The 72,089-nt window shown below is 40.5% G+C and overlaps 4 protein-coding genes and 1 non-coding gene across 6 annotated transcripts; all 5 read right to left on the bottom strand.

The window, feature by feature from the left end:
• Positions 1-11,725: 11,725 nt before the first annotated feature.
• LOC131222769 (uncharacterized) lies at positions 11,726-16,700 on the bottom strand. 2 transcript variants are annotated; one of them, XM_058217960.1, is made up of 3 exons: positions 16,385-16,700; positions 12,434-12,539; positions 11,726-12,141 (listed from the first exon to the last, which is right to left on the bottom strand). In XM_058217960.1, the coding sequence occupies exons 1-3, from the start codon at positions 16,629-16,631 to the stop codon at positions 12,069-12,071; spliced, it is 426 nt and encodes a 141-aa protein (XP_058073943.1). In that variant the 5' UTR covers positions 16,632-16,700; the 3' UTR covers positions 11,726-12,068. The 2 variants fall into 2 exon arrangements, with proteins under 2 accessions (XP_058073943.1, XP_058073942.1); XM_058217959.1 differs by having other exon boundaries at positions 12,434-12,542; positions 16,385-16,691.
• Positions 16,701-31,275: 14,575 nt separating this feature from the next.
• On the bottom strand, positions 31,276-53,004 carry LOC131223998 (uncharacterized). Its single transcript, XM_058219588.1, has 5 exons — positions 52,874-53,004; positions 52,084-52,325; positions 41,445-41,538; positions 32,221-32,508; positions 31,276-31,795 (listed from the first exon to the last, which is right to left on the bottom strand). Exons 1-5 carry the CDS (start codon positions 52,911-52,913, stop codon positions 31,551-31,553), a joined length of 909 nt encoding a protein of 302 aa, XP_058075571.1. The 5' UTR covers positions 52,914-53,004; the 3' UTR covers positions 31,276-31,550.
• Positions 41,228-42,012, bottom strand: LOC131222768 (EPIDERMAL PATTERNING FACTOR-like protein 6). The gene is made up of 3 exons (XM_058217958.1): positions 41,784-42,012; positions 41,616-41,665; positions 41,228-41,538 (listed from the first exon to the last, which is right to left on the bottom strand). Exons 1-3 carry the CDS (start codon positions 41,884-41,886, stop codon positions 41,305-41,307), a joined length of 387 nt encoding a protein of 128 aa, XP_058073941.1. The 5' UTR covers positions 41,887-42,012; the 3' UTR covers positions 41,228-41,304.
• Positions 53,005-61,718: 8,714 nt separating the features above from the next.
• On the bottom strand, positions 61,719-62,533 carry LOC131224039 (EPIDERMAL PATTERNING FACTOR-like protein 6). The gene is made up of 3 exons (XM_058219618.1): positions 62,271-62,533; positions 62,104-62,153; positions 61,719-62,026 (listed from the first exon to the last, which is right to left on the bottom strand). Exons 1-3 carry the CDS (start codon positions 62,371-62,373, stop codon positions 61,796-61,798), a joined length of 384 nt encoding a protein of 127 aa, XP_058075601.1. The 5' UTR covers positions 62,374-62,533; the 3' UTR covers positions 61,719-61,795.
• An 8,441-nt stretch (positions 62,534-70,974) lies between these two features.
• On the bottom strand, positions 70,975-71,081 carry LOC131224441 (small nucleolar RNA R71). The gene has a single exon (XR_009160925.1). It is a non-coding gene; the product is annotated as a small nucleolar RNA R71 (small nucleolar RNA).
• Positions 71,082-72,089: the final 1,008 nt, after the last annotated feature.

Raw genomic sequence — 72,089 nt, 5'->3', positions numbered from 1 at the left:
CCATTTTTCTGCTAAGAAAATCACTGTAAAAATCCTGCAGTGTGGTTTTTACTGGCCCACTATGTTTAAACATACCCATGCTTTCTGTGTTGCTTGTGATAGATGTCAAAGGTTGGGAAGAGTGTCTCGGCACAACAAGATGCCTTTATCCTCAATTTTACGATTGGAGATTTTTTATTGTTGGGGTATTGATTTTATGGGTCCATTTCCATCTTCTTTTGGATTTCTTTATATATTGGTTAGTGTGGACTATGTTTCAAAGTGAATTGAGGCAGTTCCAAGTAGGACCAATGACAACAAAGTGGTCATACGATTCCTCAAGGAAAATATTTTTGCTAGATTTGGAACTCTAAAGGCCATCATTAGTGATGGCGGGTCTCACTTTTGGAATAGAACATTTGAGGCTTTGATGAAGAAATATGGCATCAAGCATAAAGTGAGCACCCCATACCACTCACAAATGAGTGGATAAGCTAAGATTTCTAATCGAAAAATCAAACACATTTTAGAGAAAACTATAAGGCCAGATAGGAAGGATTGGTCCCTCAGACTATCCGACGCTTTATGGGCTTATAGGACTGCTTATAAGACCCCGATTGGAATGTCTCCATATAGATTGGTGTATGGGAAGGCTTGCCACTTGCCTATGGAATTGGAACATAGAGCCTACTCGGCAATAAAGAAATTAAACTTTGATATGGATCAAGCAAGTAGACAAAGGAAATTAGAGTTAAATGAATTAGAGGAGTTGAGGAGAGACTCCTATGAAAATTCTAAAATCTACAAAGAGAGGACCAAAGATTTTCATGACAAAAATATCCTGAGGAAGAATTTTGAACCTCAGCAAAAGGTTCTATTGTACAATTCCCGTCTCCAGTTCTTTCCGGGAAAGTTAAGATTAAGATGGATAGGCCCCTTCATTGTGAAGAATGTTTATACTCATGGGGCCGTTGAAATTGAGAATCCACGTAATGGCAATGTGTATAAGGTTAATGGTCAGAGATTGAAGCCTTATGTGGAAAATTTTCATTTGGGAGAGGAGTCCGTCCCTCTTCATGAGCTAGAATATTCAGAATGATGCTCCTGGTCTGACGGAGCATTTGTGTAGGATTTGTATCATATTCAATTTTTTTAGTGTCACATAGCAGGTGAGTTTTTCATGGCAGGTACTATCCACCCTTTCTTTTATTTTTATTGTTCTCTACATTACATTATCATTACATTGGGGACAATGTAGATTTTAGGTTGGGGGGTGTGGATAGTCATCCATGTGAAAGTTTTTTTTTTGGAGTTTCAGTTTATTTTATTATTATTTTTATTATTTTTAGGTTTCAGTTAGGTTTAAGTTTATTTTTTTTTAGATTTATGGAAAAAAAAATTCAACATTTTCAAAATAATATTTTTATACAAGAATGTGAACATGATATTATGCGAATTCCAAAGGCAAAGTTAATATTTAGTCTAGGTTGATAGTAGTCCGAATTCTGACAACTGAAAATTATAAACTTGAGTTCAATTATTTAATCACTAATTTAAAGTGAGTTGTAATTTGATGTACTGAATTCCCAATACAACCTAGCTAACTAAGTGAGAAATATGATATGTGAACTAAAATAACAACTTTTGATTCAAACAAGGTTGAATGAACTAATACCATTGATATATGTTTAAAAGAGAGAATATTAAAGGAAAAAAAAAGAGTGATGGAAAAAAGAAATTTTTATTATAGAGCATGAATGCAATGACCATAACAATCGTGTCAGTGATCCGGATTTAGAATACCTAAGTATTCATTGTTGTTACCATTACAAGTACGATACCTTAGGTTATGAAGCAAACCCGATGGGAATCTTCATCTAAGGGTGGTCTATAATAATGAGGATATGATGATAAAAGAAGAAATGTCATAAAAAAATGAGATAACTAGAGATTTCATATTCTTGGGATGATTAAAAGGAGTTAGGATAGGGAACATGCATATTTCTCAAAGTTAGACTAGTGTCACGAAGCACCTAAGGATATTGGGTTATAACTATTCTAAATTTTGATTAGGTCTCTGAACTCAAGGATGTAATGGATTAAAAAATTAAAATTCTAGCTAACTTCATATCTAGGGTAAGTATTATTTTGTTTTGGAATTTATATGATGAATGGAGGCATAATTGTATAAATTTTATATTGTTGAAATATTTTTCTTATTTTCAATATTTGTGGGTAACATTTCTGAAAACCTTCACGAGACTATAACTCGTCCACTGGGGGAAACCTAGGGGTTTAAAGGCTTGTTGCATATACTAAATGCAATCGAGATTACTTGCGAAAGTGGTGTAGTTAGAATTTTGTTTTCATTTTAATTTTGTTTCTAGATTTATTTTTTATTCTTATTTTTATTTTTCTTCGCTTATTTTGCTCGGGACTAGCAAAATGCTGGTTGGGGGGTGTGTTGAGACTCAAATATTGCATAATTTTCTCCATTTATACCTTGGTTTTATAAACATAAATCATCTTAATATTCTATTTTACTCATGTATGTATTGCAAGGTGAATTTAAGAGCTTGGATTGAAAAAGGTGTTAAAAAGTAAGAATTTGATGCTCAAAAATCATCAAGGCAAGGGATGGATCTTAGGAGATCAAGATTGAAGAATTCACATACCAAAGATCCAAGAAAACCAAGCGAGGAATGAAGAGAATCGAAGATTTGAAGTGAAGAATCCTGAAATCGTCCTAAAAAAGTGTATTCTGAAGCTGTGAAGTTTATTTTGGAAAACTGCGCAGCAGAAAGTCTGTTTTAAACGAACTATGCAGCGAGAAGTCTATTTTGAGAAAATACGTATATTTGAAGCGTTTTCTAGGATTTTCAGCTTTGTACGAAAATTAGAGTTCCCTACTTATAAATAGGGCCTCCTAGGGCATTCTAAAACATCATTAGAAGCATTCAAGAGCAATATTTAGATTTTTTTAAAGAGTTTTTAGTTTTATTAAAGCTTTATAAGTTGTTTCTTTCCTTTTAGATCTTTTCTATTTGTAATTTTTCTTCTTTCTTTCTTGTCGCTTTTTATTTCTGCAATTTAATTATGTTTTTCTAAGTTCCCTCTAACCCAAGTTAGAAGGGAAGCACATGGGTTTAATATTTCTTTAAGTTATGATGATTGATTGTTTTAATGATGAGAAGAATGGTGTATGCATGTTATCTATTATTTAGGTTTTATTTTTTATCCTTTTATAAGATCCATATGTTTCCATCATATGAGATCCACATTAATGGATAGGCTTACCCTAAATTAATCAGATTTCCTAGATTGGAGATGTTCTCAACCTGTTATATTTCTTTGATATTCATTATCCTATAGATATTGAATACTTAAAATCACTAGTGCTTGAGAATATATGTCAATGGTGCAAATTCATTATTTTCTAATCTTTTATATCATTTATTAAAATATTTAAAGTGTTTTATTTTCCGATTAGGCTAACCATAGTGCTCAGATCCTAGTTGTGTTATCCAAGTCATCATGATTTTGGAACATTAACCTATGTGTGGAACTTTGAAGCTTGGGTGTTTTTTATTCAATTGAATTACATCCATTCAAAAATTCAAAAATCAAATCATCAATTTAGTTTTTATTACTTAGTTTGTTTTGCATTTGATTTTTTCCTTCTCGCAATTCATCTCCCTGTGGGATCGACCCTGTATTCACAGGATATTACTTATGAACCTCTGCACTTGAAGGCAAGCAAACAAGTTAGCAACGCGGTTTTTCTGGTCCGAGGTGAGGAGTGGCATGCCCCTTAGGAAATCTACAAGGATAAAGGAGGGCTTCAGTCAAACTGGAGTAAATAAAAGGGGTGAAGGAAAAAATGCTTAAAGTCCGACTTGGTTTCAAGAATCGGGTAGGGACCCGAGTCGTCAAAGTCCCGAGCTCTGTCGGTGGCACCTCCCACTCGCCCGTAGCCCAGAACCATTTGTTCTTCCACTCCTTTTTGGAAGACAAAAGATTCAACACCAACCCCGACCCTTTACTGCCTCGGGTCGCAAAGTAGTACCATGGTTCTTGACTATCGTGCTTGACCAGGTACAAGCTTATCAGCTCTTCTGGGGTCAGCTCCGAAATCCCGACTTGACGCCAGATGATAAAAGAAGAAATTAACACCCTCCAAGCGTTGGAGGTAAACTGCCTAGGAGCTAGTCCGAGGTAGGTGGTGATGGCTCGAACGAAGGGATGCAAAGGAAGTCGAACCCCGCATTGCAGCGCACAGAAAAATAGCAACTTCTCCTTCAGCAGGTGCACCAGCAGTGTCGAGAGGCTCTAGGGCCCTAATTTGAACAGAATCTGGGATCTGAAACTCCGAGCTGATCCACTCCATTTGAGGCTCCGATAGTACAGAGCCTCTTGGAACTACCTCCAAGGCCCGCCCACTCGCTGGCATCTCGGCGGCCTCAGTAATTGTGGTCCGAGGGGCTCGAGCGATTTTCTTTTTGCCACCCCGACGAGTCCGAGCCCCCGTCTCCTTCGATTTTCTGGGCGGGGGGGATAGGGGCACAGCTTCAAAGGGGCCTTCAGAGGCCCCTCTCCCGCCATTGGAACTTCCCAACTTGGAATCATCATCATAATCCCGAACGGTCTCCAAGTCGGACGACATCTTAAAAAGAATGAATGTAGAGAGGCACAAGGAAGAAGACTCACCGGACGGTCACTGGGAATCATTTCTGCCGGAAAGACCTAATCGGTCGGAATCGCTTGTTGGAAAACCTTATCAGCCGGAATTGCCTTCGCCGGAAATCACCTCCTCCAGTAACAACTCAAACACAAAGCGCGGAAGTAAACAGAGGTCTCCGAATGATGCTTATATAGACCTTGCCAAATCCCTGCATTAATGATAAGAAATGATAGCCGCCACCGAATCGTCGCGAGCCAACTTCGGAGCTTACGTGGTCGCACGCTATTAGCTCGGGCTTTGTCAGGCAATACGCCTCTGACATTGAGCGGCGTGCTCCGGATAAACGAAACGACGCCCAAGTAAGGAAGGCTCTGTCCGAAACACTAATCAGGGCATACGTGACAATAGGTCATAGGCGGACGATGATTCAAAATCCTAACCATCGTCACGCCCTCGCTGAATGATTGGACCGTAGGCGGGAAACCCCGAGAGCACAACGCTTCAGACTTCAAGAATTGTGCTAATATCGGCATGCGCAGAAAGTTCAATAGATGAGGCGGTTGATCTTCCGTGCGCTTACTCTCCGAGTCCGTTGCCAACCTCGAAGAGTAGGGGGGCTTCTGTATGGGAAGATCCGAGCCCCTTACAATTTCAAGGGCCGACGTCATGCTGACCCGATCGGTTAGACGACTACCCTATGTGAAGTCCACAACTGAATGATTCACCGATGAGCCTCAAAGTTGCTTTGGCTCTGAGACTAACGACCGATTTGGCTCAAGACGATCTAAGACCAAAATAGGAGGAAACTCAACTTGATAGAATACGCCCGACACTTCACCTCGGACCTCATAAAAAAGCCGTTCAGAACGTCCGACTGGTAAGAAGCCAAGGCCATCAGCTCGGCTCGGACTGTAAATGTGGCCACTGTTCGACGAAGGCTTGTAACCGCTCTAATCGAGACCTTATCTGTCAGAAGGACCGAGCCGAGGCCAGATTCTGAGGTGGACGTTCCATGAGCTAAGCTTAGAAACTACTATAAGTGGATATGGCCAATTATGTCGCTCCCTGATATGCATGATGTGCATAATATCCTACACGATCCTTGAATTACGTGCGATATCCCCATGATGTAAAAATCCTTCTGATTGAGTGAATCGTGCCGAGATTAACGGACTCAGACCATCCGACAGTCAGGTATAAATACGTCAAGACCCCATTTCTATAGGTACGCAAGATCTTGCACTCTCTCTCTACCTTTCAACTTAGACCCAGATTCCCTTGACCTAACTTAGGCATCGGAGGGTCCCCCGGGTTAGCCAGGGTCTCTTTTGCTCACCTTTTTGTGCAGGGTCAGGGTTCGTCGAGGGTTCCTCTCATGGAGTGGAGGGTGATCCAAATTTTGACCTCAACAGGCTCCACCATGATGTATATATTTCATCCATTTTCACAGATAATTTTAGGGCTTGATCCTAAAAATGAGAGGGATATAAATCTCAGGTGGACCACACAATAGCAAAACAATAGTAATTGAATATCCACCATTAAAATCCTCTTGGACCACACAACAGGAAAACAATAGTAATTGAATATCCACCATTAAAATCCTCTTTAAGGCCCAATGTACTGTTTATTTGACACCCAATCTGTTAATTAGGACATAAAGACACAGATGAAGGGAAAAAAAAAAAAAACAAAGATCAGCTTGATCAAAACTTTTATGGCCCCCAAAAAGTTTTTAATGGTTGATGTTCATTCAACATTGTTTCCTGTAATGTGGTCCACTTAAGAGTTGAATATACCTCATTTTTGGTCTCATATCATAAAATGATCTATACAAATAGATGGACGGCATGGATGAAACATATACATCATGGTGGGGCCCACAGGGTACCGACCATCAGCTATTGGATGGTGGCAGGGGAGTAGCCAATCCGTTTCCGCTCATGGTATACAGTAGCCTGTATCTAATCAGTTCTCCTCTTGATATATGCGCATGAAGCATGTGGGAACGGATTGCTTGTGACCCGGTCTCTGTGCCTGGGTTTATGTGGGGTCCACAGATATGTACCTAATAAATCCACTCCGTCCAGCTGTTTTGAAAGACAACAATAATACAGGATTGTATAAATCAGGCAGATCCAAAACTCAGATGGTTCTGGCTCCTACCAACAAAACACTGAGAACAGCAACGTCCGTTGTTGAAACTTTCTCGAAGCTGACCTTGATATTTATATGACATCCAAACTGTTCATAGAATTATTACCACTGAAATAAACGGTAGGAACAAATATGATCATGATACAAAACTTTTGTTACGGTCAGGCGTTCAATCCCTACTGTTTCGGTGGTATGGCCCACATAAGTTTTAGATCTGCCTGATTTTATAGAATCCTGTCTATTGTGGTCTTTCAAAACAGATGGGCGGAGTGGATTTGTCACGGACATCTCTATTAGCCCACGCAGTCCTGGACGCGCTGGGATGCGGATTCAGCTGATGGAGGAAAATCGTGTTTCATTATATCCATACTGTTCATCCATTTGTAGATATCATTTGATGACATGACCTCATAAATCAATTATATCTAAGGCTCAAGTGGACCACACTAAAAAATAAATAAATAAAATAATAATAATAATAATTTGAGGACAATGCTTCCCACCATTGAAACATTCTTAGGGCTATCATGGTAATTATTTGCCAGACAACTTGTTACTAAGGTCACATAGACATAAATGAAGGGTAAAAAAAAAATATACAAATATCAGAATGATCCAAAACTTCTGTAACCCTCGATAAGGTTTCAATGGTAAATGTTTAATCCAAGCTTATTTCTACAGTGTGGTGCATTTGAACTTTAGATACTACTCTTTTTTAATCTAAAGCCTGAAAACGATCTCCTCAACTGGACGGACGGTTTGGATATAACATATACCTCATGGTAAGGCCCACAATCTTGACCTCGCAATTATTTCATATCATTTGGGACTCGCTTCGGTAGGGTCGTAGTGACCCCTCCGGGACCGAGCTCGGTAATGGTCGGTGCTGGAAAAGCTATCTGGCCAACCACATGTATATATCTTATCCATGCCGTCCACCCATTTTTCGATCTTACCGGCACTAGCACAAAAATGAAGCAGATTCAAATACCATGTGAATCTCACTACGTGAAACAGTAGTGATTGGACACCCACCATTAAAAACGTCTTAAGGCCAATCATAATGTTTATTTACAATCCAACCTGGTGATTAGGTCACACAAACCTGAGTGAAGAGAAGACACAAATATCAGCTCCCTCCAAAACTTTTATGGCCTTCAGGAAGTTTTTAATGATAAACATTCATTCACCAGGTGTGGTCCACTGGACATTTTGATTTGTTATATTTTTGAGATCATGGCCTAATATGAGATGGCAAGCCCCATATATTCGCAGTGGACCCATACTGCAATGGATGCTTGAACTCATGACCTAGTGTTGAAATTCTTATGAATCTACCACTGAGGCATGACAACAGATGTGGATCCATTTAATACTTGTTTTTCATTTGAACTCACCAAACCAATGGATTCAATGTTATAAAAAGACCTTGGCAGCTCTAGAAAGCTTTTAATGGTGGTCCACCATATTCCTGCTGTCCCCTAAGTGTAACCCACCTGAGCTTTGTATCGACCTGATTTTTTTGGACTCAAGGTCCTAATACAAGCTAGAGAAACTGTCGTCTAAAGTGAATTTTGCAAGTCCTTAGAGCTAGGAGGGTACATGTGTTCCCCCCCAAAAGGGATGTAGATTGCCTGTAGAGCAAGAGACGCAGGAAATTCTGCAACCTTAACATGTCTAATGAAATCATGCTCTGTCTAGTTATCAGTTGTGGATGTTCCGATGAAAAAGTTAAAACATCATTTCATCCAGCATATGACAAGCACACTTACCGCTCTTTCATTGGGCCACATCTTCTTGCAACCAACGGCTGTAGATGTGGATTGTCTACAATCTTGTAACCCTATCATAGTTCAAGGGAAGAGCACTATGTAGGTCTGTGAGATTTAAAAAATAAATAAATAAATCCTTGTAGTAGAAAGCGCATAAGCGTCATTTCACTCATGAAAATATTTGCTTTTCATAAATGCATAAATGAGCCCATCTGTTAGAATTGCAAAATAAATAGATGTATACTCTGCAAAAATGCAGGATATGTATCAGATTATTCCTCTACTATGAATGCATGCTCACCCTCATTCTAGGTTACATTGTTTATAACCTCATAAAGCAGTCACAATAGTAACTTAGAATACAACAATCTTTCAGATTTCTGGCGTACAAGAAGATGGTTGAAAATGTAAATACATCATAGCTTGTATACTATGTATGCTAAGCTTGTTAATGATTCCAGAGACCACTGGAGAAGCTGGTTGTACTTCTGATACCCATAGTAACTGGAAATTAAATAAGCACTTCAGATGGCTGAAATGTGATTCACAGGCACTTCCATTGGTTGCCAAAAGACTTATCACTCTTCCGGTGGTTGTTGCATTGTTCAGCAGCACTTTCATGTTAGTATGATGTGCCTTAGAAAGCAAATGATGAGTGTTATGATCATGTACATTTAGTTGACTATGAGTATTTTGTCTTATCATGGATGTCATAATTAAATGTATGAAAAACCCCAACTATTTTTGAATACTTGTGTTTCAGGGATCTCAGTACCCTGAATTTTATAGCCATAGTAGCAAGATTGAGCAATCCATGAAAGGTATATTGGTCATTTTATGTGAGAAAACCGACAAGTAGTTGGTGCCTATGCCCTACCCTACATATTAATATGGGTGTTCAAAGACGGAATATCGTGTCTTAGGCTAGCTGAGCCCTTGCATTGGAGGATCACGTTAACTCTATGTTCTATGAGGCCCATCATGCCCAGATTATATCAAATTGACTTTAACTAATACTTAGACCTAAGGTCATGTCAGGACTTCATGGTCCTAATGTTGTTTGGTTAACTCATCCAACAACGTTACACTAATAGTTAACATATTGGTGCAGTTTGGCACATGCATCAGGATTCGGTATAAGAAGCCTACATGCTCCAACATAAGATTGACCGGTTACCTTGAAAAAGTTATTTGTCTTACATCTTAGTAATCTAATCATCCATCAAATGATTTTTCTAGTTGAGCTCAGTGCTTAAAAGGATTTTATTGTTCAATCAAAAGTTTTTAATCAAATATTTAAACATCAAAAGTGTCATCATACTTGATAGATATCAAATGGTAGCATGGTGTGCCGTAAAGGCCGTTACGGTGCCGTAAAGGTAACGGTGGCAACCGTTACACGTTATGGGGTCGTAAAGGTCGTAAAGGCCGTTATGGATAAAATGACCTGTAAAGGCCGTTACATCCCCCGTAATGGCCCGTTACGTCCCCCGTAAAGGCTGTAATGGACCTGTAACGGCCCGTTACGGGGTCGATACAGGTTTTTCGGGTTTTTTTCAATAGGAAAAGAGAGAGAGAGAGAGAGAGAGAGAGAGAGAGAGAGAGAGAGAGAGAGAGAGAGAGAGAGACCGTAACAGCCGTTACGGGGACCGTAACGGCCGTTACAGCCTATATCGTAAAGGTAACAATGGTGGCGGTTACGGCCACCGTTGCCATTACGGAATACCTTGGATGGAAGACATCTTGTGGTCCACCTCTTAGGTTGGCATAAGCTTATGGCCAAGATTAGATGCACAGGTTAATGGAAGGATTAAGTCAATTTGGGTGCATGGGCAAGTATGTAGACACCAGATCATGTAGTCAATTTAGTTAATGGAAGGGTGGGACACTAAAGCATGTATAATACATATGCTAAGCTTTCCAATGATTCCTGAGACCACAGGAGAAGCCTATTGTACTTTTGATGCCTAGGGTGGCTGGAATTTAAATAATAAGCGCTTTTGATGGCTGAAATGTGATTCACAAGTGCTTCGAGTGGTTGCCAAAAGACACATCACTCTTCTGGTGGCTGTTGCATTGTTTGGCGACACTTTCGTTTTAGAATGGTATGCCGTAGAAAGCAAATGATGATTATTATAATCACGTTATCATTGTTGACATAATTAAATGAATAAGAAACCTAAATTATCTTTGATTTTTTTTCAGTTACAAGGAATTCCCCCAGTTGTCCTAGAGAAATACCCTAAACCCTTAGCTAATGGATACTAGTGTTTCACAAATCTCAATACCCTAATTTCATGACTATAGTAGCAAGATTGTGGTCAAGATTAGATGCACTGGTTAATGGAGGGATTTAGTCAATTTAGGTGCATGAGCAGGTATATAGACTTTTAATGATATAAGGTAATAGCAAAGTGTGTAAGGGTGAAGGGCCCCCACATTGGTGCTTTTGAAAGTCAAGGCTTCATCATATGTAAACTAGGATCCAAATTAGGGTTTGCTTAAAACCTAAAAAAATCTAGAAGCTTAATGTTTCCATTGCATTTCGAAAATTCACTAATATTCTGATGGTTGTGGAATGTTCAGATAACACTTCTAATGGACCACTTATGTTGGATGTATGACAATTCCATAGCACTTCTTGTGGCTTTATGACATCCGGTAGTACTTCTGGTGGCCAAATGATGGATCTAGCAACACTTCCTGTAATTGTCAACACACGATGAGGGCCTTTTTATTTCAAGGTAAAACTAAAGAAGCCATGAGATCAACCCCTGAGGGAGAACCGTTTAAAACTTCATGACAAGGTTGTAAAAAAGGAAAAGGGAAAGAGGTGTGCAAGAGAAGGAGGAGGAGAAGAAAAGAAAGAAAGAAAGAAAAACCTATCATGCAGCTGAAGTGGCTGATTCGGCTAGCACTCATGGACCATGACCCCTTCTGCTAACCTTATCGGGTTTGCAAGTATTGGATCATGCTTAATAATAATACCCCATACATCCAAATGACCACCCGGGTCAAATCCAGATACAACGGATGTTCAATTACAGTGGCCGTCTGTCCCCTCTCAACAAATTCAAGGTCATTAAAATCCAACGATGTTGTGTTGGTTTTGCCAATTGGAAACATGAAAAAATGATGAAGAAAACAAGTGCCCAGTTGCATAGATTGAAAGAACAATTCTAACACAAGGCTAATCAGCACAAGCTGGAGCTCTCAAAAACATTAATTTTTTTTAATTTTTTTAAAAGGAAATTTTCTTACAAGACAGACAAAGCTCAGTTTTCTTGCCTTACCACACATTTCAGTCCATGAATTGAAACGAATGCTGTAGCTCTGCTCCCACACCAATCAAATGCTATGGCATGTTAACAGTTGAGGCATGATGGAGGCAAGACTTTCCAAGTACCTTCTCTTAGCCACTATTACATGCCCTATGACAGTGCTCTTGGGAAATCGGTTAGCCTAGGCACACTAAGCTGTTAAACTGTGATTCTCGCTCGACCTTTTGCCAACCTCCGAGCAATGACTCTCCGACCGCCCTTGGTCTCCTTACTGCTTGCACATCGGAAAAAATAAATAAATAAATAAATAATTTTATTTAAAAAAAAAAAAAAAAGCAATCTGTTAACAACAGGCAAATTGCTACTTGGGAAATGAATTCACATCTCCAAGGACATTTAGTCCCATCCAACAAATGGATATTTTAGAAAACCATGAACGGCAATAGCCAGCAAAGTACATAAGACACAGGCAGAGAAGTATCCGGCCTTATGTCATCGTATCAATAGCGTACCCATCTATATTCAAGTTCAAACTATATAATATGATAGGGAGAGAAAGATACCGAGCAAAGAACCCATGGGTTCGCTTACGCTTGATGTGGCTAGGCTGGTAAGTTCTTTTGGGAAGTAAGATCATTGGCTTGTTCAATGAGGAAGTGCTGTCATCATCTGCTGCCAGATTAGATCAAACTAACTTAAGAGGGAGTTTAATAAGTAAATCAAAAGATTGGAAGACTGATGAAGTTGAACCAAAATAAGATCAAAAGATAGGGAGACCTATGAAAATGAACAATTATAAGACGGGACGGTTATAAGATTCATTTCCAATATAAATGGAAAGGTGAACTCAATCAGGGACAAGATATTCGATTTTATGTACCTTTAGGGATGGCTTTTCATGACCGTTACATGTGCACTCATAAATGCGATTTTTTCTAGCTGAAGCCATGGCCCCAGTCAAAGGAATACTTCCAGCATTATAAAATTCAGGGGGAATGGTAAAAAATGCCCTTTATCTTTTCACGAATTTCTAAGTTCACTCTTGTCATAAAATGTCTTTCAGAGAACAATTCCATAATGGAGTACAGATACTTCCACTTAAGGACTCAATTTGTTAATTACTAGGCCCATACACCATCCAAGTGTAGGTCCATCCTATTGTAAATAAGATATCTGAAGCATACGGCATCAACGAACAGCATTGAGGACTCAACTTTCATGATCCTTTATATAGCAGTTCATACTAAAGTTGAAGGGAATGGAACAAAAAACAGTTATAAATGATGAGTTCCATCTCGTCATCATATGCTCGTCAGAAACAACAATGAATTCAGCTAAAATGCCATATGGTGGATGTCCATGCACCATTGTCCATTGCCGACCAAAGGATAATCATGAAAGAAAATCAGATCATTAGATATGGACCAAAACTGGACACCACTGCTGGCTGATTCATGATCAAGTCCAAAATAAGGGTCTGATTGGAATGTGCCCAGTGGGGTTCATAGATCCAATTGGTTAGCCCCAACTAGCAATTGATTTGTCTGAGTCCACATATCCAATCAATGGCTTTTCTTGAGTTACATGCAAACCTAAGTAGAAAAGGGCTTCATACAACCTTACAGCCCAAGATATCCATATGGTTTATACATTTTTTACGCAGGATGTATGAGGAAAAAAAAATAAGAAGAGAAGCACAGATTTTGCACAAACCACAAAATGAGTTGATTTTATAGGATTTTCTCTCTGCAAGAAAAAAAAAATCTCACGAAACTAGCACCTTTTTTTTTCAATCTTCATTACCATATGGCATCAACAAAGACAAACATAAAGACTCAATTATTCTAATTTTAAAAATAAATAATAAAAAATTTTTAAAAAGAAGAACCAAATTGGACTTTTGGGGCCCACATTTTCATCGCACGCTCCTCGCGATCATTCATGCTTGCATTAACATACAAGGACTTTTAGTAGTATTTGGAGTTTTTTCTAGGTTAGCTTTTTTCTTATTTAATTACCTTCTTTTCTTACAAGCTTTTAGGATTAGTCTGGCTTTAGAGTAGACCCAGTAAATTTTGAACTATAGGATTTAAGTTGCTATTTGATTTTATTTGGGATTATTGTGAACAATGGGCTATACATATAGCCATACATCTATGATGAGTAATTTGATTGATGAAAAGACTTTTTCCCTTTTTCTTATGATTGCAAACACACTCTAGAACCAATACTGGTTTAAAAAGATAAAAATAAATAAAAAAGAAGCAGTGAGACTCTTCTGGAAATCCCAGAGGTAATTCCTCTAGATTATCTCCGTCATGAGACCCCACTATTCTATCCTTTTTACTATCGTTTTCTCTGCTTTCCATATTCTCCATAATTGAATTCATAATCACATGTTTTCTAGGGACTAAAGGTGGAATTCATCCTCCAAAACAGTTCATCTTTAACTATTTCTCAATTAAATTCAATTCCATGCATCTGCTACACCAGCTACATCCTAAACCCTCACCAGCTACATCCTAAACCCTTGATACCAACATGACACGGTCGAAATAAGCTAGATGATGAGGTAAGAATGAACTTGTGTATTTCTTTCTCACAAAGACTGTTTCCCAATTTCAAGAGAGGGTGAATGCGTGTATTTCTTTCTCAGAAAGACTGTTTCCCAGTTTCAAGAGAAGGTAAATGGGTACTTGCATGAGCATCTTCCATAAAACAAAATTGGCAAAAACAGGAATACCAAACCCCTATTCACACCAAGGTCAAACAAATGAAGTGGCATCAACCCTGAAACTAAAGGACATCCCCAAATCCCAATACTCCCAGAGACAGTTACGATTGAATTTATTTCATGGCCAGTGCAAATATGGTATATTAAAAGCAATTCCATTTCTGCCTCCCTTCTTTCATCAGTTTACCATCTGTAAACAAATTGTTCAGACAACAAAGAAAGAAATTTGGGTATAAACTTTTCCCATCTAATAGTAAAAGCTTCAACTGCAGAAATGGGAGAACAAGAGAAGAGAGTATACCCAATGCTAATATCTAAGTTAGTCAGCGAGCACTCACATGGCACATGTACAAGATCTGGATTCTTGAGTGCACATCTATCACAACCCCATCAAGAATAAGCCATGTGTAAAAATAAACTAATAGATGATCCTAGCCAGTGATTTTATTTTTTTGGCCCATTGAACGTTTACTGGTGGCAGGACATTTTCCTAACTACCCATTTGCAGTCCTCAATGGCTATCCAATCAGTGGCTAGAATCACCCTAACTGTGTGATTTTTGTGGACATCATCCATTGTAGGGCCCAACAGATGAAAGGTAATGAGTTTGGATGTGCGTCCTACATGTACAAGTGACGCAGGACAACTAGGGATGCAGGACAACTAGGGTGAATCAATCCCTTTCTCTCATAGCCCAGATCAGGCCCTCGGCCGAACCCCCCTTGTGAGTCCCACTTCACATGGATCCCGCCTCACACGGGCCGCCCATCCCAAGTGTGCCCCCACTTCACACAGGACACCCCTCCCACTCTGATAACATGACACCCACCACTTTGATTCCACTTTTGACGCAGGACAACTAACCACTTGCTCTAAAAGCTCGAACTGATAGAGCGTGGCGAATCAATCCCTTTATCTCATAGCTCATGTCAGGCCCTAGGCCAAACCCCCCTCGTGGGCACCACTTTACATGGGTCCCGTCTCACACAGGCTGCCCACCCCGAGTGTGCCTCCATTTCACACAGGCCACCCCACTCGAGCCCCGTGTGAAAATGCCCCTGCATTAACAAGCTTCTTATAACTTACACTGTTACACAATACAAATTCAAAATTTGTTTGAGGGACTCTCGAAGAACCAGGCAAAACCATTGCTCTATACAGAAATTTATCATTACAAACAAAATGCAAATCAAAATATCCTTCTGGGTCTCTCTAAAAGCTAACAACATATGAACTTCTCAGAAATAACATGGTATACATCAAAATTTCCTTATGGGCCTCTGTAGCAACTATCAGAAAGCACTGCTTCTGGGTCTCTCTACAAAGTTTCAACAGCCCCTGTTCTACATACAAATTCCGCAGAAATCAGATAAAACGAATCCAAAATCCCATTTGGGTTTTCTTAAAAACCACCAAAAATGATCTTTCAAGTAAAAAGGGGGGGAAAAAAAGTGTCTATAAAACGCTAAAACATCAAGAAAAGACAGCAAATTGTAGAAAAAGAGCTCATTAGCATCTTTTTTTTTATATAAGAAAAACACACCAACATCAGATAAACGAATCATAATCCCATTTGGGTCTCCTTAAAAACTATCAAAAATAACATTTCAAACGGGAAAAAAATGTCTAGAAAACGCTACAACATTGAGGAAAAAAAAAACTGAAAATAGTGGGAAAAGAGCTAATCAGCACCTTTTTTATATAAGAAAAACACACCAACATCATAAAAGAAAAAGGCATCAAAACAAGAAAAAGGCAGCGAGGAAGGAAAGATCATCACCATCTTGTATGAAGAATCGAAGAGAAGGAAGGCCGCAAGGATAAGAAAAACCATCCAAAAGAGCTGATTTTTTCAGAGAATCGGCGTTCTCTTCCTGCAAATGGAGAGATGGCTGGTATTTGGAAAGAAGAAATGGGTTTGAAGGACGGTTTGAGATTAGATTTGGATTATTTTTTTGGGAAAGAATGGGGTTGAATAAGCGATTCATGAGAGAAGCGCCGGTGCGAGCTAGGGTTTTCGACGCCATTTTCTTTCACGGAAGTTCCAAAGAACAACGGGAGAAATATTTTTACAGAGTGATGACTCGCCCAAGCTGGCTACTGTTCGGTGCTATGTGGCCCCACCATAGTGTATTTGTTTCATCCACGCCGTCCATCCATTTTTCCAGATCATTTTATAATATGAAGAATAGAAATGAGATAGATCTAGATCTCAGGTGGACCACATCACAGGAAACAGTATTGATTGAACGCCCACCATTAAAAACTTCCTAGGGCCCACAAAAGTTTTAGATCAAGCTGATATTTATTTTTTTTTATTTTTTGTTTTTTACCTTAATCCAGATCTATATTACCTAATCAACAGGTGGGATGTCAAATAAACATGGCCCTAAAAGGTTTTTAATGGTAGACATCAAATCACTGCTATTTTCCTACGGTGTGGTCCTTGAGATTTAGATCTGCTTAATTTTTTGAATCAAGTCCTAAAATGATATGGAAAAAGTGGATGGACAGCCTGGATTAAAAAAATAAAAATAAAAAATAAAAAATAAAAATAAAAAATAAAAAACATACAGCATAGGGGCCCACAGAGCACCGACCAGTTTCCGACTATCTAGACCGTGAAAGTGCACAGATGGGTCCCACCTGATTCGCAGTCCCGAGTTGACTCGACTGAGTTTCCAGTAGAGTTGTAGAACCATTGTCCCGAGATCCTAGCCATAGGTGCATCCGGATGCAGGCCAAAGTAGGGTCGTGAACGTGCGACGAGATTGGTCATCTTCCACTGCTCCATATACTAGCATGGCCCACCTGATGAGTGAATCAGCTTGATCTTTCAATGGCGGGATGTTAGATAAATATAACACGTTGGCTGACCGTCTGTCTGTGCAAAGATGATGGTTACCTTACTTTCCATCGACTTGTACTTGAATCACCACTCCTTTTTCTTTTTCTTTTTAAATCTATCCAATGGACGGACCGGACCGGACCGTCTATTTGATTGGCCCAGCAATTGATGCTAGGGGTGTACACCGAGTGGATCCGAGTCAAGCTGGACTCAGCTCGACTTGGCCACTAGTTGACCCCACCTCGAACTCGGCTTGGCTCGGTCCTCAAGCCTAACTGGCAAGCTCGGCTCGGTTCGGTCAGTAGCTCAAGCCAGTTTGAGAGTACAAGCCAAAATAAGCCTCCATGGCATTTTCACAAATATGCCGTGCACTTTTAATTTCTCAACATATGTAAAACAGCAACAGCTATTTATAAGTATTTCATCAAATACCTTATAGACAACTTCAAAATCAAGGAAAAATAATATTTGTTTCAAATACATACCTTCTTTGCCACTAATTGACACTTTCTAAGAGTCATTTCATCAAACACTTAGTGAGCAACATCAATGCCAAAGTAATCAAATCATTGAACTAGTTCGATCTGATTTTGATTCGAGTTGGAGTTCGATCGAAGCCGAGTCGAGCTCAGGCAAACTCAAACTCAGTTTAAATTTTTTCGAGCTCAAAAAATCAACTTGACTTGGCTTAAACTCAGCTTCAAACCGAGTTGAACCGTGCTTTTTTGAGCCAAGTCAAGCGAGCTAACCCAGCTAACTCAGTTCATGTACATCCCTCAATGATGCCCAGTAACACATAAATAACAGTTTAAAAATGAATAATATGGAATCATCAAGAGATATCTTGAGTTTCTCTTCTTGGAAAAGGACACGGTGTCTCGTTCTTTTTTTATGTCAAGATGTCGTCCGTGTAAAAGTGACCCACACCTAATGTCATATCAACCACTTATCTTGAACTTTTCATTTGATCAAATTTAATCAAGAATATTTAACTCTACATGTGGAACCGGATAAATCCCAATGCTCTTACTATAATATATGTTTATCTAATTTTGAGATTGGAAAAATTTTATTATGTAATTTTAAATTAATTAAAAACTTATTGGAAATATTAATATAATAAAAATATAAATATTTTTTAAATGTTTGAAAAAAAAAATTGACCATTTATTTAATTCAACACCTTAAATAAGTCTTTTGTACATCATCACCAACGTGTGATCTTGTGTTAATCTATTTTCATAACTTAATATTGATTTAGCCATTTTTTCAACGAGCTTTTGACCAATTCAATTTGTATACATGACATTGAAAATGTACATCAAAATAGTATCAACTTATTGTGACTTTACTTATATAACCTAGAGTAATAAAAATATTAGAGTCATTTACAAGACTAGCATACTCGTACCATAATTAGATTGGAATTAATCCATCACTCGTAGATAATTGATCTCACAATGGATGGAACTCAATTCAAATATGGTAAATGATAAAGCGTTAGTCGTATATGCAATTATCACGCAGTATCCATCTGATTAAACAATTATCCATCCCCACAGCAATATATAGACTTACTCAATTTAACTCAGTATGGAGCCGATTGTGCCAATTTATATGTGAAATTTAATCCTAGTAGTTTCATAAATTGAGGTACATCTCATTATGCATGCACCTCAACGTGCATTACACTTGTTGTGCATACCTACACATTAGCCTATGCCATGCAAATAGTACACCAAACATTTATTAAATAAATATGGTGAAGGCCAATCCTAATATCTACATATATACATTATCAAGAAATTATAACCCGTTAAAATTAAATTCAAATATAAAAAAAATCTTAATATAATTTATTAAATAATTATGCACACATGTCAATAACAATCCGATAAGTCACATAAAGTCTATAACAACCTACCATGATAAGACCTAACAAATGAACGGTCCAATCTTAAACACATGTGGCAATTCATATGATTGAAGTACCAGTTGTCATCCATGAAAACAGAAACCTGACAAACATGGGTTGCGTACTGTGTAAAAGTAAAATGGAAAACCCCTAAAAAAATGAGATTTTGCAAGATGTGAACCTATTCATCCCAATTATGGTCATTTCTCCTGAGAATCAATCAAATTAGGTTGCGTGTAATTTGGATAGATCTGCATATTATATTTGAATATTTGCAAAGATGTACGGAGAAGATTTCTTGGTAAAATAGTTAGAATACATCAAACAATGCCACATGATTGTTTAAGCAACAGATGGAAGAGCAATCATAAAGAAGCAGTTACAAGATAGATGGCAGAGCCGCAGAAAGAGAAACAAAGGAAACCAAATAGTACCAAGCAGTTATGGCAAATGTCAAAATGTAGGAAGCATCTAGATGGCTGGATTAAGGCTATAAATAATGTAGGAAGCATCTAGATGGTTGGATTAAGGTTATAAATAATAAGGGAATTCAACAGGAAGAATTCATCTCGTACCAATCAAATTAAACCAAACATTATCTTTCAATTATCCTTTCAAGTACCAATCTTTTTACATTACATCATATAATCATTTGCTTCTTGCTAAGTAAATTACATTTCTTAGTATAATTCTTTAATTTCAGCTTGTTGTTTACATTTCATAGTGTAATCCATAGCATTAATCAAGTAGCTTATAATTTTAGCTGTAATTTAAGTCTGTACTTGCACGCTGGATTCAATTCTGCATCAGGAGAGGTGTTTTGCAGCTGTTCTTTATAACCGACTGTGAAAATCTCTATCTCATTTCTCTTTATCTGTATTAAATAGTCCTTTTGTATAGAAGGCAAAGATGCAACCCATCATCAGAGGACAAACCTTACCCTCTACATATCGCTTGATCCTATTTACACATTGAGTGAATGGCCGAATAGGTGGCCAATCTCATTAGACCTCTGTCATACACTATGAGTCTGCCTATCTCGACACTTGAGGTCATAGTTGTTCAGTTTGAATTGAGCCACAAATTCAATTATGACACGCACACATATCTATAACTGAAAACATAGCAGCATCATAACCTTAAACCATCAAATCAAGATCTGAGCAGTGATTGGAAGTAGTCCTGTAACACCCTGAATTTCGGGGGTCAAGTAAGACTCGACTCCTAAATTTCCGGGTGTCACTTATGCCTTACGAAAGTGAGTGATTTGGGTTTATTTAGTTGGTGCATGACATTCAAGGAATTAAATGGACATGCAAGAATGCGAAAGTAAATATAACTTAAACCTCAAAATTCGACTAGCAAAATTATGTGTATTTGATCAGCTCATGAGACTGCGTTCCAGCAAAAATATATATAGTCCAAAAAATATACAAAATGTCCCTGTCCTATAGCCCCATCGCTGACCCTAAGGCAAACTACAGTGATCCACCCAAGAGCTGGAAATACAAGAGCTCCTCCTCCGAGTCTATAGACGTCTCGTCCAGCGCGTCGAACTCCGTGATACATGCATCTAAAATAGGATCTGGTTGATGTTTTAAAACATCATCCCAGTATGGGAGTGAACAATTCAATAGTTTCATTAACGTCAAGTTACACAAGTTATAGTTTCATTAACGTCAAATTACACAAGTTATCAAATCCACATGCATAATTAATGAAAAGGAATTTAAGCGTATAGTCCCTAGATATTCTTATTAATGCACATGCATGTTATTATGATATTATATATGCCCTTGCCATCCAATACTCCCTCATAGCGACTCCATCTTCACATTCACAAATGACCAACACTCCCTCATCATGCGACCTCAACTGCCGAGTCACCACACCTAGCTAATGCAATGCGACAATGGTCATATTAGCCGGGTGTTTAGTTAAGTCCGTTCGTTTAGCAAGATTGGGGAAACTGAGGCACTCCCATGCAATCAAGGCCCTGATCCAATTGTGAGGCCCAGGGCAGTCATAGCGGCCTCATGCCTATGACCCTCGATCCATCTGGATTCGTCACTCCCAGCTGAATTCATACGAAATGCGGATTTATATAATGGATTGCTGGCGATCACTACAGGGAGGCTCGTCACTCCAGCGTAAGCCAATAGCTCGAACACAGTGTCTCATACCACCATGCTCAGCTCTCGAGACTTGTGAATTGTATCATAAGCGGTATAAGTGGGCGTTCCAGGGGCGTGGGGTGTCCCAGGTACAGATAGGGGTCATCATATATGGTGAACACACATGGTTGGCCAACTAGTGGACTAATTCGGCTGACTCAAGCAAACTACAGTACAACCGGCACTGGGTGCAAGCATCCCGTGTATTCCAACTACCGTTGGTTGTCCGTCTTTGGCCTGGATCGATTGGATTTTCCCATGGCAACTGATCTAGTAGGGTTGCCCTTGTGAAATTTTTCGATTTGTTAGTCAACCCAATTGACCAATAGGCTAAACTTCTATGGCATGCCACAACAATTCTATTTCAAGAATAGGCAACCATACTTATTAGTAATTCATGATGTTCCAACTAATATGGGCAATCAAATAAACATGCAAGTGCATTATTCAATCATCGTAGAATTTACAACAATAAGATAATTATTCACATGTATCAAGGAAAATATAGAGCATATAGGCATGTATTTTCAATAAATCCAATCTATTCTAGCATACAATTAATGATCAACAACCTTAAAGAGAATTTGTAATTCATAGAGGACAATAGGGCTAAGGATTTGTCACTAGTTAGCATGCAATTCATAATTTCACTACACAATCATTATTTGTGACATAGGTTCGATAATTGGCAACCTAGAGGTAATGATCCACACCTAGGGTGGTCCGACGATTTTCTAGCACCGCTCCTAAGATATCGACCCAGCAATTGACGGACTGACGCCCTGCGTCGAATATATTAGCTCATAAGGGCGCATGCAACAGCCCGCAAAGCTTAATTTCTAAAATGGGGTAAGGGATTACCTTTCTATTATCGTTGGGTCATTCTCTATGGTGGGGTGTGGTTATGGGCTCCGACGTGGGCAACGGTAATAGGGAAATTCCCCGAATCAGCTCCCCAAGGAGCTACCTCTCTCACTTCTCCCCACTCCCTCTCTCCCTTACAATTGAAATTTCGTATGGGAGTGAGGGAGTGTGTATTTGGGCTTTATATAGTCCATTTTTTGTCTAAATGGCCCTAGAGGCCCTTTTTCTAGCATGCATGCCCCTGGTGGGCTGGATTTTGACCCATAGGGCTCCTTTAGGTGCCCGTTGGCCCATCCACACCTTGGGGCAAGTGTCTCATCATGGGATCCGCGATTAGTCCAATTTGGGTGGAGATTAGATGCCTCGATTGACCGCGGGGACCCTACTCGCGATTGATGACTATCGGTGCTCGATCGGGGCCACAGTTATACGGATATGAGTAAGGAAATATCCTTGACTAATGGCTCGAGTTTAGTCGCAATCCGACGGTCGAAAAGTCGTAATTTCGCAAATGAGTGGTAGAGCCTACTTCACTTAAGTTTCTGATTCATGTCTAATAGAGTTGCTCGTTTCAAGAACTTCCTTCTCAGTCCAAGTTGTGCGGCTTAGGGCACCATCTGGGTTTATCGTCTGCAATGGACCTCAAGCCCAGTGAGGCCGACTATTTCATATAGTTTTGTACTTAGTAGAACTTCGATGGGCGACCTACACTAATTTTTGTCTGTCGGAGTGGATTTTGGGAGGACCAGCCCTCACGGTCCATTTCGAGTCCCGGTCATACCTACGACTAGTTGTGTTCGCAACATTACCCTCCTAGAATTTTAGAATGTGGTTGTTCGATCCTATTCACTCACAATTCCTGGTGTTACGTATGTATGTGCCATAAAGACTGTTTGATGCGATCCTGAGGCAGTTCGCTGGTGGACGCTCTAGGGTCTAGTGTCATTTCGGCTCAGATGTCACAAGTCCTCAACCCACCTCATTAAATGCAAAGGTGGGTGCACCCCAATGTGATTATAACTGCCCTTACCAAAAGTTATAGGGCCATCAATGGGCTGAATCTATTGTTGTCTTAGGCCTAGATTGTGAACTCTTCAGACAAGGCATATTCAGAATTTTGTGTTTGCTGGGCCTCGGGGTGTACATCGAGTCGAAACGAGTCGAGCTGGCCTCAACTCGGTCACTAGCTGACCTCAGCTCGAACTTGGCTCGGCTCGGTCCTCGAGCTTGACTGGCCAGCTCGGCTCGGTTCGGTCAGTAGCTCGGGCCAGTTCGACCCGAGTTCGAGCCAAGATCAAGCCGAGTTCACCATTGCAGCATTTTCACAAATACCTGGACTGCACCTTCAAAATCTCACTGTATTTGAGACGGTAATGGTTTTACAGGTATTTTATCAAACACCTTCTATGCAACATAAAAATCAAGAAAAAAAGGGTGTTGGTTTCATATACATTCCTTCCTTGCCACCAGCCACACTTCTTTGAATCATTTCATCAAACACTTGGTGAGCAACATCAATTTGATGTTATGAATATATTTTCTCCAATTGATTATAAAAAATTGGTTTAGCGTTATTTAGGGCTGAAAGTCGGTCGAGCCGGGTCAGGTTGGTGCTCAACTCTATCCCAACCCAAGGTTCTTGTACCTCAACCCTAACCCAACTCAACCCAACCTCAGGTTGGGAATTCTCAACCCAAGCGGGTTCGGTCAGGTTGATCGGGTTGGTCAGGTATATACGTGCTAATATTTTCGTTATTACATTAGTTTATTATATTTCAACATGGAACTTATTTTTTGTATCTATGATTTTATTAATTATATATGTGATTATTTATGGTAATGAACTTCATTTTTTTGTTTAAAAAAACAAGCTAAAATATAGGACAACTACTCCTTTAAAAGTCATGTAGCATAGCACCTAATCTATTTGGAAGAGAGAAATCTGGCATATTTTATTAACTTGAGTCCTTGGAAATGACGTGGACAAATGAGACCCAACATCACTAGTGTGCCTTCGACACAAACGATCCACACTCAATTATAATTTATAAGTAACTTATATATTGATCAGGTTCGGGTTGGGTCGGGCAACCCGAGACCTCAACCCGAGCCCAACCCAAGTTTTATTGGGTTGGTGTTTGTATAGCCCAAGCTTGAGATCGGACCCGATATATCCTACCAGAGCCCAACCCAATGTCGGGTTTGTCACGGGTCGGTCGGGTTGAACCCGCCCAACTTTCAGCCCTAGCTCGAACTCAACTTCGAACCAAGTCGAATCAAGCTTTTTCGAGTCAAGCCGAGCGAGCTAACGGAGCTAGCTCGGTTCATGTACACCTCTAGCTGGGCCCTGTCCTGGTCCATTGATAGCCCTTAAGCCATCAGATTCAGATCAACCTACTCGCTGAGTTGCAGCTGGGTCTCTTCTGAATTCATCAGATTCAGACCAACCCACTTGCTGAGTTGCTGTGGGGTCTCTTTTGGATTCCTTGTTTGTGCAGTTGGCATATCATCTCCCACTATTAAAAGACTATGAGGCTTGAAAGCTTTTCTACATACAAATCTACGTGTGGGGTATCGTGGTGCTTTCATGACATCCAAGCTGTCCACCATGTCTACCACTACTACTCTCTTTGGATCCCAAAAATCTGCTGAATCTAAAACTCAGGTAGGCCACACCATCTAAATTATGCCTAAAGCCTCTAAAACCATGTTTTGTGCCCCACCTGAGTTTTGGAAGGTTGGATGTATCTTGTGAAGGGATTAGACGTAGATGGCATGTAAAAAGAGGGCCCCACACGCCTTTAATGGCAAGCATCCCCATCCCATTGTGGCCCATTCGTAGTTTTGGATTGGCCTCATTTTTGGGCACCAATGCACAAAGTAGAATATTAAAGTACGCAAATTAATGGATGGACTGGATGCCAAAAACATCATGGTGGGGTCCACACAGTGATTTGTATGTTACGCTTCACCTAAAAACATTTGTAATGGATCTGGCCTCAACTGAATTCATCAGATTCAGACCAACCCACTTGCTGAGTTGCTGTGGGGTCTCTTTTGGATTCCTTGTTTGTGCAGTTGGCATATCATCTCCCACCATTAAAAGACTATGAGGCTTGAAAACTTTTCTACATACAAATCTACGTGTGGGGTATCGTGGTGCTTTCATTACATCCAATCTGTCCACCATGTCCACCACTTCTACTCTCTTTGGATCCCAAAAATCTGCTGGATCTAAAACTCAGGTAGGCCAGACCCTCTAAATTATGCCTAAAGCCTCTAAAACCATGTTTTGTGCCCCACCTGAGTTTTGGAAGGTTGGATGTATCTTGTGAAGAGATTAGACGTAGATGGCATGTAAAAAGAGGGCCCCACACGCCTTTAATAGCAAGCATCCCCATCCCATTGTGGCCCATTCGTAGTTTTGGATTGGCCTCATTTTTGGGCACCAAAGCACAAAGTAGAACATTAAAGTACGCAATTAATGGATGGACTGGATGCCATGAAAACATCATGGTGGGGTCCACACAGTGATTTGTATGTTACGCTTCACCTAAAAACATTTGTAATGGATCTGGCCTCAAAGAAAAAAACACTAGCTAGCATTTCAAAACAGGCATGCTCAACGACCATTTTGAACCATTACTGGATTTTATTTTATTTTTTTGTCCCACACGCTTGACACATGCCAATTGGTATGTTGTACATCTAAGCCCTGAGTTGGGTGGCACACACCGTGCATGATGATCTGGCCAAACAATAAAATCATTTAACTATCAGGCACATGTGCATCAATATAGAAAAATTCATAGCAAAGGAGTTTCAAATTTTCATTGATGAAAAAATTGCACAGATTGTTTAAACAGCCAGTTGTTTTGAAATCGGATTGCGTACTAGGTTACTCAATACGCTCTCATCGTACTGAGTAAACTCTGTTGGGCCCACTGTGAATGTATCTGGTCTATCCACGCTGTCCATCCATTTTTTCATCTTATTTTAGGGGTCGAGACCTAAATTTAAGCATACCCAAAGATCAAGTGGATCGTACCACAGGAAACAATTGGAATAATGATTTCCACAGTAAACCTTTATAGGGCCCACAGTGATGTTTATTTCTCATCCAACCTGTTCATAAGATCACACAAACATGGATGAAGGGAAAACACAAATACAAGCTTGATCCAAAACTTCTGTGGCCCCCAAGAAATTTTCAATGGTAGATGTTCAATTCACACAGTCCAATCGAGATTTGGATATACTTCATTTTTGGGCTCAAGCCCTAAAATTATCCGGTAAAATGGATGGACAGAGTAGATAAAATACATAAATCACGGTGGACCCTACAGAGTTTACTCAGTACGCAATCCGCTTCCAGTTGTTTTAGCACTTGTAATCTTGAAATTTTGGTGGCCCATTGCAACGGGCTCCACTTAAGACATGCCTTGGATGCCCTATACACTGCACCCACGCGTAAAGTTATGCGTGGAGGGGTAGCAAGCATCTGTTCATTAATGGCAGCATATATGAAGAGCATGCAGGCTTCATGTTTTTACTGATGAAACATAAGAGTAGCAACCATCCATGCACAGAAAAAAGAACAAGAAGAAGAAGAAGAATAAAAAAACAAGAAGGAAAAGATCCTCACGTAAGAGAACAAAAACCAATTTAGCAATTGTGCCCAGATTGTTTACAACCATCAGATCAAGGTTACCAAGCACTCCCAGTATAAAATACATGCCAGAAAGTATACAAAATCATCAAGTGCTTGCATTGATGTTGCTGAAACCAAGGACGCTACATCACAATTCGTAGCATGTTTTTAAGACTCGGAGACTCAGACCAACTCGTTCGTCATGCCAGTGAAATCAGGGGTGACTCGGGCAAGTCACCTCTTTTCCTTGAAATGCAAGGAAAAAATAGAAATCATCATTCTTCATCATCCAGGCCTTATCCCAATTAATTGGGGCCGGCTACAAGAATCCTGTTCCACCATTCCGTTCTATTAAGGGCCACAGCTTGAGTTAGAAATATATAAAAAATAAAATAAAACATTATACATATAGGCTAATTTTAAGATGAGATCTGGTTAATGTGTGACTAAAAATGTCATGGAACATCATTCATTGTGCTAAAATGCTGACTAGATATCTGATTGATTTTTTATTTTTTAAAAAAAAAAATTAATACAATAAATTAATGGGAAGCCCCCTTATCATCTCTAGAGACTTCAGTAATCTAGATCTCCGGTGTGGGGCAAAATGCACAAAAAATGAAAGAAAACCGAAAATAAAATGAAAAGGGTTTGAGTCAAGTAGGACTGAGTCTGACGGGCTCGCCCCAATTTGCCCAAGCCTCAAGTGACTCATTTGAGTCGGCCCTAGTCAGCTAACTCAAGTGAGTTGTATCCAACACGAATGAGTCTTCAAAATGGTATTAAGAAATTGGAGCTGGTGCTCAGGTTTTTGGAGGAAGGTGAAACTCAGGAAGAAAGAAGGTTAAGATTTTAAAGTACAAAAAATAAAATACATAAATAGAGACTGGACCTAGGAGCAAAGGATGGAATGGACTGATGACCACCCACTTTGTGTGTCAGAAGACTGCCTCCACTTCATCTATTGATCTTGAAAGCTTAACGCAAGAGCACCAGTTACAGGACGTAAAGAGATTAGACCCCGCCTTGTCCGTCCTAAGAAAACCTCTACTCTCTCTATTGGAAAAGATCACTTCCAGTATCAGGTTTTCAAAAAGAACGCTGACAAAAGTTCCACAAGACAACAACTAATTCAAAGAGCAGACTCGCATCGGCAACCCCCTAGAGTTGACAGGTTGAAATCTCATACAACTATGATGCAGAGTTCCTCTTATCTTCTAATTCAGAATTTCAAACACCAAATGAATCCCCTCTCCACACAGCAACAATTCTAGTAGGAAATTTGATTGGATTGGTGCTAAACAAAGTGGTATTCTAGACAGCGAAGACTTAATTGAAATAAATCTATCATGAGATGAAGTAATGGCCTTTCTGAGTGTTAAACCAAAGAGAACATTGTGGAAAACTGTAACTTATTTTATTTCTCTAATAACAACTAAATATATAGAGGAGATGAGAGATCTAGAGAGATTCTCATGGATACGTGTCTAAACAAATAAGGAAATATCCCCGATCAAATTAGGTACCCTAATCTAATCCAATATACTCTAACATCACCCCTCAAACTTGAGGTGCTTTGAAAGGAGGAATTTGAGTTTGAAAGATATGATGAACAATTATTCAAACACAAGAAAATTTGATATAGCATGGGGCGACAAAACAACGAGTAGCTTCAAACAAGCAAGCACTTTTGACGACTTCTGGAATGTGAACCAATTACACTTCAAATGGCTAATGAATGATCTAGTAGAACTTCTAGTGGCTGGGATTTCATCCATTGCTCTTCCGGTGGATACACACTTCTGGTGGCTAGGAGTTCAACCATTGCCCTTTTGACGGCTCTAGATGTTCTGACAACAAACAAAAAACAAGTCCCACCAAAACAACGATAGGTGACGAGGTTCAGTCCATACGACTAGCACAAACACAAGTCCAGTCCAACACATCTGGCACAAAAAACGAAACACTTGTCAAAAAAGCATGATAAAAAAAAGACACATCGTCGAAGGTTTACGGAGAAAATGATTGATTAAGGCACACAAGAATCAATTGCACCAAGGACATGCCCAAAATAGACCCATGATTAAAAAAGTGCAACAGCCCACAAATAGTGAGCAAGAACCAACAATAATATGAGCTCCAAGCTTAACGACAAATAAGGCCACAAACGAAACAATCCTAGCCCAAACAACAAACTGAGCCTCAAAAAGAACCATGCCCAAATAGTAAACTGTACAGATCTAACAGCGAACTGGACCACAAAGCTAGCAAGGCCCGCAGGACTTTACCAAGCCGAGCCAGCAATCCTCGCTCAGCAATACACATTCAAACAACAATTAGATGGACCGACTGTGGCCCATGGCAGTAGCGTCCAGAAAATACAGATGGCCCAAAAAGTATGGATGATTAGCAAGGGCCACTGCATCAACTGAAGTAGAATGGCCCAGTTATATCTGGGCTACAGAGATGGCCTAGCAAATGAGGTAGATGGGCCTCACTTTGTTACGTGATGCATACGTCAAATGATAAAAGAAGGCAGCAGGTGGGCCACCACGTCCTAGCAATAATGGCAAATGGCCATAATTTTGATGGTGGGCCCTGAATAGCTTGATCAACGGTGATGGATAATACCAACAACAGGCCCACTGCAGATCATGGCCAAATCAATGGTGTGCTTGCGGGGGTTCTGGTGGCTACCGGATTCAATGGAAGATGCGATGAGTTGCGGCTGCAGATGGTAGATGACAGTGGCCAGCGACAAGGGGGTGGTAGATCTAGTGGAAATCAGCGGCGATTTCCAATGACAAGTGGGGATGATGAGCAGATCTGACAGTGGTGGTGATCGAGGACGATGAGGGTCCCTCATATCTCAACCCATCAAGCGACGGCGAGGGCCAATCACAGTGGTGGTGGTGACAATGATGAGCGATGAATCAAGTTTTTTGGAAATGGGTTTGGGTTGCTAGGCATAGCAGCTGTTAATGGTAGTGTTGTCAAGCCATGTAAAAAGAATGGCACTAGCAGAGGATGAAGAGATGATCGGTAATGGAGGAGCTCGTGGAAGGGGAGACTGGTGGCTGTAAGAGGCAAAACGATCTCGGACGTGGGGGTAGACGGGTTTGATCGGAGAATCAGTTTAGTGACAGATCTCAGGTTAGATGGTTATGGGCCGAGTCAGAAGATGACAGTTTGGTTTCAGATGGTGATGGCATGATGGCCAGTGATGGAGCTGGCCAGATCTGGCTGCTGCTCACGAAAACAAGTCAGCGGCCTGCATGCAGGGGAAGATGCTGTTGGAATGTTTAGGAGGATCTAGAGTTGCAGCTTCGGTTAGTTAGATCCTGTCACCGGTTCTAGTGCATATGCAGGTGTCATAGACAGAAGCAAATTCTGGTGGTAGCTAAGTTGGATTAACAGAGAATGTGTATTGAGAAGGGAGAGAGACGGTGCCAAGATCGATACTGCTCTGATACCATGTTAAATTAGAGAGTCAACATTGTAGAAAACTGTAATTTGTATTATTTCTCTAATAACAACTGAATATATAGAGGAGATGGGAGATCTGTAAGAGATGTAGAGAGATCCTCACAGATACGTATCTAAACAAATAAGAAAATATCCCTAATTAAATTAGATACCCTAATTTAATCTAATATACTCTAACATTGAGGTTTGAATAGGACTCAAGAGCTCCACCACAGGGTCACAGTGTTGCTCACAAAGGGACTCTACTTCAAAGGGCAAATTAAGAGATTTCAAGGCATACTACTTCACCACCAATGAAATAGCCACCTACTAAAAGAGACTCTCCTAACATGTTGCCCACCAAGCACTTCCGAAATTTGTGATTCGGCATGAGACAACTGAAAACTTTGAATAGGACTCAAGGAGCTCCATCATCGGTCATAATCTTGCTCACAAACAGGCCCAAATTCAAAGGCCAAAGCAAGAGAATTTCAAAGCATTGTGTGATACAACCGATGAATTAGACCACCTACTAAGAGAGTCTGAACCATTGATGTTGTCAACCAAAAACTTATGAATTCTTTGCTCCTGAATTGGACTTTTCAATTCAAACGAACAGACATTGTGGTAGGCTTCTTAATTGCATCATCAGTGTATCAAAGATGCGATGCAATAGGACCACTTCAAATAGGGCCTCCACAAGCTACCAAAATCAAGTGCATTCCAACCATTCAAAGAAAGGGGACTATTTGCATTCGCAGAATACATTCAAATTTACTCCAATTATACTCAATAAATTGTATCGTACAATCCACATATGAGAAACATGAATAGAGCTGAAAAACGAATCATCAAACACATCATGGGCATGCATAATAACAAGCATTCTTCTAACAATGAAACCAAAACAACTTCATAAGAAATCAACCAGTCCCTCAAACATTGGCAATTACCTTCTCTTTCAAATTTCAATCCCAATATGGGAGCAGAATTGCTCAAACCTTCTTCCAAGAAGTTCCCAAAACCCCATCACTTCTTGGAGGGCGACTCATGATCGGATTCCTTCTTCGGATGAACCACCTCAATCAGTGCCTCGATCTCTTCCTTGGCCCGTTCAAAAATGTTTGGACCTTTGATTTTCTCAATTGGAGTATCAACGTCAATATCATCGCTCTTCCCATGAGTTTCATGGTCGTGAGACTTCTCATGGTGCATGATAGCTTTGATCTCTTCCTTCGCCCGTTCTAATAAATTCGGCGCTTTTACATCTTTATCTTCAGCAATTAAAATTAGAAAAAAAAAAAAGAAGAAGAAAAAAAAGAAGACCATTTTATTATTTTTCCATTGAATCTTTAATCAAAGAACAGGAGATATAGTCACCTGATAAATTCGTAAATTTAATTATTAAAATAAATAAGTAAATTAATCAAAACCCATTAATTGGAGAGGTTGGAAAAATCTCCAGATTGATTTGGTAACACCCCATATGTTCCAATTTGTACTTTTTCAATTCCCAAAATGAAAAAATGGGTCGAACTGAATCAATCAGAAAATGGGAGTTCATCTCAATTACAGGCAGCCACGGATACTCTCCAAATCTACAGAGATTAAGCTTAACCTACAAATATTATTCATATGCCTATAGATCTTATTCACATGTATTGGGTAGTTGTCCATTGATTTCTACAGTGAGGCCCACCTGATGATTGGATCGGCGATTGCAACCCTGCTGAATGGGTGGGGTGCCAAACACACACACCAAAGTGGGCCCCACACGCATCTAGATGAGAGAGAGAGAGAGAGAGAGTAAAACCTGTTGAAGGGTTTGTTAGGCCTGGTTCTGCTGTCTCCATTGATGGCGGTTTGGGATGAAGAGAATAGATTTTGGGGGAGGGGTTGAGTAAATTACTCGGGTGGCACGTGACATGCACGTGTGAGGCCAGCAGGTGAGGAGGTGTCGAGATGAAAGACAACTGATCCAGTGCATCTACAGGCACGGAATTTTTGTGCCTTTAGATCGTGTAACATACACGTGGCATATTTCATGATGATCTGAACGGACAATCAGTTGCGTTATGCTGCTGATTATTTTGATTGGACTATCTTAACCATCCAATAAATTCTTCTTATAATATCCATTTTTGGCGTAACTGTAGCATCCATTTTTATCCGGAAGCGCCCAAGCTTAAGATATGGGGCTGTCAATGGGCTGGGCCTGAGGTTCATCTTGGCCCATATTTTGAACTGTTTCGGGTCGGTTCGCTGGGCCAGCCGTATTCAAATATCTGATTTGTAGGCCTGAGCCTGGCCCATTGACAACCCTGGATCTACTTTTTTTTTTTTTTTTTTTTTTTTGTTCGCTTATTAGTACACAATATTGCCAGTTCACTCTTCACTGTTAGCCACCCCTACTAAGGAATCCATACCAAGACCCCTAGATCTACTTGATCATGTACCAACTTAATCTTTATATGTTAAAATTTAAGGTTTAATGTACTAAAAAAAAGGAATCCACTTGTCATTTTAAGATTTATTATTATTTTTACACATCACACACACAACCACACACTCACGCCCCAATGGAATTTCACCACCTATGGGTACTCAAACCCTCAACCAGGTGTTGAAACTCCTGAGAGTCTACCACCGGAGTACCTCTTAGATTCTTCATCTAGTCTAATTATCATTAATCAATATTTTCATGTGTTTTTAAAAGGTTTTTAGATGAATATCAACCACTATATTGTTGGATTTTACTATTGATTTATTTTTTAATCGAGCATGGCAGAAGTCCAATGATTTCTTTTGATGTTTGATTTAGAGCTTTTCACCGGATTTTTAAAGACCTAAATTGGATGTCATAATATAGTGGAATGATATAAGTATATTTTGATGTATGGGATAAGTAGGATGGTAGAGTTTTTTTTTTTTATGTTGTGCATCAGAAGTTATAAGGTAGTGAAAGTTTTATCATTAGTGGTCCATCAAACGTAAATCTCTTCTTTATAAATAGATTTGGATTAGGTATTAGACTATAGACATCTACCCTCCCCTCCCTGGTGACATCCAGGGAGAGAGGGAGGGAGAAATAGTTTTCTCTCGTCCCTTTTCATCGATGCCCGTTAGGTCTGCAGCTTGTCTGCTCGTCTTCTTGACTTTTCTCTACAGCACTATCGTATAGAGATTGTGAATTTTGTGTCTTTCCTTGATTAGGTATAGAGCTGGGAAGAGCCTTCTCAATTTGTGAAGCGAAAACATCAATTTTTCACTTTCAGATTTCATGGCATTAAGTAATGATCTGAATTGTCTATTTTAAGATTTAGAAATTTATTTATGCCTACATGGAAATTGATCCTAAAATATTTAAAAATATGATTTGAAAAAGTTTCACATTTTCATATTTGGAAAAATCCCAACAGCATTTACTTAACATAAGCTTGTTTACTTGAATCTTGAACAAAGTAGCCCGTTCGCAATATTAACTACAACCATAGTCTTCCTCATACAACCAGACAGTACATGGACTGCATTTTTCTTTAGAGTGCATTCAAATTTCAGATCCACTTGTTAAGAGTTCAGGTCTCGAGCATGTGTGCCATATTGGTACTTGTCCCACCTAACCGGACGAGCCCAACCTAGCTCTGGGCAAGGGTTGGTGCTACTAGCTTGGCCTGTGGACTGGCCGAGGCCTCATATTAATGGCCCTATCAATTTCTAGGTTAGGCCTGGGCTGAAGTTATTTTAGCCCAACCTAAACTAGTCTAACTTTGTATGTGCATATGTTATATTATATAAATATGTTAGGTTGGGCCTGTTGTACGTACATATGTTATATTATATAAATGTGAATAGTTGATTTTATTACTCAAAAGTACATATTTCTTTGTGCATGCATGGCCAAGTTGATAAACAAATTAATTGAAAAAAAATCAAAGGGAAAAGATGGATTATATAAATTTTTAGGGTTGGGTTGAGTCAGACCCAAGTCCTGAGGAAAAGTTTTTCAGGTCAGGCTAGGGCGTGCTATGCAGGCCCAAGCCAAGCTCAGGAATTGGGTCTTAAGAGTCAGCATTCTATGGTGTGACCTTTCCCAAAGACATTGCACGGACGTCCATTTCGAGGATGTAAATCATGGAAACAAACATCACTGTATCATACAGTTTGTCTACCCAATCAGAGGACCCTAACACGTTATTAAGAGATATTAGATTTTTTATTTTTCTATTTTTAAAATCTATTTATCCTTTTTCCCCACAAAAAGATTCAAGCCATGCATTAATTAGCATTCACTCATCAGGTGGGCCACAGATAGATGTTGTATATACAACATAATTTTTACTAACCGTCCATTTTTATTATAAAAGTGATATTGTATATATAACATAATTTTTACTAACAGTCCATTTTTATTATAAAAGTGTTTGTACCGAAAATTCCTATATAACTAATATAAATTAAAAAGGGAAGAGAAACCTGTGCATACCAATCATTAACTGTGGTTTCCAGTGGATCCTGTAAAGTTGGTGAGTGGTGAATGACACTGTATACAAAAATTGACATAAAACCATATGATACCAGCCCAATCTGGAATTCAGGTAGGCCACACAACATGGAACAATGTAAAATTTAGTGAAAAAATTCTGATATTGGGAGCTCCTATAACCCTAAGCTCCATTAAAGCTACGGTGATATTTGCGTGACACGTACTCCATTCTAAAAAATGAGGCTAATCCAAAACTCAAGTGAGTCACCTAAAATAATTTTATTATCCATTGCATCAGTAAAATTATACCAATAAAATGATTTAAATTGTCTAAATGTGTCATTTAAACGGATGGTAAAAAGGAATCGGTGAGTTACTCATCTTACATTTGTGGCCCACATAAGGCTCAAAATTTTCTCTTTTTTATTGAAAGTATATATTTTAATGGGCTTATTACAATTATTCCATTAACTATCACGCACGCACACTAATTTTCAGATATTAGCACTAATTTAATTAATTAAATATAAGTTAACATGTATATTAAAGAATTTTAATGCATTTCAATTAGTGACATTATACACAAAATTTGAATTTGAAGGGACACTCACAATTTACACCATTATCTAGAAAGCATATTTGTTACTCCGAATATTTGAATATTTGAACACTTATCATAAGCAGCCCTAAAGAGATAGTGTATCAATGTATTTCAAGGGATTTTAACAAGCACCCAAAAATTATAGACTTAGCATGGGTTATATTAAATTAAATTGATTAAATTGTGGATCATTTAAGTAAAATTTTAAATTCAGATTAGTTTACCATTCCTTCCTGGACATTTTCTGAAGTATGACTACTAGATTTTTTTATTTTTTTTATTTCATTTTTAGGCAGCCAAATAGAAACACAATCCGATCCATCGATAAACAAGCGTAACGTTTGGTTAATGGTACATCAAAACAGGGACCCCTAATTTAGACTGACTCCAACGGTAGGGACCCCTCGAGTACCCAAATCAGTAAAAAGATATGTGAGCGCATCATGATATTGATATATGTGTTTTATCTATCCTTTCCATCCATCTTTCTAGGCAATCTTAAGGAAGAAGCAAAAAATAAGGTATATCCAAATATGTGGACCACACACCGTAAGATACAGTGGTGATTGAAAGTCCATCATTAAAAACTTTTTTTGGCCACAAAAGTTTTAGATCAATCTATATTTGCGTTTTCCCTTTGTCCATTTAGGTCACGTGTGACTTAATCAACAGGTTGATGATGGCAAATAAACATTACAGTGGACTTTAATAAATTTTTAATAGTTGATGATCAATCACTACTGTTACTTGTGGTGTGGTCCACCTGAGATTAATATTCGACTCATTTTTTAGGTTCATGTCCTAAAATGATTTGCAAGTGCAAGCGGATGACATGGATAAAATGCACATATCATGGTGGGACGCGGATTGGCTGGTGTACCAGCCACCAGCAATATATCTGGTGTATGCACGTGTCGTGAGAAGACAAGCTCAGATACTCCTCGAGCTCCGAGTTGTACGAACGGTTCAAACGAGATCAAAGTTACATGGCCCCCAAAATGATGTATTTATGATATCCACACCGTTCATCTAATTTTTGAGATCATTTTAGAGAATGTGCCTGCAAAATGAATCATATAAAAAGATCAGGTGGACCACACCACAAATAGCAGCGAGATAATGATTTTTACCGTTAAAACATAGGTTGAGTAGCGAGACGCGCTACTGAAGTGACGTCACTGAGTTCTATGAGCCTAATGATGATGTATTCTTTGTATCCACTCCGTCCATCCCGTTGGAGAGATCATTTTAGGGAAATAGCTAAAGAATGAGTCTAATCCAAATCTCCGTTGGACCATACCACAGAAAAGAAAAGAGTGGGGAGAGTGACGCCCACCCTTAAAAACTTCTAATGCCCATAAAAGCTTTCGATCAAACTTATAATTGCGTTTTACCTTCTTTTATGTCTTTGTTAACTTGTGAACAAATTGGATTTCAAATAAACATCATGGTTGGCCTCAGGAAGGTTTCAACGGTGAGAATCACTCTCCCCACTGTTTTCTGTGGTGGGTCTACTAAAGATTTGTATCTGCCTCGCTCTTTGAATCATGCACTGAAATGATATCTCCAAATGAATGGACGGTGTGGATACAACATATACATCATAATGGCTCCACATAACTGGGTGACGTCACTTCAGACCTGTCAGTGGCTAATCCTCCTACTTTTCCAGCACCGTCCAGGGAAACGGATTGGCTACTCCCCCTGACACCAGCCCCGGAGCTGGTGGTCGGTGCGCTGTGGGCCCCACCATGATGTATGTGTTTCATCCATTCCGTTCATCCATTTTAAATTATCATTTTATGTCTTTATCCGAAAAATGAGAGGGATGTTAAATCTCAAATGGATCACACCACAGGAAAAAAATAGTGATTGGATATCCATCATTTAAATCCTCCTAAGGCCTGATGTAGTGTTAATTTGAAATCCAATCCGTTTATTAGGTCATAAAGACCCAGATGAAGGGAGAAAACAAAGATCAACTTGATCCAATAATTTTATGGCCCCCAAAAAGTTTTTAACGGTCGAAGTTCATTCAACACTGTTTCCTGTAATGTGGTCCACTTGAGATTGGGATATATCTCATTTTTTGTGTATTACCATAACTTGATCTAGAAAAATAGATAGATGGAATGGATGAAACACATACATCATGATGGGCCCACAGAGCACCGACCACCAGCTCCGGGGCTGGTGTCAAGGGGAGTAGCTAATCCGTTTCCCACCGTCCAGTACCAGATCGGTTTTCGAGGGGTCCCTACCGAAGCGGAGTCCAGTTTGGACGGTTTAGCTGGACTTACCTTTATCCCACGTATGCAAGTGATTCTTAAGTGCCCGAGTATCATCCGCCGATCATCAAAAGTTTTTCTTCGAGACGGAGAAAAAGGAGAAGAACAGGGGGTGATGTTCCCAAGGCAACGCTTTGCATGCATGTAGGGTACTGCCAAATCCAATAGGCCACAGCGTATCATCAAATCATTCAATCGGTTGCGTAATTCTAAACTCCAAAGGAGAGCTTAAACCCTGTGAAACCAAGGGCCGTTGCTCATAAGAGAACACGTGTCAGAGATCTGAGCCATTCGTCAACCGGGTTGCACTGTGAAGATGCAACGTACCGAAGATAAGGTACCTGTAAACTTCGGTGGGCCCCACATTTATGTTAAATTTGCAGAGTTGGACTTATGTTTTCGTTCCGCCTGTTTTTTCGTACCAATTTGACCGGCCTGATCGGAAGCAGACGGTCTGATGACACTGCCACCACGGACGTACGTGTTGACCGGACGTGGCTGGATGAAAGCATGACTGAAAGGGAGGCGGATTGCGTCCTGACCGCCGGTCTCTAGCCACATCTCTCTCTCTCTCTCTGTCCAACAGAGAAAAGGGTCACACCTCTCTCTCTGTCCACAGTCGCTCATTAGATGATCAGATCATTAGGTGGGGCCACACGTCAACAAAGTAAAGGAACATTGACGAACGGTCCAAAATAGAGACATGAATTTTGTCCATTAGATGATCAGATCTGCCTGATTTCTGAAACATGGGATTTACAGGATGCGGTCGTCTGATGAGCGGCTCCTATGTTGCACATACGTGCCTTGATTACACTTGTGTGGCCCATGCACTACCATTTCTCCGGTGGAGTAGGTATGCAGGGGAGCGTATTAGGTCTTACCTGGGTAACACATTACCCTTACCGTGGGGCCCAACTTGCTGGTGTGTCCTATGTCTACTCCGGCCATCCGTTTTTCCAAACCACTTAGAATCAGATACAAATCTCAGGTCGACCACACCACAGGAAACAGAGGTGATTGAACGCATACTATAAAAAACTGCCCAAGGCCCACCGTAAGCAGATTCATAATGTTTATTTTCCATCCAACCCGTTGATGAGGTCAACCAGACATTGATGAGCTTGATCCAAAACTTGTGGCCTACAAAAAGCTTTTAATGGTCATTCACCATTTTTTCCATTGGTGTGGTCCATCGGAGTTTAACGTCTAAACTGAGCTAAGAAAACGAATGGAAGGAGTGGATATACAAAATATTCGTAAAGGTGGGGCCCACACGGTAAGGGTACAACACCTAATCCGCTACCTGTCTGCAGACCCACGAGTGCCTTAACACGCATCCACACATGCCGATGTGTCACATGTGCTGGATATCCGAACCGTGTGTTGGGTGGATCACCACCATTTTCATCCATTTTTCTATATCATTTTCTTGTATGATTTCAAATATGAGGTAGATCCAATTATCGAGTGGACCACACCAAAGGATATAGTGGCGATTGAATGCCTATCATTAAAATTTTCCTAAGGCCGCTATAATATTTATTTTATATCCAGTATGTTGATTACATCACACCAATCTGAATGAAAGGAAAACAAAAATATTAGATTGATTTAGAACTTTAATTGTCTCCTGAGAGTTCAATCACTACGGTTTCATACGGGTGGTCCAATTTGAGTCTTCAATAAATCTGATTTTTGGGATATGCTATAAAATGATTCAGAAAAATAAAAATAAAAATAAAATTGGATGAACGGTGTACATAGAAGAAATACATCATAGTGGGCCCACAGAGCTTTCAAGCGCTGACCAGTAGTGACGTGGATACTAGAGGGGTCACTACGGCAGATCTCCTTTGACCGTCCATTCTTGTCTTAAATGAACCGGAAACCTTCAAACATGTCCAAGACCATGTGCTAGAATGGCACGTGTTGAAGTGCGAGTGGAGGGATGCTGGTGCGGCTAGACGTTCCCTTTTCTCCGTAGTGTCACAGCATGCGATTTTTTGATGACCGATGCTGACATGAGCACCTCCGTACTCCACATACACCGCTAGAAGAAAATTACCCGAATCGAAGCTGGGCCCGATAATCACCACCACATCTGGAAAGTTCGCGGATTGGGTAGTACCGCCACCGGGACTGGCGACCGAAAGTGGATTGGCTGGTGTACCACACACCACCGACCTGTCTGGTGTGTTGATGTCACCGAATTCTATGAGTCGGCCATCAGGTATTTGTTATATCCAAACTGTACGTCTAGAGATAAAAGACAAATTAAAGTGAATCGCGTTTTTAAAAGGATACGGAATTGAACATATATCATTGAAATCCTTACAGTCACATAAGTTTTGGATCGGTATAATATTTAGGGCATGTTTGGTCAGTGGAATTGAATGGTATTAAATTTTATTAAATGAGATTAACATCATTATTGGATAATGATTGCCCTTGGGATTAAATTTTTACAACGGATTAAGCAAAATTATGTTTGGTCGACAGTGAAATTGTAAACAATGGACCAAATTCTATTGTTCACTTGTACACATATATAACTAAAATGTCAATTGTAAACATTATATATGTAAACATCACAGATAAGAGCATGTATCAATGTGGGGCCACGTGTATAATGGATTTCAAAATCTACAAAAATCCTGTATGAGACTCAATGCAATTATATGGAACTAAATGTAATTCCATTCCAAATAATTCCACCTTTTCCATGATATGAAATTGCACCCGACCGAATACAAATCTATCCAACCTAAACCTATCTGATACCTTACATGAGATACCATGTGCCAAACTCCCCCTTATTTCTACTCTTCATCCTGTCTTTCTAACCTCGTGAATAAATCAGATGGAAAATAAATTTTATGATGGGCCGTACGAATATTTTAAAGGTGAGGATTATTGCGCCACTGCTATTGTGTTATGGTCCACTTGAGTTTTGGATATGACTCATTTTTTGGAACCATACTCTAAAATGATCTCGTCAGATGAATAAACGGTGTGAATATAATAAATACATCATTGTGGGCCCATGTAACTTAACGGTGTGAATATAATAAATACATCATTGTGGGCCCATGTAACTTTGATCTCCTTTGAACCGTTAGTACAACTCAAGAGCTCGAGGAAGACCAGTCGGGTCGGTGGTGTGCGGTACACCAGCCGATCCGCTTCCAGGAGGAAAGCAAAACACAAGCATCTGGCTTATCCAAAACTTCCATGAGCCCTCGGAAAGTTTGAATGGTAGCACTCAATCCCCACTATTTATTGTGGAGTGGCTACTTGAGTTTTGAGTTTTGAGTAGTTTTACACGATGAGAGATGATAATGATTATGTATAAAGATATGAAAATGGTAGGAACAGCTCAATCTCTGTTTATGTATTTATACAAGATAATCAAGGATTGAAGAAAGAGGAACCACACTTGCATTTCCAGCCCTCAGGCTCGTAGTTGGCATAGTGAAGTGTTACATGATCAGTGGTTGTAGGCACTTGTATGGCTTCGCATGGATTACACTCCCCACACTTATGCTCACAGCTTGGTGGTCTTGATCCCAGCTTGCTCATCACTTTCTTTGCTTCTTCTTCTTCCACCCTTGCAACTCTCCCTTCCATCTTCTTCCCTTCCACCTTCACAAATTCCACATCCAAACAAAATATAACAAAAGAAAAGAAAAACCCAAATCAAAATAAAATCACAAGGGTACCTGTTTTGTTGATTTCCATCCTTGCTCAGAAGCGAGTAGAGCACCATGGCCTATGGCAAAAAACCAAAAAGGTCATTTGTACTTAAAGAGGGTCCTTGTTTTACTAAAAGAAGACGTAAAAAAAAAAGTGGTTATATGAAAAAAGTGAGGAAATGAAGTAAGACGGACCTGGAGAAAGAAGAGTAAAAGGCCTGCTTGTTGCAGGAACCAAGCTCATTACTAGGAAAATGGTGATTAGAAATGGCCAACTCCTACGCTGCTCTGCCCACATGATGATGGTGCGATGATGATGGCGAGAGAGAGACAGATAAAGAGAGAGATGGGGTTGCTGGAATCACTTCATAAGAAATGATTGTCCCTATATATAAATATCATAATAAGGTTTCGAGATGCAGCAGCCCTATGGGGCTTCGCTTCCTCTCTCTCTCTCTCTCTCTCTCACTCTGTGGATGGGTGTTTCTTCTTTCTTTTCATGGTTAAAGACCCGAGGCTGTCTACAACTACTTTAACATAAGCTTATTCTACAATTTTTTGTGCGGACCCTACCTTGATGTGTGCCTAACATCCACTCCTTCAATCATACGCACCCCCTCATGTTCTTCCTGGGTACAAAAAATCAAACAGACCCAAAACAAATTCTGGCCACACCATGTAAAATCATGACAAAAGCCTACGAAGTAATGTAGTCTGGCCCACCTGAGTTTTAGAATTGTCTGATTTTTGGCTTGCAAATTCATCCTGGTGAAGCGCATCTTATGAATGGATCGGATGGCCTTTAAAAAAGAATGATAGGCCCCACACACAATCTTAAAAGGTTTATAGTGTGGGATCTCCTCTTCCCAACTGTAGCCTGTGGTGAACGTGAAGAGGCTCAACTTCTGAACGGAGTGGATGTGGACCCTAATTTCAGAGTGGGGCCCACACACAAAATGGTAGAATAAGCTTATTCCACTGTAGTTGCAGGGGTACCAGCCTGGAAACGGATTGGCTACTCCCCCTGACACCAGCCCCGGAGCTGGTGGTCGGTGCTCTGTGGGCCCACCATAATGTACGTGTTTCATCCATTCCGTCCATCTATTTTTCTAGATCAATTTATGGTAATGCACAAAAAATGAGGTATATATCATTCTCAAGTGCCAAACGGATTGGCTACTCCCCCTGACACCAGCCCCCGGGCTGGTGGTCGGTAGTCTGTGGGCCCCACCATGATGTATATGTTTCATCCATTCCGTTCATCCATTTTTACAGATCATTTTATAGCTTGCTTTCAAAAATGAGGGTATATAAATCTCAGGTGGACCACACCACATGAAAACAATAGTGGTTGGATATCCATCATTAAAATCCTCCTAAGGCCCACTCTACAGTTTATTTGACATCTAATATGTTTACTAGGTCATACAGGCCCAGATTAAGGGAAAAAACAAAAATCATCTTGATCCGAAACTTTTATGGCCACAAAATGTTTTTCAATGGTCGACGCTCATTCAACACTGTTTCATGTAATGTGGTCCACTTAAGATTGGGATATAACTCATTTGTGGTCTCATACCGTAAAATGATCCATAAAAATAGATGAACGGCATGGATGAAACACATACATCATGGTGACTCCCACGGAGCACCAACCACCAGCCATTGGCTGGTGTCAGGGGGAGTAGCCAATCCGCGTCCTCTCAAGTGGACCACATTACAAGAAACAATGTTGAATGAACTTCGAACGTTAAAAACTTTTTGGGGCCATAAAAGTATCGGATCAAGTTGATCTTTGTTTTCTCCCTTCATCTGGGTCTTTATGACCTAGTCAATAAATTGGATGTCAAATAAACAGTACAGCGGGCCTTAGGAGGATTTAAATGATGGATATCCAATCACTATTGTTTTCCTATGGTGTGATACATTTGAGATTTATGTTCCTCTCATTTTTGGGATAAAGACATAAAATGATATTTAAAAATGGATGAACGGAATGGATGAAACACGTACATCATGTTGGAGCCCACAGAGCACCGACCACCAGCTCCGGGGCTGGTGTAAGGGGGAGTAGCCAATCCGTTTCCGTACCAGCCTCTCAATACCTCACCAAATGCCTGTCTTTGACAAGTGACTTGAAAACGACCATCTCCCCGATCCAAATGCTAGTAGGCTAGCAGCTACGCGCACTAGCTCGTACGAACCGATGAACACATGTGTAAGATCGGAGCCACTCCCTTGGGGACTCGGTCACCACTGGATTACCAGGAAAATTGCTTGTGTGTGGGCCCAACATTGTGTGTTATCTTTCATCATAGCCGTTGATCAGATGTAACTCAACCGGATGAAGTGAACATATCAAACACATGCCAAACTGGTTGAAGTCGAAGGTTTTAGGAGCAATTTTACATAGGTACTCTTTGTCTTGGAACTTAGAGATTATATTTTGTGTGTACGGTTTAAATAAAGGTTCTCACCTGATGAACGGAGTGGATTTGAATATATAATATGATGGGCACAAAGAGCTTGGGTGTTTTATGCAGCCGAGTAAAACGGGTCGTAGGACGGTTCCGGTTCGGAGAGGAGCGGTTTAGGTGAGACCCCGGATCCGCCGAGGTGGGTGGGACCTCTTAATGTGGGGCTCGTAGTGATGTATGTACCTTAAATCCACACCGTCCAAACATTTTGAAAGCTCATCTTAGGTCATGATCGTAAAAACAAAGCTGTTTATGGGCCACACCAAAGGAAACAGTATTGATTGAATCCTCACAGACTGGGTCCCACACACCTGGATGGATCTGGGTCTCACCTAATCCGATCCTGGTTGGGAGGAGGCTAGATAGAGGCGTGGGGTTGAAGAAGGTCCTTGACCCCAGAAAAACGGGGTACTTATTTTTGGTCTTTGAAACCTACGCCACCTATTCTTCTGCTGAGAATTTCAGAGATATCTTTTTGAACTCTCTCGACTGTCGTGCCCCACCTCACCCATACTGTATTCGTATCAGTCAAAGTCGGCCCGAAGAACACGATTTGAAAATGATAAACAAGGCTCCACGCGATGATCAAAACCGTTCATTCAAAAAGCCCCACAATTCAGACGGGCCATATGTCAAGTCTCACTAATAAGGATCTCATGTTAATGCAATGATAGGTTGGACAGAAAACAGCTTATGTTAGGTTATTACTCCTATTATGAATTCACAGAGGTGATAAGCATGAGTTGTACACTGGCATGATTGAGCCCAGCCAGCACGAACTCGACCCGGCTTAGCTCAATCCTAGAGCCTGATTAGCCGACTCGTCTCGGCCCAGTCAGCAGCTTGACCAACTTGATTGAGTCCAAGTCCAATAAGCTTGATCTTTTGAGCTGAGTTTGAATTCGAGCCAACAAGCCGATTCAAGTTTATATTTTAAGGTTTTTAATATATATAATATAATATAATATTTTATATATTATATAATTTATTTACATATTTATATTAAGTGAACCTAATCTGTATTGAATTGAGTCAAGTTCCGAGCCTAGTCGAGTCAAACTTGGTCTAGCTCGTACTTAGAGGTGTACACGAACCTAGCTAGCTTGGTTAGCTCGCTCGACTCGACTCGACTCGAAAAAGCTCGATTCAACTCAGTTTGAAGCTGAGTTAGAGCCGAGTCAAGCTGATTTTTTGAGCTCGAAAATGAGTTCAGCCGAGTTCGAGTTGGCCCCAGCTCGACTCGACTCGGATCGAACCCAGCTCGAATCGAACTCAGATTGAACCAATTCGGTGACTCGGTTACTTTGATATTGATGTTGCTCACCAAGTGTTTGATAAAATGCCTCAAAGAATTGTGGCTGGTAGCAAGGAAGGTATGTATATGAAACCAACACCCCTTTTTTTTTCTTGATTTTTATGTTGCTTAGAATGTGTTTGATAAAATACATGTAAAACCATTGCTGCTATCTCAAATACAGTGAGATTTTGAAGGTGCAGTCCAGGTGTTTGTGAAAATGTTGTAATGGCAAACTCGACTCGATCTTGACTCGAACTCGGCTCGAACTGACCCAAGCCGAGCTGGCTAATCAGGCTCAAGGACCGAGTCGAGTCGAGTTCGAGCTGAGGTCAGCTAGTGGCCGAGCCGAGTCGAGCTGAGGCCAACTCGACTCGGTTCGACTCGATATACACCCCTACTCGTACTCGACCCAAAAAATTTTCGAGCTTAAAAAATCTAAGTTGAACCAGTTTTGAGTCGAGTTGAGTCGAGCTTTTCTAAGTCGAGTGATTTAACTGAGCTAACTCAATTTGTGTATAACTCTAGTAATAAGAACATGGTGTGTGCTGCACTAGCGTGTTGCGAAAGTTGAAAAGGCCTCTTGAGAATATGATATTCATGCCTCAAACTCGGAAATCGGGCTCACAAAATTTTCAATCGTCAAATCTAGTGTCGATAGCCTCCGTAGTACCCCACTCTTGGCTCTCAACGTCCATACACCAAATTCCAATCTTGAAATCCTACAAGGAGGATTTTTTAACGTACTTTTATCTCATAATAAGCATAACTACAACTTTACCTAAATCACAAAGGCAACATCATCATCACATATCCACAAATATAAACATTTGAATACAATGCTGAAAGGGAAATACATATATCAAAATCAAAGCTTCAAAAGTCAGCTACATGCTCTAAGCTCCACGCTACTGCAACTTAATGCTACCTACACGCATCTATCGTGCATAAGCTTATAGAAAGTTTAGAAGGTGGTGAAAGTGTGTGCGCAAGACAAGTGTCAAGCACACAAATACAACGTCATAATCATATAATGTCAAAAATTCTGGCAAGATCATGAATCATATGATATCAGAGTAAGCAGAAATATACTGGTAAGTCCATGAGTCATGTAATATCAGAGTACGCAATACGAATCATAATGAGCCAAATATCATATACTACGGATGCAATGCAATATGTAGCTAAGTCCATCTAAGCCATATAAGTGCAGAAACGTAGCAACCCAAAATGTCATATGCCGCGGATGTAATACAATATGCGATGTGAATGAAATGACCAAGTTGGAGTATGAAGTCAAGATGATAGTATGTAGTATCGTAAGCTATAGGGTCCACCACAAGGGACTTCTATCCAAATCAGTCTCATACCTAAATTTGGATAGTCAGAGTCAATGTGGTAAACTCTTGATCTCGGGTTAGTCGCACGCCCCAACCAAAATCCTAGTCATTGTAAAGATACACGTAACAAATAGTTACGCACCACCAGCCCGAGTGGATAGTGAATGAATGAATGAATGGTATGCAACTCCTGCTCAATAAGTTCACATATCAGTACCGTACATCTCTGGGATCATCACCAAGGTCTAGTACACTCCAAACCAGATTGTCGCCCCATTACGAGCAACTAGGTGAGTGGAAGAGACCTTACTATCTGCCTAACCAGTAGTCAGCCAATACCTACCCGACACGTCAATAGCGGATCCATTTATGAGCTGGTCATACTCAGCCTACTTTTGCCCATTACAAATCAGGCAGATAAGGCCATACCACCTCTCAACCGACCATGACACAGTGGGAGACGCGGCGTACTGGTATTCGGCACTCGGGCGCTCGTGTATTCACTTCGTTTAGACGTTGGGGCGTCTCATGGCCATAGAGGTTTAGGGACTTTCACCCACAGACATCCAAAGTGCCCAGATGCTCGAACCAAACATTTTCAATGTCTCATCTAGCCATCCACGACATGCTTGTGGAGGCTACAACCCTGATGTCGTTAGGGCATACAGTAATCACAACACACAATGTCAGATGCATGAGTCATACAATCCAGTCACGCATTAATCCTACGCATACCGTGCGCTTATGTAAGACAATCTCCGCCTATCAGAGAGTCTCATAACAAGCTGTCCATTGACATATGCAATGGTTAACCACAACTTATAACAAACATGTAAATGATGCGTATGGGCATGTATCATGATATTATGTTGTCACATACTCATAATCGGTATCGATAACCGGCACCGATAATCGACCTTGACAATCGGCATCGATAATCAGCATCGGCCTCTACAATCAGCATCGGCCATGATAATCAGCATCGGCTTTAATAATCGGCCTCGACAATCGACCTTGACAATTAAAATTGGCCTCGACAATTGGAATCGGCCTCGTCAATCGGAATCGGCCTCGACAATCGGAATCGACCTCGATTATCGGAATTGGCCTCGATAATCAGCCTCAACAATCGGAATCAGCCTTGACAATCGACCTCGACAATCGGAATCGACCTCAATAATCGAAATCGCCTCGACAATTGAAATCAGCATTAACAATCGGAATCGGTGAGAATAGGCCTAACAAGGCCAAAGGGAATGTCACAATGTGGACATTCAACCATCATTGCCCATCAATGTGGACATTTAACCAACATTGCTCCCAATGAGTGGCCAACATAGAGCCAAACATATAGCGAGCTCATGGCCTCACATAAGGGCCATAACACATCAAGTGGGCCGCCTCGCATGGGCCTTTCGCATATCACATCGAACCTCGCCATCTGGGCCTCACTCCTAAGCCACATATACATCACATTGGCCTCACCCACTGGCCTCAGACACATTACATTGGGCCGCTCGCACAGGCCTAATATACAACACAATGGGCTGCATGACATGGGCCTAATACACATCTCAATGGGTCGCAGGACATGGGCCTCGAATACATCACACTGGGCCACAACCATGGGCCTTTCATGAATCACATGGGGCCTTGCCATCTAGGCCGAAAATACATCACAATGGGCAACGACCCACGGGCTTCAAATACGCAACAGGTGGGCCCCATCACATGGGCCATAAAATACATTACATCAAGCCTTGCCCCATGGGCCTCAAATACATCACATTAGGCCTCGCCCATGGGCCTCGAATACAACATAATAGGCCACAATCCATTGACTTCAAATACACAATAGGTAGGTGTTGACTCCCCAAGTATAGGGTTGTGATGTAGTAATAAACTCGGTAAGACCGAGGTCGAATCCACAGAGACTGAAACTGGTATGTGATCTAAAACTAACTAGATATAGAACTAGTAAAAGATATAATCTAAATCCAATGTAAATTGATGAATAATGGTGAGAGATTAATCTAAAACTTAAGTAATTCAGAGGAAGGAAACTAGGGATTCAGAGGATCCACTTGTAGAGATCAGGGAGATCTTATGCCTGCATCAAGAATCATGGAAATCGAACTGAACGTCCTCAACCAATCAGATAATTATGAAGGTTAGGAAGGGTACAGACATCCAACCATGCCCAGGAGACGATGGCGAACAACAGGGCTTCCTGACGTCACAATCAAAATAAGGAAAAGAAATACTCAAAGCCATTACAGACCTATTGTAATTTCAGTCACAACAGGCCATTAAAAACTAGAAATATTCCCATAATAAAATTAAATCAGAAACCACTTCAATCTAAACAAAAGATACAAGCAGCATAAATTCTCCCATCACTTTACAAGCTTCACCTCTTAGCCCTAGCTAAGAGGTTTAGCCTGACATGATGAGGCTAGAACACCTGAGAAAGAATAAAATAAAATAAAACTCTAAAGAACCACTTTCCCTGTTTCTCTTCTAGCTCTGGAGATGAATTCCTCTCTAGCCCCAAGCCTCCGACGTCTCCCCACTTAAGCTCTACCGTCCCTTTTTTATAGCTGATGGAGTTCGGTTAAAGGAGAGGTGTAGTTGGTGCTGTTTACGCACAACACAGCTGAAGTCGACGCAAGCAGGCGGTGGGACTTCTTCCTGCGCAACGAACCCATCTGGTGCATCCAGATTGTTTAAAAAACGGTTCTGTTGTGGGATCTGTCCCGATCAGTGTATTGGGACGGAATTCCTTGTTACTGGCCCATCAGATGGATGCCCTTGATCATCCTCCAACTCTTAATCTTGGACCATTGTTTAACAATCAATCAGCTTCATCAGTCCCCTGACTTATAAACAACTTAGCACCAAGGACATGCCCAAATAGACCCAAGAAGTGATTAAAAGGGTGCAACAGCCCACAAACAGTGAGCAAGAACCAACAATAATATGAGCTCCAGGCTTAACGACAAATAAGGCCACAAACGAAACAATCCTAGCCCAAACAACAAACTGAGCCTCAAAAAGAACCATGCCCAAATAGTAAACTGTACAGATCTGGCTGTGCGAACTGGACCACAAAGCAGCAAGGCCCACAGGACTTTAACAAGCCGAGCCAGCAATCCCTTGCTCAGCAATACACATTCAAACAACAATTAGATGGACCGATCAGGCCCATGGCAGTAGCGTCCAGAAAATACAGATGGCCCAAAGTATGGATGATTGGGCAAGGGCCACTGCGCTAACTGAAGTAGAATAGCCCAGTTATATCTGGGCTACAGAGATGGCCTAGCAAATGAGGTAGATGGGCCTCACTTTGTTACGTGATGCATACGTCAAATGATAAAAGAAGGCAGCAGGTGGGCCACCACGTCCTAGCAATAATGGCAAATGGCCATAATTTTGATGGTGGGCCCTGAATAGCTTGATCAACGGTGATGGATAATACCAACAACAGGCCCACTGCAGATCATGGCCAAATCAAGGGCTCTCAAACGTAGGCCTGATCGTTGTAAATGATCTGATGGTGTGCTTGCAGGGGTTCTGGTGGCTACTGGATTCAATGGAAGATGCGATGAGTTGTGGCTGCAGATAGTAGATGACAGTGGCCAGCGACAAGGGGGTGGTAGATCTAGTGGAAATCAGCGGCGATTTCCAATGACAAGTGGGGATGATGAGCAGATCTGACAGTGGTGGTGATCAAGGACGATGAGGGTCCCTCATATCTCAACCCATCAAGCGACGGCGAGGGCCAATCACAGTGGTGGTGGTGACAATGATGAGCGATGAATCAAGTTTTTTGGAAATGGGTTTGGGGAGCTAGGCATAGCAGCTGTTAATGGTAGTGATGTCAAGCCATGTAAAAAGAATGGCACTGGCAGAGGATGAAGAGATGATCGGTGATGGAGGAGCTCGTGGAAGGGGAGACTGGTGGCTGTAAGAGGCAAAACGATCTCGGACGTAGGGGTAGACGGGTTTGATCGGAGAATCAGTTTAGTGATAGATCTCAGGTTAGATGGTTATGGGCCAAGTCAGAAGATGACGGTTTGGTTTCAGATGGTGATGGCATGATGGCCAGTGATAGAGCTGGGCAGATCTGGCTGCTGCTCACGAAAACAAGTCGGCGGCCTGCATGCAGGGGAAGATGCTGTTGGAATATTTAGGAGGATCTAGAGTTGCAGCTTCAGTTAGTTAGATCCTGTCACCGGTTCTAGTGCATATGCAGGTGTTGTAGACAGAAGCAAATTCTGGTGGTAGCTAAGTTGGATTAACAGAGAATGTGTATTGAGAAGGGAGAGAGACGGTGCCAAGATCGATACTGCTCTGATACCATGTTAAATTAGAGAGTCAACATTGTAGAAAACTGTAATTTGTATTATTTCTCTAATAACAACTGAATATATAGAGGAGATGGGAGATCTGTAAGAGATGTAGAGAGATCCTCACAGATATGTATCTAAACAAATAAGAAAATATCCCTAATTAAATTAGATACCCTAATTTAATCTAATATACTCTAACACTGAGGTTTGAATAGGACTCAAGAGCTCCACCACAGGGTCACAGTGTTGCTCACAAAGGGACCCTACTTCAAAGGGCAAATTAAGAGATTTCAAGGCATAGTACTTCACCACCAATGAAATAGCCACCTACTAAGAGAGACTCTCCTAACATGTTGCCCACCAAGCACTTCCGAAGTTTGTGATTCGGCATGAGACAACTGAAAACTTTGAATAGGACTCAAGGAGCTCCATCATCGGTCATAATCTTGCTCACAAACAGGCCCAAATTCAAAGGCCAAAGCAAGAGAATTTCAAAGCATTGTGTGATACAACCGATGAATTAGACCACCTACTAAGAGAGTCTGAACCATTGATGTTGTCAACCAAAAACTTATGAATTCTATGCTCCTGAATTGGACTTTTCAATTCAAACGAACAGACATTGTGGTAGGCTTCTTAATTGCATCATCAGTGTATCAAAGATGCGATGCAATAGGACCGCTTCAAATAGGGCCTCCACAAGCTACCAAAATCAAGTGCATTCCAACCATTCAAAGAAAGGGGACTATTTGCATTCGCAGAATACATTCAAATTTACTCCAATTATACTCAATAAATTGTATCGTACAATCCACATATGAGAAACATGAATAGAGCTGAAAAACCAATCCTCAAACACATCATGGGCATGCACAATAACAAGCATTCCTCTAACAATGAAACCAAAACAACTTCATAAGAAATCAACCAGTCCCTCAAACATTGGGAATTACCTTCTCTTTCAAATTTCAGTCCCAATATGGGAGCAGAATTGCTCAAACCTTCTTCCAAGAAGTTCCCAAAACCCCATCACTTCTTGGAGGGCGACTCATGATCGGATTCCTTCTTCGGATGAACCACCTCAATCAGTGCCTCGATCTCTTCCTTGGCCCGTTCAAAAATGTTTGGACCTTTGATTTTCTCAATTGGAGTATCAACGTCAATATCATCACTCTTCCCATGAGTTTCATGGTCGTGGGATTTCTCATGGTGCATGATAGCTTTGATCTCTTCCTTCGCCCGTTCTAATAAATTCGGCGCTTTTACATCTTTATCTTCAGCAATTAAAATTAGAAAAAAAAAAAGACCATTTTATTATTTTTCCATTGAATCTTTAATCAAAGAACAGGAGATATAGTCACCTGATAAATTCGTAAATTTAATTATTAAAATAAATAAGTAAATTAATCAAAACCCATTAATTGGAGAGGTTGGAAAAATCTCCAGATTGATTTGGTAACACCCCATATTTTCCAATTTGTACTTTTTCAATTCCCAAAATGAAAAAATGGGTCGAACTACATCAATCAGAAAATGGGGGTTCATCTCAATTACAGGCAGCCACGGATACTCTCCAAATCTACAGAGATTAAGCTTAACCTACAAATCTTATTCATATGTCTATAGATCTTATTCACATGTATTGGGTAGTTGTCCATTGATTTCTACAGTGAGGCCCACCTGATGATTGGATCGGCGATTGCAACCCTGTTGAATGGGTGGGGTGCCAAACACACACACCAAAGTGGGCCCCACACGCATCTAGATGAGAGAGAGAGAGAGAGAGAGAGAGAGAGAGAGAGAGAGAGAGAGAGAGTAAAACCTGTTGAAGGGTTTGTTTGGGCTGGTTCTGCTGTCTCCATTGATGGCGGTTTGGAATGAAGAGAATAGAATTTGGGGGAGGCGTTGAGTAAATTACATGGGTGGCACGTGACATGCACGTGTGAGGCCAGCAGGTGAGGAGGATTCGAGACGAAAGATAACTGATCCAGTGCATCTACAGGCACGGAATTTATGTGCCTTTAGATCGTGTACCATACACGTGGCATATTTCATGATGATCTGAACGGACAATCAGTTGAGTTATGCTGCTGATTATTTTGATTGGACTATCTTAACCATCCAATAAATTCTTCTTATAGTATCCATTTTTGGGGTAACTGTAGCATCCATTTTTATCCGGCGCGCCCAAGCTTAAGATTTAGGGCTGTCAATGGGCTGGGCCTGAGGTTGGTCTTGGCCCATATTTTGAACTGTTTCGGGTCGGGTCGCTGGGCCAGCCTTATTCAAATACCTGATTTGTAGCCTGATCCTGGCCCATTGACACCCCTGGATTTACTTCTTTTTTTTTTTTTTTTTTGGTTAGCTTATTAGTACACAACACTGTAAGTCCACTCTTCACTGTTAGCCACCAACACTAAGGAATCCATATTAAGACCCCTGGATCTACTTAATCATGTACCAACTTAATCTTTATATGTTAAAATTTAAGGTTTAATGTACTAAAAAAAAAGGAATCCACTTGTCATTTTAAGATTTTTTTATTTTTTATTTCCACATCACACACTCACGCTCTAGTGGAATTTCACCACCTATGGGTACTGGAACCCTCAACCAGGTGTTGAAACTCCTGAGAGTCTACCACCGGAGTGCCTCTTAGATTCTTCATCTAGTCTAATTATCATTAATCAATATTTTCATGTGTTTTTAAAAGGTTTTTAGATGAATATTAACCACTATATTGTCGGATTTTACTGTTGATTTATTTTTTAATCGAGCATGGCAGAAGTCCAATGACTTCTTTTGATGTTTGATTTAGAGCTTTTCACCGGATTTTTAAAGACCTAAATTGGATGTCATAATATAGTGGAATGATACAAGTATATTTTGATGTATGGGATAAGTAGGATGGCAGATTATTTTTTTATGTTGTGCATCAAAAGTTATAAGGTGGCGAAAGTTTTATCATTAGTGATCCATCAAACTTAAATCTCTTCTTTATAAATAGATTTGGATTAGGTATTAGACTATAGACGTCTACCCTCCCCTCCCTGGTGACATCCAGGGAGAGAGGGAAGGAGAAATTGTTTCCTCTCTTCCCTTTTCATCGATGCCCGTTAGGCCTACAGCTTGTCTGCTTGTCTTCTTGACTTTTCTCTACAGCACTATAGTATAGAGAAATTGTGAATTTTGTGTCTTTCCTCGATTAGGGATGGAGCTGGGAAAAGCCTTCTCAATTTGTGAAGCGAAAACATCAATTTTTCACTTTCAGATTTCATGGCATTAAGTAATGATCTGAATTGTCTATTTTAAGATTTAGAAATTTATTTATACCTACATGGAAATTGATCCTAAAATATTTAAAAATATGATTTGAAAAAGTTTCACATTTTCATATTTGGAAAATTCCCAACGGCATTTACTTAACATAAGCTTGTTTACTTGAATCTTGAACGAAGTAGCCCGTTCGCAATATTAACTACAACCATAGTCTTCCACATACAACCAGACACTACATGGACTGCATTTTTCCTTAGAGTGCATTCAAATTTCAGATCCACTTGTTAAGAGTTCAGGTCTTGAGCATGTGTGCCATATTGGTACATGTCCCACCTAACCGGACGAGCCCAACCTAGCTCTGGGCAAGGGTTGGTGCTACTAGCTTGGCCTGTGGACTGGCCGAGGCCTCATATTAATGGCCCCATCAATTTCTAGGTTAGGCCTGGGCTGAAGTTATTTTAGCCCAACCTAAACTAGTCTAACTTTGTATGTACATATGTTATATTACATAAATATGTTAGGTTGGGCCTGTTGTATGTACGTATGTTATATTATATAAATGTGAATAGTAGATTTTATTACTCAAAAGTACATATTTCTTTGTGCATGCATGGCCAAGTTGATAAACAAATTAATTGAAAAAAAATCAAAGGGAAAATGTGGATTTTATAAATTTTCAGGGTTGGGTTGAGTCAGACCCAAGTCCTGACCAAAAGTTTTTCAGGTCAGGCTAGGGCGTGCTATGCAGACCCAAGCCAAGCTCAGGAATTGGGTCTTAAGAGTCAGCATTCTATGGTGTGACCTTTCCCAAAGACAATGCACGGACGTCCATTTCAAGGATGTAAATCATGGAAACAAACATCACTGTATCATACAGTTTGTCTACCCAATCAGAGGACTCTTAACACGTTATTAAGAGATATTCGATTTTTTATTTTTCTATTTTTAAAATCTATTTATCCTTTTTCCCCACAAAAAGATTCAAGCCATGCATTAATTAGCATTCACTCATCAGGTGGGCCACCGATAGATGTTGTATATACAACATAATTTTTACTAACCGTCCATTTTTATTATAAAAGTGATATTGTATGTATAACATAATTTTTACTAACAGTCCATTTTTATTATAAAAGTGTTTGTACCGAAAATTCCTATATAACTAATATAAATTAAAAAGGGGAGAGAAACCTGTGCATACCAATCATTAACTGTGGTTTCCAGTGGATCCTGTAAAGTTGGTGAGTGGTGAATGATACTGTATACAAAAATTGACATAAAACCATATGATACCAGCCCAATCTAGAATTCCGGTAGGCCACACAAGATGGAACAATGTAAGATTTAGTGAAAAAATTCGGATATTGGGAGCTCCTATAACCCTAAGCTCCATTAAAGCTAAAGTGATGTTTGCGTGACATGTACTTCATTCTAAAAAATGAGGCTAATCCAAAACTCAAGTGAGTCACCTAAAATAATTTAATTATCCATTGCATCAGTAAACTTATACCAATAAAATGATTTAAATTGTCTAAACATGTCATTTAAACGGATGGTAAAAAGGAATTGGTGAGTTACTCATCTTACATTTGTGGCCCACATAAGGCTCAAAATTTTCTCTTTTTTATTGAAAGTATATATTTTAATGGGCTTATTACAATTATTCCATTAACTATCACAAACGCACACTAATTTTCAGATATTAGTGCTAATTTAATTAATTAAATATAAGTTAACATGTATATTAAAGAATTTTAATGCATTTCAATTAGTGACATTATACACAAAATTTGAATTTGAAGGGACACTCACAATTTACACCATTAACTGGAAAGCATATTTGTTACTCCCAATATTCGAATATTCCAACACTTATCATAAGCAGCCTTAAAGAGATAGTGTATCAACGTATTTCAAGGGACTTTAGCAAGCACCCAAAAATTATAGACTTAGCATGGGTTATATTAAATTAAATTGATTAAATTGTGGATCATTTAAGTAAAATTTTAAATTCAGATTAGTTTACCATTCCTTCCTGGACATTTTCTAAGGTATGACTACTAGATTTTTTTAATTTCATTTTTAGGCAGCCAAATAGAAACACAATCCGATCCTTCGATAAACAAGCGTAAGGTTTGGTTAATGGTATATCAAAACAGGGACCCACAATTTGGACTGACTCCAACGGTAGGGACCCCTCGAGTACCCGAATCAGTAAAAAGGTATGTGAGCCCATCATGGTATTGATATATGTGTTTTATCTATCCTTTCCATCCATTTTTCTAGGTAATTTTAAGGAAGAAGCAAAAAATAAGGTATATCCAAATATGTGGACCACACCGTAAGATACAGTGGTGATTGAAAGTCCATCATTAAAAACTTTTTTTAGCCACAAAAGTTTTAGATCAACTTATATTTGCATTTTCCCTTTGTCCATCTAGGTCACGTGTGACTTAATCAACAGGTTGATGATGGCAAATAAACATTACAGTGGACTTTAATAAATTTTTAATAGTTGATGATCAATCACTACTGTTACTTGTGGTGTGGTCCACCTGAGATTAATATTCGACTCATTTTTTAGGCTCATGTCCTAAAATGATTTGAAAATGCAAGCGGATGGCATGGATAAAATGCATATATCATGGTGGGACGCGGATTGGGTCGTGTACCACACACCAGCAATATATCTGGTGTATGTACGTGTCGTGAGAAGACAAGCTCAGATGCTCCTCGAGCTCCAGAGTTGTACGAACGGTTCAAACGAGATCAAAGTTACATGGCCCCCAAAATGATGTATTTATGATATCCACACCGTTCATCTATTTTTGAGATCATTTTAGAGAATAAACCTGAAAAATGAATCATATAAAAAGATCAAGCGGACCACACCACATATAGCAGCGAGATAATGATTTTTACCGTTAAAACATAGGTTGAGTAGCGAGACGCGCTACTGAAGTGACGTCACTGAGTTCTATGGGCCTCATGATGATGTATTCTTTGTATCCACTCCGTCCATCCAGCTGGAGAGATCATTTTAGGGAAATAGCCAAAGAATGAGTCTAATCCAAATCTCCGTTGGACCATATCACAGAAAAGAGTGCGGAGAGTGACGCCCACCCTTAAAAACTTCTAATGCCCCATAAAAGTTTTCGATCAAGCTTATACTTGCGTCTTACCTTCTTTTATGTCTTTGTTAACTTGTGAACAAATTGGATTACAAATAAACATCATGGTGAGCCTTAGGAAGGTTTCAACGGTGAGAATCACTCACCCCACTGTTTTCTGTGGTGGGTCTACTAAAGCTTTGTATCTGCCTCGCTCTTTGAATCATGCACTAAAATGATATCTCCAAATGAATGGACGGTGTGGATACAACACATACATCATAATGGCCCCACAGAACTGGGTGACGTCACTTCAGACCTGTCAGTGGCTAATCCACCTACTTTTCCAGCACCGTCCAGGGAAACGGATTGGCTACTCCCCCTGACACCAGCCCCGGAGCTGGTGGTCGGTGTGCTGTGGGCCCCACCATGATGTATGTGTTTCATCCATTCCGTTTATCCATTTTAAAATATCATTTTATGTCTTTATCCGGAAAATGAGAGGGATGTAAATCTCAAATGGATCACACCACAGGAAAAAATAAGTGATTGGATATCCGTCATTTAAATCCTCCTAAGGCCTGATGTAGTGTTTATTTGAAATCCAATCCGTTTATTAGGTCATAAAGACCCAGATGAAGGGGGAAAACAAAGATCAACTTAATTCAATAATTTTATGGCCCCCAAAAAGTTTTTAACGGTCGAAGTTCATTCAACACTGTTTCCTGTAATGTGGTCCACTTGAGATTGGGATATATCTCATTTTTTGTGTATTACCATAACTTGATCTAGAAAAATAGATAGACGGAATGGATGAAACACATACATCATGATGGGCCCACAGAGCACCGACCACCAGCTTCGGGGCTGGTGTCAGGGGGAGTAGCCAATCCGTTTCCAGCACCGTCCAGTACCAGATCGGTTTTCGAGGGGTCGCGACCGAAGCGGAGTCCAGTTTGGACGGTTTAGCTGGACTAACGTTTATCCCACGTATGCAAGTGATTTTTAAGTGCCCGAGTATCATCCGCCGCATCATCGAAAGTCTTCCTTCGAGACAGAGAAAAAGGAGAAGAACAGGGGGTGATGTTCCCAAGGCAACGCTTTGCATGCAGGTAGGGTACTGCCAAATCCAATAGGCCACAGCGTATCATCAAATCATTCAATCAGTTGCGTAATTCTAAACTCCAAAGCAGAGCCTGGACCCTGTGAAACCAAGGGCCGTTACTCATAAGAGAACACGTGTCAAAGATCTGAGCCATTCGTCAACCGGGTTGCACTGTGAAGATGCAACGTACCGAAAATCAGGTACCTGTAAACTTCGGTGGGCCCCAGATTTATGTTAAATTTGCAGAGTTGGACTTATATTTTCGTACCGCCTGTTTTTTCGTACCAATTTGACCGGCCTGATCGGAAGCAGACGGTCTGACGACACTGCCACCACGGACGTACGTGGTGACCGGACGTGGCTGGATGAAAGCATGACTGAAAGGGAGGCGGATTGCGTCCTAACCGCCGGTCTCTAGCCACATCTCTCTCTCTCTGTCCAACAGAGAAAAGGGTCACATCTCTCTCTCTCTGTCCACGGCCGCTCAATAGATGATCAGATCATTAGGTGGGGCCACACGTCAACAAAGTAAAGGAACATTGACGAACGGTCCAAAATAGAGGCATGAATCTTGTCCATTAGATGATCAGATCTGCCTGATTTCTGAAACATGGGATTTACAGGATGCGGTCGTCTGATGAGCGGCTCCTATGTTGCACATACGTGCCTTGATTACACTTGTGTGGCCCATGCACTACCATTTCTCCGGTGGAGTAGGTATGCAGGGGAGCGGATTAGGTCTTACCTGGGTAACACATTACCCTCACCGTGGGGCCCAACTCGCTGGTGTGTCCTATGTCTACTCCGTCCATCCGTTTTTCCAAACCACTTTAGAATCAGATACAAATCTCAGGTGGACCACACCACAGGAAACAGAGGTGATTGAACGGATACCATAAAAAACTGCCCAAGGCCCACCGTAAGCATATTCATAATGTTTATTTTCCATCCAACCCGTTGATGAGGTCAACCAGACATTGATGAGCTTGATCCAAAACTTGTGGCCTACAAAAAATTTTTAATCGTCATTCACCATTTTTTTTCCATTGGTGTGGTCCACCGGGGGTTAACGTATAAACTGAGCTAAGAAAACGAATGGAAGGAGTGGCTATACAACATATTCGTAAAGGTGGGCCCCACACGGTAAGGGTACAACACCTAATCCGCTACCTGTCTGCAGACCCACGAGTGCCTTTTCACGCATCCGCACATGCGGATGTGTCACATGTGCTGGATATCCGAACCGTGTGTTGGGTGGATCACCACCGTTTTCATCCATTTTTCTATATCATTTTCTTGTATGATTTCAAATATGAGGTAGCTCCAATTATCGAGTGGACCACACCAGAGGATATAGTGGCGATTGAATGCCTATCATTAAAATTTTCCTAGGGCCGCTATAATTTTTATTTTATATCCAGTATGCTGATTACATCACACCTATCTGAATGAAAGGAAAACAAAAATATCAGATTGATTTAGAACTTTCATGGTCTCGAATAGTGAGAGTTCAATCACCACGGTTTCATACGGGGTGGTCCACTTGAGTATTCAATACATCTGATTTTTGGGTATATGCTATAAAATGGTCTAGAAAGAAAATAAAAATGGATGAACGGTGTACATAGAAGAAATACAACATAGCGGGATCACAGAGCTTTTTCAAGCGCTGACCAGTAGTGACGTGGATACAAGAGGGGTCACTACGGCAGATCTCCTTGGACCGTCCATTCTTGTCTTAAATGTACCGGAAATCTTCAAATATGTGCAAGACCATGTGCTAGAATGGCACGTGTTGAAGTGCGCGTGGAGGGATGCTGGTGCGGCTAGATGTTCCCTTTTCTCCGTAGTGTCACAGCATTCGATTTTTTGATGACCGATGCTGACATGAGCACCTCCGTACTCCACATCCACTACTAGAAGAAACTTACCCGAATCGAAGCTGGGCCCGATAATCACCACCACATCTGGAAAGTTTGCGGATTGGGTAGTACCGCCACCGGGACTGGCGACCGAAAGTGGATTGTCTGGTGTACCACACACCACCGACCTGTCTGGCGTGTTGATGTCACCAAATTCTACGAGTCCATCATCGGGTATTTGTTATATCCAAACTGTACGTCTAGAGATTAAGGCAAATTAAAGTGAATGGCGTTTTTAAAAGGAGACGGAATTGAACCTATATCATTGAAATCCTTACATAGTCACATAGGTTTTGGATCGGTATAATATCTAGGGTATGTTTGGTCAGTAGAATTGAATGATATTAAATTTTATTAAATGAGATTAACATCATTATTGGATAATGATTGCCCTTGGGATTAAATTTTTGCAATGGATTAAGCAAAATTATGTTTGGTCGACTATGAAATTGTAAACAATGGACCAAATTACACATATATAACTAAAATATCATTTGTAAACATTGTATATGGGTGGACAGCATAGATAAGAGCATGTATCAATGTGGGGCTACATGTATAGTGGATTTCAAAATCTACAAAAATCCTGCATGAGACTCCATGCAATTATATGGGACTAAATGTAATTACATTCCAAATAATCCCACTTTTTCCATGATCTGAAATTGCACCAGACCGAATACAATTCTATCCAACCTAATCCTACCTGATACCTTACATAAAATACCCAGTGCCAAACTCCCCCTTATTTCTACTCTTCATCCGCGTCTTTCTAACCTTGTGAATAAATCGGATGGAAAATTCGTGAATAAATCAGATGGAAAATAAATTTTACGATGGGCCGTACGAATATTTTAACGGTGAGGATTATTGTCCCACTGCTACTTGTGTTATGGTCGACTTGAGTTTTGGATATGACTCATTTTGTGGAATCATACTCTAAAATGATCTCGTCAGATGAATAAACGGTGTGAAGATAATAAATACATCACTGTGGGCCCATGTAACTTTGATCTCCCTTGAACCGTTAGTACAACTCAGGAGCTCGAGGAAGACCAGTCGGGTCAGTGGTGTGCGGTACACCAGCCGATCCGCTTCCAGGAGGAAAGCAAAACACAAGCATCTGGCTTATCCAAAACTTCCATGAGCCGTCGGAAAGTTTGAATGGTAGCTACTCAATCCCCACTATTTATTGTGGCGTGGCTACTTGAGTTTTGAGTTTTGAGTTTTGAGTAGTTTTACACGATGAGAGATGATAATGATTATATATAAAGATATGAAAATGGTAGGAACAGCTCAATCTCTGTTTATGTATTTATACAAGATAATCAAGGATTGAAGAAAGAGGAACCACACTTGCATTTCCAGCCCTCAGGCTCGTAGTTGGCATAGTGAAGTGTTACATGATCAGTGGTTGTAGGCACTTGTATGGCTTCACATGGATTACACTCCCCACATTTATGATCACAGCTTGGTGGTCTTGATCCCAGCTTGCTCATCACTTTCTTTGCTTCTTCTTCCACCCTTGCAACTCTCCCTTCCATCTTCTTCCCATCCACCTTCACAAATTCCACATCCAAACATAATATAACAAAACAAAAGAAAAACCCAAATCAAAATAAACTCACAAGGGTACCTGTTTTGTTGATTTCCATCCTTGCTCAGAAGCGAGTAGAGCACCATGGCCTATGACAAAAAACCAAAAAGGTCATTTGTACTTAAGAGGGTCCTTGTTTTACTAAAAGAAGACATATAAAAAAAAGTAGTTATATGAAAAAAGTGAGGAAATGAAGTAAGACTGACCTGGAGAAACAAGGGTAGAAGGCCCGCTTGTTGCAGGAACCAAGCTCATTACTAGGAAAATGGTGATTAGAAATGACCAACTCCTACTCTGCTCTGCCCACATGATGATGGTCCGATGATGATGGCGAGAGAGAGACAGATACAGAGAGAGATGGGGTTGCTAGAATCACTTCATAAGAAATGATTGTCCCTATATATAAATATCATAATAAGGTTTCAAGATGCAGCAGCCCTAGATGGGGTTCGCTTCCTCTCTCTCTCTCTCTCTCTCTCTCTCTCTCTCTCTGTGGATGGGTGTTTCTTCTTTCTTTTCATGGTTAAAGACCCGAGGCTGTCTACAACTACTTTAACATAAGCTTATTCTACAATTTTTTGTGCGGACCCTACCTTGATGTGTGCCTAACATCCACTCCTTCAATCATACGCACCCCCTCATGTTCTTCCTGGGTACAAAAAATCAAACAGACCCAAAACAAATTCTGGCCACACCATGTAAAATCATGACAAAAGCCTACGAAGTAATGTAGTCTGGCCCACCTGAGTTTTAGAATTGTCTGATTTTTGGCTTGCAAATTCATCCTGGTGAAGCGCATCTTATGAATGGATCGGATGGCCTTTAAAAAAGAATGGTAGGCCCCACACACAATCTTAAAAGGCTTATAGTGTGGGATCTCCTCTTCCCAACTGTAGCCTGTGGTGAACGTGAAGAGGCTCAACTTCTGAACGGAGTGGATGTGGGCCCTAATTTCAGAGTGGGGCCCACACACAAAATGGTAGAATAAGCTTATTCCACTGTAGTTGCAGGGGTACCAGCCTGGAAACGGATTGGCTACTCCCCCTGACACCAGCCCCGGAGCTGATGGTCGGTGCTCTGTGGGCCCACCATAATGTACGTGTTTCATCCATTCCGTCCATCTATTTTTCTAGATCAATTTATGGTAATGCACAAAAAATGAGGTATATATCATTCTCAAGTGGACCACATTACAGGAAACAGTGTTGAATTAACTTCGAACGTTAAAAACTTTTTGGGGCCATAAAAGTATTGGATCAAGTTGATCTTTGTTTTCTCCCTTCATCTGGGTCTTTATGACCTAATCAACAGATTGGATGTCAAATAAATGCGATGTCAAATAAACAGTACAACGGGCCATAAAAGTATCGGATCAAGTTGATCTTTGTCAACAGATTGGATGTCAAATAAACAGTACAGCGGGCCTTAGGAGGATTTAAATGATGGATATCCAATCACTATTGTTTTCCTATGGTGTGATCCATTTGAGATATATTTCCTCTCATTTTTAAGATAAAGACATAAAATGATATTTAAAAATGGATGAACGGAATGGATGAAACACGCACATCATGTTGGAGCCCACAGAGCACCGACCACCAGCTCCGGGGCTGGTCTAAGGGGGAGTAGCCAATCCGTTTCCGTACCAGCCTCTCAATACCTCACCAAATGCCTGTCTTTGACAAGTGACTTGAAAACGACCATCTCCCCGATCCAAATGCTAGTAGGCTAGCAGCTACGCGCACTAGCTCGTACGAACCGATGAACACATGTGTAAGATCGGAGCCGCTCCCTAGGGGACTCGGTCACCACTGGATTACCAGGAAAATTGCTTGTGTGTGAGCCCAACATTGTGTGTTATCTTTCATCATAGCCGTTGATCAGGTGTAACTCAACCGGATGAAGTGAACATATCAAACACATGCCAAACTGGTTGAAGTCGAAGGTTTTAGGAGCAATTTTACATAGGTACTGTTTGTCTTGGAACTTAGAGATTATATTTTGTGTGTACGGTTTAAATAAAGGTTCTCACCTGATGAACGGAGTGGATTTGAATATATAATATGATGGGCACAAAGAGCTTGGGTGTTTTATGCAGCCGAGTAAAACGGGTCGTAGGACGGTTCCGGTTCGGAGAGGAGCGGATTAGGTGAGACCCCGGATCCGCCGAGGTGGGTGGGACCTCTTAATGTGGGGCTCGTAGTGATGTATGTACCTTAAATCCACACCGTCCAAACATTTTGAAAGCTCATCTTAGGTCATGATCGTAAAAACAAAGCTGTTTATGGACCACACCAAAGGAAACAGTATTGATTGAATCCTCACAGACTGGGTCCCACACACCTGGATGGATCTGGGTCTCACCTAATCCGATCCTGGTTGGGAGGAGGCTAGATAGAGGCGTGGGGTTGAAGAAGGTCCTTGACCCCAGAAAAACGGGTACTTATTTTTGGTCTTTGAAACCTACGCCACCTATTCTTCTGCTGAGAATTTCAGAGATATCTTTTTGAACTCTCTCGACTGTCGTGCCCCACCTCACCGATACTGTATTCGTATCAGTCAAAGTCGGCCCGAAGAACACGATTTGAAAATGATGAACAAGGCTCCACGCGATGATCAAAACCGTTCATTCAAAAAGCCCCACAATTCAGACGGACCATATGTCAAGTCTCACTAATAAGGATCTCATGTTAATGCAATGATAGGTTGGACAGAAAACAGCTTATGTTAGGTTATTACTCCTATTATGAATTCACAGAGGTGATAAGCATGAGTTGTACACTGGCATGATTGAGCCCAGCCAGCACGAACTCGACCCGGCTTAGCTCAATCCTAGAGCCTGATTAGCCGACTCGTCTCGGCCCAGTCAGCAGCTTGACCAACTTGAGTGAGTCCAAGTCCAATAAGCTTGATCTTTTGAGCTGAGTTTAAATTCGAGCCAACAAGCCGATTCAAGTTTATATTTTAAGGTTTTTAATATATATAATATAATATAATATTTTATATATTATATAATTTATTTAAATATTTATATTAAGTGAACCTAATCCGTGTTGAATTGAGTCAAGTTCCGAGCTTAGTCGAGTCAAACTTGGTCTAGCTTGTACTTAGAGGTGTACACGAACCTAGCTAGCTCGGTAAGCTCGCTCGGCTCGACTCAACTCGAAAAAGCTCGATTCAACTCGGTTTGAAGCTGAGTTGGAGCCGAGTCAAGTTGATTTTTTGAGCTCGAAAAAAATTATGAATCAAGTTCGAGCTTGCCCGAGCTTGACTCAACTCGAATCAAACCCCAACTCAAATTGAACCAATTCGGTGACACGGTTACTTTGATATTGATGTTGGCCGCCAAGTGTCTGATGAAATGACTCAAAGAAGTATGGTTGGTGGCAAGAAAGGCATGTATATGAAACTAATACCATTTTTTTATTTTTTTTTTATGTTGCTCAAAAGGTGTTTGATAAAATACCCGTTAAACTATTGCTACTGTCTCAAATATAGTGAGATTTTGAAGGTGCAGTCAAGGTGTTTGTGAAAATGTTGCAATGGCAAATCTGGCTCGTTCTTGGTTCGAACTCAGCTCAAACTAGCTCGAGCTGCTGACCGAACCAAGCCGAGCTAGCCAATCAAGCTCGAGGACTGAGCCGAGCCGAGTTCGAGCTGAGGCCAGCTAGTGGCCAAGCCTGAGTTGAGCTGAGGCCAGCTCAAATTGGTTCAACTCGACGTACACCCCTAGTCAGTAGCCAATCCGCCCTCGGAATGGACAATAACTCTAGTAATAAGAACATGTTATGTGTTGCACTAGCGTGTCGCAAAAGTTGAAAAGGCCTCTTGAGAATGTAATATTCACGCCTCAAACTCAGAAACTGGGCTCACAAAATTTTCGACCGTCAAATCCAGTGCCGACAGCCTCCATAGTACCCCACTCTTGGCTCTCAACGTCTATACGCCAGATTCCGATCCTGGAATCCTACAAGGAGGATTTTTCAACGTACTTTTATCTCGTAACAAGCATAACAACAAGTTTACCTAAATCACAAAGGCAACATCATCATCACATATCCACTAATATAAACATTTAAATACATGCTGAAAGGGAACTACATATATCAAAATCAAAGCTTCAAAAGTCAGCTACATGCTCTAAGCTCCACGCTGCTGCAATCTAACGCCACCTACACGCATCTATAGTGCATATGCTTATAGAAAGCTTAGAGGGTGGTGAAAGTGTGTGCGCAAGACAAGTGTCAAGTACACAAATACAACACCATAATCATAAAATGTCGAAAATTCTGACAAGATCATGAATCATACGATATCAAAGTAAGCGGAAACATACTGGTAAGTCCATGAGTCATATAATACCAGAGTACGCAATTCGAATCATAATGAGCCAAATATCATATACTACGGATGTAAATCCTGCTAAGTTCGTCTAGGTCATATAAGTGCAGAAACGTAGCAACTCAAAATATCATATGTCGCTGATGTAATACAATATGCGATGTGAATGAAATGACCAAGTTGGATATGAAGTCGAGATGATAGTACGTAGTATCGTAGACTACAAGGTCCACCACAAGGGACTTCTATCCAAACCAGTCTCGTACCTAAATTTGGATAGTCATAGTCAATGTGGTAAACTCCTGATCTCGGGTTAGTCGTGCGCCCCAACCAAAATTCTAGTCATTGCGAAGATACACGTAACAAATAGTTGCGCACCACCAGCCCAAGTGGATAGTGAATGAATGAATGAATAGGTATACAACTCATACTCAATAAGTTTATATATCAGTACCGTACATCTCTGGGATCATCACCAGGGTCTAGTACACTCCAAACCAGATTGTCGCCCCATCGTGCGCAACTAGGTGAGTGGAAGAGACCTAACTATCCGCCTAGCCAATAGTCAACCAATACCTACCAGACACATCGATAGCGGACCCATTTATGAGCTGATCAAACTCAGCCTAGTTTTATCCATTACGAATCGGGCGGATAAGGCCAGACCCCCTCTCAACCGACCATGACACAATGGGAGACATGGCCTACTGGTATTCGACACTCTGGCGCTCATGTATTTACTTGGTCTAGACGTTAGGGCATCTCATGGACATGGAGGTTTAGGGACTTTCACCCATAGACATCCAAAGTGCCCAGATGCTCGAACCAAACATTTTTGGTGTCTCATCTAGTCATCCACGACATGTTTGTGGAGGTTAAGGCCTTGATGTCGTTAGGGCATACAGTAATCACAACACACAATGCCAAATGCATGAGTCATACAATCCAGTCATACATCATTCCTACGCATACCGTGCGCTTATGTGAGACAGTCTCCGCCTATCAGGAAGTCTCATAACAACCTGCCCAATGACACATGCAATGGTCAACCACAACTCATAACAAACATGTAAATGATGCGTATGGGCATGTACCATGATGTTATGCTGTCACATACTCATAATCAGTATCGATAACCGGCACCGATAATCGGCATCGATAATCAGCATCGACCTTGATAATCAGCATCGGCTTCAATAATCGGCCTCGACAATCGACCTCGACAATCAGAATTGGCCTCGACAATCAAAATCGGCTTCGTCAATCGGAATTAGCCTCGACAATCGACTTAGACAATCGGAATCGGTCTCACCAACCGACCTCGACAATCGGAATTGGCCTCGACAATCGGAATTAGCCTTGACAATCGACCTCAACAATCGAAATGCCCTTTGAAGGTGTTGAGGGTCAAATATTGCATATCAGACCCCAATTATTGCCTAGATTTACGAACTTAGTATTGTTTAATGGTCAATTTAATCGTGTTTGTGATGCAGGTTGTATTTACGAGTTTGGATTGAAACAGGGTACTAAAAGTATGGATTTAACACTCAGAATTCACCAAGGCAAGGGATGGACCCCAGGGGACCAAGATCGATGAATTTACACGCCAGAGATCCGAGAAAATCAAGAAACTGGAGCTTAAGTGGCCCAAAAGACGTCCAAAATGCAAGATCACAGGGTTCCCACCATTCGTTCAGCTCGAAACTTCATACATGGCCTGAGGACCATAAATTAACCGTACACGTTGAATTTCATCTGTTCAATCCTTGTGGAAGTGTCCCAACGGACAGATCAGCCCTAAAATCTTGATTTGGGGGCCCGCCTGATAGCTGGATATGCCTCAATTTTCGTCTCAACCCCTTAAATTAAATAAGGAAAAGGATGGATGGAGCAGATTTACCATAAGCATCACGATCGGATCCCACATAGGGACGTGTGTGTACAAAACTGGTGCACTCCCGCACCGCACCGGATCACAAATCCGGTCAAAGCGATGAAGACCCGACCTGGATCGTGTTTTCGCACAGCAAAGGGATGTCCGTCCTGCTATGACACGTAGTGGGCCACCACCATGGACCATATCATCGATCTGGACCGTTAATTCGATCTAGGGGGTGGCCCCGTCCATATAGTGACCTTTTGGTCCCTTGTACATGTATACACACAAATCACGATAGACGATGAATGGATCTGGTACAATGGGCCATGCAGAATTTAAAGAAAACCCACCCTTCCTAACCAGTTTTTCGTAAGGAATCCAATGAACGAAGTGGATTTCTCTGAGACATCATTATGGGGCCCACCGAACACGTCAGCGCAACCTGCGTAAGGTTTACGCGCATCCGAAAAATTCAGATTTTTTGTGGAGTTGCGTGACCCAAAACGTGATTGGATCAGCTATCCGAACCGTCCAATGGAAGCCCCAGCTAGGCTTGACCCTAGCCATGATGGCAGATACGGTAATTGGGACGATCAACATCCGGATCTTCAGTCCAAACGCAGCTTTTTGCAAGAAACCTTTTCTGCATAAAGGGCTACGTAAAAGAGGAGTTCGGGACTACTTGAGGGGTCCAGTGCCTATAAAAAGAGGAGAAGGATTCAATTACTAGGGGATTAAAAAGAGACGTGTGGGCATTCAGTGCTGGACGTGGAGCTGTTTAACAGTTTTTTTTCTTCTCCTTGTCCTGATTTTATGCTTTGAGAGGTGAGTTAAATCATGGTCATATTAGCTAAACCTCTTAGCTAGGGCTAAGAGGTGAAGCTTGTAGAGTGATGGGATACTTTTTGCCATGCCTTTTGTTTAGACTGAATTGATGTTGATTTTGGTTTTAATTAAGGGAATATTTTTTTAGTTTTTAATGGTCTATTGTGACTAAAATTACAATGGGTCTGCTATGGCTTTGAGCATGTTCTTTCCTTTTATGTTTATGACGTCAGGAAGCCCTGTTATTCACCATCGTCTCCTGGGCATGGTAGTATGACGGTACCCTTCCTAACCTTCATAGCATGTTGATTGGTTGGTAATTAGTTTAATTCTGTTGTTGCTTTGTCTCCTGGGCATGGTTTGGTGATGGAATCTATTCTAATTCATATACCTTTCATCTCTTAAAAACTAAATCAAGTTCAGTTGAATTTTCATAATTCTTGAAGCAGGCATAAGATCTCCCTGATCTCTACAAGTGGATCCTCTGAATCCCTAGTTTCTTAATTCTGATTTTCTTAAGTTTTACATAATTATTTCACAATTATTCCCTAAAGGCCATTCGATTTAGATTTCATCTTAGGCTAGTTCTATTTCTACCTAGTTTCAGGTAACGTACAAGTATCAGTCCCTTGGGATTCGACCTCGGTCTCACCGAGTTTATTACTACATCACAACCCTATACTTGGGGAGTGAACAAGTTTTTGGCACCGTTGCCGGGGACTGACGGTTGCGATTCTCTGAAATTAATTAGGTTTAGAATTAGTTTAAGATTAGAATTTGACTAACTTTAGTTTTAGATTTTTATTTGATTTCTAGAACTAACTTGTTTTCCTGTTTTGTAGGATCCTGACATAAGTTTCTAAATTGGTAATTCCTTCCTAATTTCTCTACTTTTTCTACTTTTAAAATTAGGGTTTAAATTTTAGAAATTTTCTAATTCTAGTATTTTCCTATTTGTAGGAAATAATTTATTTTTAGAAACTTTCCTCTTCTTTTTTTTTTTTAGAAACTAAGTTAGTTATTTTCCTTTTTAGAAATTAACTTTCTATTTTTGTTTTTTAGTAACTTTCTAATTCTAACTCTTTTAGAATCTAATTTTCTTTCCTAATTTTCTACTTATAGAATTTTTGTTTAGAAACTAACTTTCTATTTTTGTAGGCCTTTAAGATAGAAATTTCTAATTCGGTGTTGTTACTTAGGGCTTTCAATTTGGTAACTTCTTTCCAACTCTCTCTTTCTTTTTAGATTTTATTTTCCTTTCTTAGGATTAGGTTTTGAATTTGATTGAGGGCTGTGAGTGTTTCATGCCTAAGTGGGCCCGTGACAATACTCGACGTCTCTTGACTGAAGGAGAATTAGTTGAGGAGTTGACTATCCATCGCAGGACTAGACACCACTCGAAATCCCCTGAGTTAATTAAAGTGATGGCTGGAAACCAACCTCTTCTACCCCAACCCAGGGTGGAGGACATTCAGGATGAAAATGAGGTGTATCAAGCACCCCCACCACTTACCTTACGAGATTATTTACAACCAGCGGGGGTGAGCACGCCCTCATGCATGATTTTTTCTGAAAATACAGGACATATGGACATCAAGCCAGGGGTTATCCAACTCCTTCCTAAGTTCCATGGGCTTGAATCTGAAGAACCATATCTACATTTGAAAGAGTTTGATGAGATCAGAGCCACTTTATATTTTCAAAATGTGTCTGAGGACACAGTCAGGCTGAGACTCTTTCCTTTTTCCTTAAAAGAGAAGGCTAAGACGTGGTTACATTCACTGCGTCCTAGATCCATTGGCACATGGAATGATATGCAAAGAGAATTTATAAAGAAATTTTTTCCACATCATAAAACGATTACCCTTAGAAAAGCAATCATGAACTTCACCCAAAAGGAGGATGAAATATTTTACCAATGTTGGGAAAGGTTCAAGGATTTGGTCAGTTCATGCCCACAACACGGCTTTGAAACGTGGCGCATTACAAATTTTTTCTATGATGGACTGACATCTTCCATGCGCCAAATGGTCGAGACAATGTGTAATGGAGAATTCATTAATAAAAATGTTGACGAGGTATGGGATTACCTCGATAGTCTTGTTGAAAAAACACAATCATGGGACTATTACCCAAAGTCGAACACCACGTCTAGGCCGACTCAATTAAAGGAGAAAGGTGGATTGTATCTCTTGAAAGAAGAGGATGATCTCAAGTGTAAAGTGACTACGCTCATAAGGAAAGTTGAGGCCATGGAAGGAAAGAAGGATAAGGTTAATGAAAGTGTTTGCGGCATCTGTGATTGCAACATTCATACAACTGAAAATTGCCCTACAATACCCGCCTTTCGAGAAGTGTTGAATGAACAATCCAATGCCGTAAATAATTATCAAAGACCTTTCAATGGACCAACCTCTAATACGTATAATCCTGGTTGGAAAAATCATCCAAACTTTAGTTAGAGAAATGGACAAACTGCTACCCCTCAAAGTTTCTTCAATCAAAATTCAAATCAGGGAAAACCTCAAGAAGAACCTGTTCAAAATTCCATGCAAGAGCTGACCCATGTAATGCGAGACTTTATGCAAAAGATGGATTCACATATGACGGTTATAGAAAAGGGGATGCTTCCTGCACAACCGCTCCCCAATCCTAAACCGCAATACGAGATAAGTGATCCCAGCTCTTCAAATCAAATGGGGCACGCTAAATCCATCACCACTCTTAGGAGTGGGAAGATCATTGATAAAACTTTTCTGGTTAGGCCTGAAAAGCCTCAAGAACCAGAAGAGGACAACAATAATGGATCTAGTGAGGCCCCACAAAAATTAGAACCAGAGCTTTTTAAAAAGCCAATTGCTCCATTTCCCCAACAGTTGATTGCACCAAAACCTCTCTCTAACTCTCAGGATATCCTAGAGGTGTTGAAACAAGTGAAAGTCAACATTCCTCTACTTGATGTCGTAAAACAGATACC

Source organism: Magnolia sinica, chromosome 13 (genome assembly GCF_029962835.1).
Source record: "Magnolia sinica isolate HGM2019 chromosome 13, MsV1, whole genome shotgun sequence".
Taxonomy (NCBI): domain Eukaryota; kingdom Viridiplantae; phylum Streptophyta; class Magnoliopsida; order Magnoliales; family Magnoliaceae; genus Magnolia; species Magnolia sinica.
The sequence above is the reverse complement of the archived record's forward strand: the minus strand, read 5'-3'. Positions and strand labels throughout refer to the sequence as shown.

Coding starts and splice junctions, on each gene's coding strand:
- LOC131222769 (XM_058217959.1), bottom strand. CDS start 16,631: ATGGCGTCGAAAACCCTAGCTCGCACCGGCGCTTCTCTCATGAATCGC. Junction 12,543..16,384: donor TCGATTCTTCATACAAGATG/GTGATGATCTTT, acceptor CTAATCTGGCAG/CAGATGATGACAGCACTTCC. Junction 12,142..12,433: donor ACCCATGGGTTCTTTGCTCG/GTATCTTTCTCT, acceptor ATGTGCAAGCAG/TAAGGAGACCAAGGGCGGTC.
- LOC131222768 (XM_058217958.1), bottom strand. CDS start 41,886: ATGTGGGCAGAGCAGCGTAGGAGTTGGCCATTTCTAATCACCATTTTC. Junction 41,666..41,783: donor TTTTACTCTTCTTTCTCCAG/GTCCGTCTTACT, acceptor TTTTTGCCATAG/GCCATGGTGCTCTACTCGCT. Junction 41,539..41,615: donor GATGGAAATCAACAAAACAG/GTACCCTTGTGA, acceptor GAATTTGTGAAG/GTGGAAGGGAAGAAGATGGA.
- LOC131224039 (XM_058219618.1), bottom strand. CDS start 62,373: ATGTGGGCAGAGCAGAGTAGGAGTTGGTCATTTCTAATCACCATTTTC. Junction 62,154..62,270: donor TTCTACCCTTGTTTCTCCAG/GTCAGTCTTACT, acceptor TTTTTGTCATAG/GCCATGGTGCTCTACTCGCT. Junction 62,027..62,103: donor GATGGAAATCAACAAAACAG/GTACCCTTGTGA, acceptor GAATTTGTGAAG/GTGGATGGGAAGAAGATGGA.
- LOC131223998 (XM_058219588.1), bottom strand. CDS start 52,913: ATGGAGACAGCAGAACCAGCCCAAACAAACCCTTCAACAG. Junction 52,326..52,873: donor CCAAACAAACCCTTCAACAG/GTTTTACTCTCT, acceptor TAATTGCTGAAG/ATAAAGATGTAAAAGCGCCG. Junction 31,796..32,220: donor ATCGCCGATCCAATCATCAG/GTGGGCCTCACT, acceptor TAATTGCTGAAG/ATAAAGATGTAAAAGCGCCG.